We start from the raw sequence: 67,083 nt of genomic DNA on the forward strand, positions 1-67,083 counted from the left end.
AAAAAGGATGATGTCTCGAATAAGACGGCCTAGCCGATCGGGTCGTGATCGGACGCCATGCTGCACACATGATGGTGATTGTGCTGGAAATTATAAATTGAAATTGTGATTGTGGTTAATGTCTCTAATGAGATGGCCTAGCCGATCGGGTCGTGATCGGACTCCGTGCTAAAAGTACGGTGGTATTGATATTGTGAATATTGGTATCGTGAACGGTGGCATATTGGTATTAAAGATCTCCCAACTTAAGATATGCAAATTAATTTGAACACTGTCTTGATCCTAATTTGAGGTTTGATGTTGTTTGTGGCTTCTAGTGATATTATGATTGTTATTCCTTGTATTATTTATCATTCTATTGAGAGGGTATTTTGTCATTCATACTAATACTATTCCATATGTACTAACATCCATTTTGTCGGGGGTGCTGCATCTTCAATGGATGCAGGTAGTTCCACAGCAGGAGACATTGATTAGTGATAGCGGTACACCCTCTTTCCAACTGACTTGGAGAGCCCCACTTCATTTCGGGGTCATGTATCCTTTGTTCCTTGTATATTGTGTTTGAGGTATAGCCGAGACCTTGTTGTCGGCATTATCATAGTACTCTTATGTATCTATTAGAGGCTATGTAGACAAAGTGCGGGTTGTATATTGGTATTGGGGAAGTCAAACCATGTTATGTTGTGTTGGAATTACTTGTTCTACTTTAGACCATGAAAATGTGTGTATTTGGATATTTTTAAATGAAGTAACTTATGGTAATGAATTGGTATTGTATACACGGTCTCCTTATCGTATAATTAACGAAAATATATATTTGTTTTGTATTCATAAATGAATTTGGGTAGAAAGTATCTAACAAGCTTGCTTGACCGGGTTCACTTGGTTGAGCGCCGGTCGCGCTCTCTGAGTTCGGGGCATGACAGGAAGAACTTAACAGGGGAGGACTGATGTGAATTGAAGCTAAAGAGAAAGTACTGGTAGTTACATTAGTTATTATTAATGAATAAGTATTTAGTTTTAAGGGTTTTGCAGTTAGGCCCCTTGAGAGTTGATATATACACTTGGCTATTTGCCCAATACCCCAGAGTTAGTTATCTTATTTTGTTTACACGTGAGTTAAGTGGTATATATATGTCTTGTAAAAAGATTCCAGATTATGAATGAAAAACCCCTTTTCTTTTGCCCTACCTTATTCCTTAGCAGTAGCTTCTATTTTCTCTCTAACTTCTAGAGTGCATCATTTCTCGCCGTTGTTGATCCAGGAACTTGAAGTTTGGACTTGAAATCCAAGAACGACATGGCTTAGAAACACACTTAAATCGTAAGAGATATTTCACAAGTAATTTTGGTTGAATAAGGCCAGTGATGTCGTCAGGTACATCTGCCATATTACAATGTTATAAAATAAATAAGAAAATAGAATAATGATAGTGATTTTCTCCTCCCCCAACTAGCGAGGGGGGAGCGTTGGTGTTAGAATAAAAAATGGTGAAGTCTCCTATGGAGTTTTGGACGGAGAAAGACAGAAGGAAGGGTGGCTAGGGTTTTCTTTTGTTCCTAACTGAGAAGTGCAAGTACATTGTACTTAAATATTTGTTTTGAAAGGAATGGCCAACCCACTTTGACAATGGGTCGAGATTTTATTTTGGGCCTTCTTGGTGAAGCTATCTTTATGGGCGTACTCAGCTAAGTATGTTGAACTGACATTAGTTAACCACTCTAAAGGACTGTTATTTAAGAATTAGTCAATATGTTTTGAATTTTAGTTTTTTTAGTGAATTATCGTGAAATTAAGATTTTTAGTTTAAAATTTTAATACAAAAATAAATACTTATTAATCTCTAAATAGATTCATTGTTTTGTATATCGACGTAGGTATGTACTGCGATGAATACATTGAATACACATTGAAGGAAAATTTCAAATCATTCTCTGATTTTGTCATGTAATGTATGCTTAGGAGCATGTTTAGGTTTAGCAATAGATCAAAACTTATAATAAGATGAAATTAATTGATAAGTACTAACCATTTATCGTTAGTATGTACATTTAGGGTCCAGCAGGATCCTTAAATCCACATATATGTGTCTTAACCTTCCGGAGGTGTTCTGCCAACAAACATCTATGCACTTCATTAAACTTTCCTATTTTGTCTACTAAAAATTACCTTCAACTTTCACTCCCAAAAATTTTTTTTTAAAAAAGGAAAAAAAACTATGAATCCGCAGTTTTACCAATTATCAAGGGAAAAAAGGGTGAAAAGGGATGCAATATTACAAGTTAAAGAATGCACAACTCTTTTCTTTGTCCAGTTCTCCCTTTTTCTGGCAACGGCCAAAAGAAAAGAGTGTCGAAATGAGCTCTGTATTTACAACAGAATGTTACAGCAACAGTAGGAAAAGCAGAGTAACTCTAATCTAGAAGTCAATAATTGGTTCACCAATAGTAAGATTCCTCTGAACAGTCCAAGGCAAGTTAAAGAGTTTTGCCATGATAAACTTGAAGATCTTATTCACATTGATGTTATGAGTTGCACTCGAGAAGAAGAGAGTTGCTTTCATTGCCTTTGCATATGCCCTTGCCTGCAAAAATACCATTTCACCAATTCTCAACATGTAAAATCAGTAGGTTCTGAATGAATATGATTTAACTATATCTATCTATAGTTCGAGCTGGTGGTTCTTTTGAATGCGTTCTAAACTCCTGATTCTTAAATACTACCCTACCAGCATTTGATTTCTTGGGTTTGGGGAGGGGGGGTCGGACCTTATTACTCTCATCACTTAAGTTTTATAACTATAAGTCTATAACCCAAAAAGCAAGGAAATTCTGTTGATAATACGAATGCTATCACATTCTTCTCAGTTTATGCTTGTTTATGACGCCAACGCGAAAAGAAACTAAGCATACAAATGTTTGACATTTGTAATAACCTTGCAAAGAGGAAAAGTGTACAAACACGGAGATATTTAATCATGGTAATTCGGAAAAAGAAAAAAGATACCCCTATTTACACGAAATCCATAAGTTTGCTATGGTTAAGTAATAAATTGAGGTGGTTATAGATTAAATAATCTTGACTCGTCATAAAGGTGCATATAAAAGCACGTGTCATGCATTTGTTAGTTTGATATAAACATATAAGTTTAAGTATTTTCTGTAATACACATTCAATTATAAAAGCTTTAAATTTATCAGGTAATGATACATATATATATAGATTTCGGCAACTTTAATGATTTAGAAGAAAGATAAGGAATCAATTTAGTGGTATATTGATCATAATTGTACCTGTGTCACCACAGTCCACTGAATGTCTGGTGGAAGCTGGACAAAATCATCAAATTTGGTCCCAATTAGTATGGGAATAGCAGTCTGTAGTTGTCAATTGTAGAAGCAAAAGATTAGACATCAATAAAAATAAATTAGCTTAGCTAACAAGGTCTTTAAGTCTACAAATAATGCATATTTGAACACTAATGTTCCATCCATCATTATCTAGAAGAGCAGTGGTAATCTTTACTATTCCCCTGGGTCCACTTTAATTGATTTTTTTATCTTTTTTGTGATCCACAATATTTGATTTTTTCAGATATCAGGAAAGAATTTTTTTTTTGGAGTATCTATTATATTTCCACTGAACAAATCAAAGAAATAGTAAAGGTTAACATGATCAATTTAATTGTTAATTAATATTAAAATATGAATTCCTTAATACATGTGAAAACAGCCAAAAAGTCAATTAAAGTGGACCAGATGGAGGAGTAATAGTCTAATACAGGGGCAGAGGGAGAGTATTACCTACGGGTTCAAACGAACCCAGTAACTTTTTGCTTAGACATTGTATTTGTATTAGAAAATCCATTAAATATGTATAAATACTTAATTGTGAACCCAGTAACTTTTTGCTTAGACGCTGCATTTGTATTAGAAAATTCATTAAATCTGTGTAAATAATTAATTGTGAACCCAGTAACTAATGAGTTATGGGTTCGGTTGCAAATTTAGAACCCATAAAGTTTAAATCTGAGCTCCGCCTCTGTTCTAATACATATTAAATCAGAATTTCATTGGTAAAGAACAACTGAACTAAGTGGTCAATTCACCATAATTGATGTTTAATTCATTCTCAATAATTCTTCTTGAAAGTTAAAGCGAAACAAGTTTTGGTAATAACTACTCCCTCCGTTCACGTTTACTTGGCATGTATACTAAAAATAGATTAACGTAGAGTATTATACTTTTTTTGTTTGGTGAAACGAAAAGGAATATTTGCTACGGCTAGTGAAAGTCTCATCCAACTTTTGCTAGATTTATTAATAAGTAAATTTAATTCTTGGTTCTAAAATTTACTCTTTTTCAAGAAAACAACATTAATTTGAAATACAAGTCAAGTTTCGCACCTGATTCCACTTTCTTGCTTCACTATACCAACTTATCACACTGCAATTGCAAATAAGAAAAAAGAAAAAGCTTTTAATAATGGACTTTTAACTTCTGTGCAATAACAATATTAGTGTAAAAAAATTTCATACCATCCGATTAAAATAACCTACTTGTTCAATGTACTCCGGCTAGTGAGATCAAACATAAAGAGAATGGCAACAGCATCTTTACAAGCAATTGGAATGTGATCAAGTGAGCTATGATCACCTACACCCAAGTTTGAAAATTCAAAACACAAATCATTCAATTCATTCAAGTTACAGTTACCACCTTAGAAGTGTCAAATTTGGCCTAAATTTAATAAAATAAAACTCAAAATTAGCTAACCAGATTAAGGAATTAGAAATTAATGAACATACCTCCCACATCCCATATTCTAAATGCAATTCTTGCACCTCGTACAACTAAAGTTTTATCCATCAAATTCAATCCGTTCATCTGCAAACATCTCTTTTCTTGTTCATCCCCTACATACTTAATCTGGAAAAAAGAAAATCCAAAAAAGTATTGTTTCTTGGTTTAAGCATGAGAATAAACATAGTGACCGTAACACCATAGAGTTTAGACTTGTGGTCAGTTAAAGAAAGGTCCTAGGAAATCATCAAAATTCAAATCTCACTAGAAAAAAATGTCACTCGGTTATTTTGTTCTTTATCTGCCTAAGTTTTGATCGACGATATTATTATATACTTATACTAGTAGGAGATAGCAAATAGTTGATGGAGTATTAGTCGAGATGTGCAATAAACTGATCCGAATAGTAACAACAACGACAACAAAAATATCAGTGTAATCTTACGGGTTTAATAGAGTAACGTGTACGAAGAACTTACCTCACCTTTAAAAGACAGTTTCACGTAAACTCTCGGCTCAAAAAAAAAATAACTTTAACATGAAAACCAAATCGAAAGAATCAGCAGGCTTAACCGGACACTGTTAGAAAAAGAGTAACAAAGTACAACATAGTAAAGCTAGAAAGAGATTAAGTTAAACTTACAACAAAACTTGTTTTACCAATGTGGCAATCACCCAAAATACTGATCTTCAAGGTAACTAAATCTGAATCACTATCATATCGGCCACTACAACTTGCAGTCAAGGGATCATTTTCACCGTAGTACTCTTCACTTTCCTCCATTGACGGAGTTGCAGCTCTTCGAGACAAACGCCGGTACTTTCTTACCGGCTTCCGGCCAGTTGAGCAAATCAAAATTCTTTCCCAAATGAAACTAAAAAACTCTCTAAAGATTGAAACTTTATCGAATATTTTCCACCTAATTTTATTAACATGAACGATTTTCCGGCTGAGATTAGTCATTTTTCTGCTATTACTTCATGGATGTTTTGAGCCATATTGAGGAAATATACATAGGAGCTAATTTTGGTAGTCTTCTTCTTTTTGGAACAATTTTCTACTCTGTCACGACGTACGACAAAAAATTAAGAATGGGAAAATCTTGGGTTGTTTTAGTATGTATTTTGAGTTGGGCAGTTGACCGGTTTATGTGTGTTTTTTGGAATCTCCGGGAAATAGTCCAACTTCTCGGCTTCTTGTTCTTGATTTTGATGGAATTACTTGGACTTGGGTATTTAGGTCAATAGAGTTAGGCACTTCCTACCATTAATAGATGTTTTGTAGGGGTACTTTTGTCATTAAATTTTAAAAGTATTTTTTTTGGTAATAGGATTAGATGAAGGTTAAAAAGTCATGTGAGATGATGAATATAATTGAAAATTAAAAAAAAATATATAATTTATATACACGGACGATATACACTATCAACGTAAATTATTGTTTTATGTTACTTATTCTAAACATCACGGATACACGTATTAGGTGAATTGATAGAGCACAAAATTATCTTTTAATGTTACCATAAAAAATGTTTTGCAATTTTGGCTTCTTTTAAACCAATAATACACTCGACTCTCGTGTCAATTATGCAAAAACAGAACATTGAAACGGGAAACACGTAATATACATATTTATTAGGCCACAATTAATTTAAACGGCTTGATGCTAGGAATTATAATTAGCGAAGCATATATAATAGTAGCTTTATAGCTCATAGTTTATCCTTTTATTGTTTTAAAAAATGGAGAAAGTTAGAAGACGAATGTTAAAGAAGATACCTAAGAACAGATTGAACAAAGAGGAAACAACAAACGGCAACGGCCAAATATACCCATATATTTTTAAAAATGGTCTAAGAATACCCCTCGTTATACTATTAATTATTTATACTCATGCAGTCATATTTTGAGTTCAAATATACCCCTCATATAAACGGAGGTACACGTGTCATTGTCATGTTGCCCAATTATAAATATCTCCAAATTAATTAAAAAGACTCACTACCCATACCCGAAAAGCAATTTTCTAAAATAATTTTTTTTTGTAAAAACTGAAAAAAATTGAAATTATTTTACTAAAAACTGAAAAACCGAAGATATTTTTTTTTCCAGTTTTTACCAAAAAACTGCTTTAAAAAGAACTGGAAAACAATTTTCTAAAGCAATATTTTTGTAAAAACTGGAAAAAACTGAATGTTTTTTTACTAAAAACTGAAAATATCTAAAATATTTTTTTCCAGTTTTTAGAAAAATATTGTTTTAAAAAACTGATAAATAATTTCTAAAGCAATTTATTTTGTAAAAACTAAAAAAAAAATTGAAAAATAATTTTCTAAAGCAATATTTTTTAAAAAACTGAAAAAACAAATATTTTCTTTTTTCAGTTTTTAGGTTTAAAAACATCAGTTTTTAATTGCTTTTTCAGTTTTTACAAAAACATTGTTTTAGAAAATATTTTTCAATTTTTTTTACAGCAGTTTTTTGTAAAAATTGGAAAAAAATTATTTTTCGTTTTTTTCAGTTTTTAGTAAAAATAAATTTCAATTTTTTCCAGTTTTTACAGAAAAAAAATTACTTTAGAAAATTATTTTTCGGATATGAGTAATGAGTTTTTTAATTAATTAAGAGATATTTAGAATTGGCCAACATGATGATGACGCGTGTCCCTCCGTTTAAATGATGGGTATATTTGAATCAAAAGTATGACGGCAGGAATATAGATAACTCAATAATATAACGAGGGATATTTTTAGACCATTTTCGAAAGTAAAAAAGGTGTATTTGGACCGGCCTAACAACAAATGACAGAACACGGTACTAATGGTGATGTTATGTTTGCTTTTGGAAGTTAATGGTAATTATTTATTTCGTGAGCAAAGCTTGGAAAAGGAAAACATATTTGTGATGATAATCATTTTAAGCAGAGGAAATAATGATTTCATGATAATTTTATCTGTTGTCTTGTATTATGTTAGCATTATCTTAAGAAATCTTTTTTTAATAACAGTAGTCTCGTTCTTGTATACTTGTTATCTTTCACGATTACAAGTAATTCTAGCGATTAAGATTTAGACATAATGAGAATGTACCACATGGTATTTATTTTTATTGTTTTTGGTAATAAACTGTGAATATTACCAAAAGTTTTACAAACTAAGAGCATCTAGTTTCCAAGCCACCTTCTAGGAAGGGTGCTCAGAATACTAAGATCTCACAAAGATAAATTCGCCATCTATGTAATTTAATTACAGAGCCTAGTAATCAAAACTTGACAGTTTCTAGCTCTCCTATAACCTGTATAGTTGCTAATTCTCTCCCTAAGTTCTTTTTGAATCTGTAGAACTATGAACTCACTATTTACATTTAATTTCCTGAATATCCTCCAATTCCTAGCTTGCCATGATAAACAGCAGCACCAACTTCTTTTCTAGATTGCCTTCATTGTCTGTTTATGATCCATTGCAAGGTGCTTCTAGCATGCTTCCGTGGGAGAGAGATACCAGCCCATGTAGCCAGTCTTTCTCTTACTTTAGTGACCCATTCACATTCAGCAAAAAGGTGCAGCTCGATTTCACGAACTCCAAACTCACATAAGCAACAATTCATGTTCCCATCAGTGAGTATATTTAGTCTTCGTAACCTTTCATTTGTTAGCAATTTATCCTGATAAGCAAGCCATAAGATTATTCTTTGTCTAGGCAACATTACAGCACTCCAAACCAAGTCAGCTTCTCTCGCCCTTGTCATATCCCCAAGCATTACATTATAACTACATGTTATTGAATAGGTGCCACTTGGAGTTAGCTTATATGTGTCTCTGTTATACCATTGTGCCATCATTTCTTTCAATGAATTCAACTTCTTCGAGTACCACCTACACTCTTGAGGTTGTTTATGTTCCCAGATGTCTCTACAGTTCTTTATATAAATCTCATCTACCCATTTAACCCACAACACATCCTTCTTAGTGACCATTTGCCATACAACTTATCAATTAATGTAATACTCCACAGTTTACATCATTTAATGTTCAATCCTTCAAACTTGTTAGACACTTTATCCCAAGCTATCGCATATACTTTTCTTTGCCCTTCAGAGCTCCCCTAGAGGAATTCCCTGCATTTTCTATCAATTTCTCTTATCACACTTTGTGGTAGAATGAACACAGCCCCCCAAAAGTTATATATAGAGAAAAGAACAACACTAATTATCTGTAATCTGCCAGCATAAGAAAGTTGTTTAGAAAAGTCACTTCTCATTCTTTTTGTGATATTCTCTACAAGCTTGTGGCATTCCACTATACTCCACTTCTTTGAAGATAAAGGTAAGCCTAAGTATCTAATAGGTAAAGAACCTATTGAAAAACATGTGCTGCTTAGAATCCTCTGCTGATTATCTTCATCAATACCTGCCAAGAAAATATTTGACTTGGCCAAATTTGCTTCCAGCCCAGATGTTTTACTGAAATGAGTAATGGCCTCCATAATTCTATGGATGGATATTAGATTTCCTTTGCACAACAACATCAAATCATCAACAAAAATTAAATGTGTGAGCTTAGTGTTTTTGCACATTTGATGGAATTGAAAGTCTGGAAAATCACTCATCCTCCTAAGGACTCTAGTCAAATACTCCATGACAAGCACAAATAATAGGGGATACATAGGATCACCTTGTCTAAGTCGCTCTTACCTGTAAAGTAGCCATACTCCTCTCCATTAACTCTAACAGTAAAGCTAGTAGAAGTGAATCCGCTCATTACTAGGTGGACAAAGTGTTGAGGAAACCTATACCCTTTCAGAACCTCTTCCAGGAAATCCCATCTAAGCATATCATAAGTCTTCTTGAGGTCAATCTTCATCAAGCATCTAGGTGTAATTTTTCTATTATAATGCCTCAGTAGATCATGGCAAATCAAGATATTGTGAATTAAAGACCTCCCCTCCACAAATGCTTCTTGGTTTTCAGCAACCAAAACTCTAATGACCTTCCTTAGTCTTTGACAAATGACTTTATATATACATTTATATATCACATTACAACATGAAATAGGTGTGTATTGATTAGCAAACTCAGGATCCTCTACTTTAGGAATTTGAGCTATAATAGTAGAGTTAATCTGCTTCAGCAATCTCCCATTTCCCAAGAATTCAAGAATGGTATTTGTAACTTCATCCCCCGTAATGGACCAAACATCCTTGAAGAATTCACTTCCATAGCCATCAGGACCAGGACTTTTATTCACCTTTATACTAAGCATAGCATCCTTAACCTCCTCATTAGTTGTATATGATTTTAGAAGACTTAATTGTTGATCTATGTTTAGTACATGTCCATTCTTTATGATACTGTGAAATGCTCTCACTCTATGTTGCTCTTTTTGCCCCAATAACTCCTGATAGTAGTCCACAAATATGGATGCAATAGTTTATTGATCGCTCTGCATTCTACCCTGGTTGTATGATAACTGCACAATACCTTATTTGCAGTTTCCTCTGCTTTATTACTGTGAAGAAATATCTTGTGTTATCATCTCCAAATTTGATCCATTTTTCCTTACTTCTTTGTTGCAGATATATCTCGACCAAATAAAAGGGCTGCCTGAACTTTAGAAATTTCTCCTTCTCCACATATTGCAATTGTACATCAAGAGGATTAAGGTGCAGTGTTTCCTTAGCTTGAACAAGTTCTACTCTGTCTTCCTCTGCAATATCTGTAATATTTTTAAAGTGCTGCTTGTTAAGGTTTTTCAGCTTTTGCTTAAGTATTTTTAACATCCTTACAACCCTGAACATACTACAACCGCCTACATGTTATTCCCAACCTTGCCTCACTATATGAAGGAATTCTGGGTGAGTAGACTAGACATTACAATACTTAAAGGTTGCAGTTGTAGTTGACAGCTTCACTGGGCAGTGGTCACTAATTCATTCAGGAAGGTGTTGGCCCTTAAAATCAGGCATAGAGTTAAGCCATTCATCATTTATAAACACCCAATCTATCTTAAATAATATTTTGTTATCCCCATGCCTATCACTCCAAGTGTATCTATTACCAGTACATAGCAGTTCAAGAGGCCCACAAGCCTCCACACAGTTATGGAAGTCCATTATCTCCTCCATACTTATGGGATTACCTCCAACTCTATCTTTAACTTTCAGCACTGAATTCAAGTCTCCTATAACCAACCAAGGCATGTTGACACCCTGGATAATACCTTCTAAATAGGTCCACAAGCTTCTTCTCTCCTCCCTTGTGTTAAATGCATATACAACAGTTACGAAAAATGTTGTTTGCAAACTAACATGTTTCACTTGGCATGTAATTGCCTGATCAGCTTTACTCACAAGGCTCACTTAGAAGTTGGAACCAGTCAGGTCTTCACGTTAACCATACTCTCACATTATAGTGGAGGTCTAAATTAGTTACAAAACCCCACCCTCCAAACATACTACTTGCCAGCTGATCTATCTTGTTATCTTTGATTTTTGTTTCCAAAAGTCCTATCATTCCAATATTTTCTCTTTTACAAATGAGCTTTACCTCCTTTTGTTTGTTAGGGGCATTCATACCCCTAACATTCCAACACATGATGTTATCTATTGCTTAAGGGATGGTTGATCATACCATCCCCTTTCTTCACTGTACTCTTTTCCCCTGGAACAGATTGCCACACTTGGTTACTTGTCCGTGCGTTTTCTAGTGGTTGGAAGGTATTTAGATTAATCACCTTGTTCTATGTTTGCTCGGACTTTGTAGTTCTGATACTATTCATATGAGTCACCCATCCTTCATTGTTTGGTCTACCAATTTGTACACATTCAGTCACCTTAATACCTGTTTACACAGTACCATTACTTGTGTTTGCATTAGGAACTTCACGGTGTTCCTTATATTTTGTTCCATCTTCATTTTGCTTCTCAGGAATAGTTTGTTGAGCCATCTTTTTTGCCCTACAAGACTGTTCACCAAGTTCATACTTCTTACAACATTTGCACAGTGTGGGCTTCCAATCATATTGTACTCTCTGCTCCATTAATACCCCTTTCTCATTCTTAAAAGCTACTTTATCAAGTAGCTTTGTATCCATTTTCACTTGTATGAGTAATCTAGCAAAACTCAAACCTCTTTTCTGTTCTGTATGCTTATCCACCATTAGTGGCCTGCCAATTAGACTACCAATTTTACTAAGCCCCTTATGACTCCAGTATTTGAAATCTAATACTAGAAGCTTAACCCAGATTGGCACTGTGTATAATTTCTCTCTGGTAAACGCCATGCCTAGCTTTCACCCTTTGACTATAAACGACTTGTTATCAAAATGGTAGATCCCCTCCACCCCCCCAACCGTATCACCTCATTTTTCCCCTCCCTATTATCGAACCTAACAAGAACAATACCATTTTTTAACATTGACACCTTGTTAATCCCATATTTACCCCCACATCCTCTGGACATAGCCATTCAGAACAAAGAATGGAGGATGTGCCCCCAAAACATATCATACTACAACATTCTTCCAGTAATCTAGTTGAGTAGTAATGTCTTCCGTCTCAATTTCACACACGGGTATTTTCTCATGCATTTCAGGTGCAATATAATCAAGCTTGAATCCAACATTAGTTACCTTGTTGATGTCAACGTTATCCCAAATGGATCCCTAAGCCTTTGCATCTAGTGTCTCCTTCACTTCATCTGCCCACTAGAGTTTCCTAGTACTCTTTACACTTTGTACAGATCCCATGCAATCCTACCGAATCATCGAAATTACTTTATCCTTTGTCTTCCTTGGTGACTTAATTTGACTTATGCTCGAATCTATGGCTGAATGCTCATCGGAATTGAGTTTTGTTGTCATCTGTGTAGTTCCCCTAATTTCCATCGCTCATGTCTTCAATTGTGAATTTACAATCATTTTCGATTGATCATCCTTCTTCCTTTGTTGATTGCCTAAAAGGGCGGCTGATTCCCTGATTCCTAAGCCATGAGTGCCTTCTGAGAGGGATTCTGAGCTCTCTTCGCCATGGACGACGCACGTTATGTTAACATGAGCTGAGAGACAATCGGACTCTTCTCATAGAGGCTACCTTTTATTGATGAAACCCACACATAGTATGTTTATCATTGCTGAGATTAGAATTCTAATACCTTATAAATTTTAACTATTTTATTAATCATCAGGCCAGATCCGTAGAGCATCTTAGAAAAAAATTCCATCCTAGATAAAAAGATAAAAGCCATATGTATGTTTACTTAAACAAATAAGTGAATGAATTTATATAATATATGCATACTGATGGAAAGTAAGAAATGAAACACAGTCAAGATTTGATTGGTGGATGCAGATCAAGGATATTTTAAAATTTGGCATGCCAAGGGAATAAAGTTAAAAGCTGCAAAATAAAATCAGAATGACTCATACTTTTGTGCTTTTCTACAAAAGCATTTTGCTATAATTAATAAAGTTCATTTGTGTTCTTGCCTTTTCCCTGCTAAAGAGGTCCAGAAGTCTTTTTAAATCAATAAATCTCGATCTTGTCTATGGTATAAATTGATCAAGTTACAGACCAACAAAGTGGAAAAGAATAATCTAATTAAACGTATTATAAGTTTATTCTGTTTAATAGTTTCAGCTTATAACGTAAATAGGGTGCTTAAGCTTAAAAGTTACCAATTGTTTCTTTTGAATTTTAATTCTGTAACGTAGGTTTTATGCACCTATATATATTTTGCCCATTCAAATTTAGAATTGTGAAATTCTAGAAGCCGCCACTAATTATCGGACTAAACAGACAAATGGAAAAGCCAATGTCGTTATCAACTTTGTAACGAATACGACACGAATTAAGGTGAGATTCTTCAATCTTATCATTAAACAAAAGACACAAAATTATATTGACTCAGTCCATATTCCAATTATCTAAAGAGAAAAATAAATCCATGCATATATAGTATATGATATACTATATAGAAATAAGAATTTAGGTAGAAGGCGTGATCATGAATAATCTAGCATGCCACAGGTACAATTATTAATGATTATAACTGAAGACGACCTTCTAATTGGGTTATTAATTATACTATTTAATTTGATTGCCACAGTACCAAGAATGATTTGTTAAGAATGTTTTTTTAATCTGTATTTTTTAAATTCATTTAGGGCGTAGGGTAGGTATTCAACCCTCCAAGGGTGGACGTTTGTTGCTATTATAAATCACCAAACTGATTACATATAGATATGTTTTTGTGAATTTGGAAACTTGATTAATAGGTATTGATGGTAACCATATCCTATTTTATGTCTTTCCAAGAAAACTTCAGTAATTTCATCCAAAAACCATTTTACCCATATTACTTCCTCTTCAAAAAATATCTCCAAAATTTTAGTTACTCCCATTATAACCAGCTAATTTATCTAGTGATTAAACTAATAAAGGTCTTATAATCATTGAGATAATGAATTCCAAACAGCTAAAGATACAGATGCAACTTTTCTATGCTTTGCTTGCAAAAGGTATTACAATTCACTTGTTTTACTCTTGTTTGATGAGATATTGATTGCTCAGTATTTTAAGTTGGCGATAGCCAAAAGCAAAAGTGAAAGTTGGAAATAGAGATAAACATCGTATGAACCAAAAATGATGATGCATTTAAATTATGGTTGCTGAAGAATATTAATCACAATCACAATCATTAAAGTAAAGAAGCCTACATTTTTTAGTTGATAATTGGGATTGCATATTGCAGAAATCAGCTTCACTCGAAAAACACTAATGAAAGGAAGAAAAAAAATGAGCAGCCCATCAAGATAACATTTGACTCTGACAATTTTAAGTTAGAAAGAAATTTAAATCTAAAGCAACTTTACCCAACTTATTTTTTTTTATTTTTTATTTTGCTAAAATCGTTCGGATAAAAAGTTTTGGTTTTTCTGTTCAAGTTTTCTGATTTTCTAGTCGATCTTTGATTTTGCGTATTCAGTTTTTTTCTATTAACCATCAGTTTAGTTTTCGGTTTTCAAAATTAATACACGGAATTATGTACAGTACTATTAACCCAAATGAATATGACCGTGCAATTTCCATGGGCAAGTGCACAGATAGCTGGTTTTTGGAACCTCATTTAAGGGGCTTTCGTATCTATACCCGGTCTGGGGTCACAATTGAACTTATACCTACTTTGCAAAAAAGTTTATAAGCGTACCCAGGTATGAAGTTAAAAAAAATAGTTTGAAGTGAAAAAATTACACTTCAAATGCACTCAAGGCCAAATCGGTCTGAAGTACAACCAATGGTTTAATGCACTTAAGACTACTAAGTCTGAAGTGAAAAATTAGATTCAGATGCACTTAAAGCCAATAAGTATGAAGTGAAAAATTGCACTTCATATGCACTTAAGGCTAAAAAGTGTGAAGTGTAACAAACGTTTTCATTCACTTAAGCCTAATAAGTGTGAAGTGAAAGTTTTCACTTCAGATCTACTTAAGGCCAAATAGGTCTGAAGTGTAACCAATGGTTTCATGCACTTAAGGCAAATAAGTCTGAAGTAAAAAATTGCACTTCATATGCACTTAAGGCCAAAAGATTTGAAGTGCAACAAACGTTTTGCTACACTTAATGCCAATAAGTCTAAAATGAAAATTGGACTTCAAATGCACTTAAGGCCAAAAGGTCTCAAGTGCAACAAACTTTTTGTTACACTTAAGGCCAATAAGTCTGAAATGAAAAATTGTACTTTAAATGGGTCTAAAGTGCAACCAACATTTTTATTCACTTAAGGCCAAATAGGCATGAAGTGCAAATTGCCCAGAAATAGAAATTTGTTCTTCGAATTATAACAATCCAATTTACAATTTAATAACTAAATCTACTCCAAATGAGCTCAAATTTGAAACATAACCTCCAAATATCATTAGGAACAAACCACAATCATCAATTTGTCAGAACAACAATAAATCTAATGAACTCATTTTGCAATTAAGAAAAAGAAGAAGAAGAAGAAGAAACCCTAAGCAATAGTAAAAAATAAAGTGCCCTAACAGCTCACCATTGTAAAACATCATAAACTGCATTAAAATATGTTCACAACCACCATATAAAATCATTGTCACCCTAAGAAGAAGAAGAATGAGGGAGGAGGAGGAGGAGGATGAGGAGGAGGAGAAAAAAAAGCAAAGGAAGAGAAAGAGGCCTCGAGTTGTTTAAAAAGTGGGTACAAGTTAAAAAATAAAGTTAAAAAGTGGTATAGGTTAAATGGGAGCGACCAAATAGGGCTCCCCGTGCAATTAAGCCTCATTGAAGGCATAGCTGGAGTTAGGAGTGTATACCGGGTTGGTTCGGTTTTCGATTTTTATCAAAACCAAACCAAACCAACTATATCGGTTAGATTGGTATGGTTTTGTCGGTTTATCGAATTTTTTTGTTACATCAAAATATTTCAATCTTACATTGTTAAAGTTTTAGATAAAGTTTTGATAAGTGGATATATATTTAGTAAAAATAAAATAAAAAATGACAAATATTAAAATATTCTTATGGGTAATTATTTTTTAGTAACACATGATAGTTATTTTCTTAGTTATCTAACAATATTATTTCTTTAATGTACGCTTTCAAAGTTAACTAAATTTAATAATTAAATATAAAAATCAAGATGATACCTAATTTAATGATATATTCTATTTAATTTTTAATTATTGAAATACCATTTTAAATTCGAAAAAGAAATAAGAACATTCGACATATGAATATAGAAGAACAAAGAATTGATTAACGCATTTCAGTAACACTTGATAAAAATATGATACAACCCATTATTAATAGTAAATTAAAGTGAATGCACTTCATAGTTCTATTAAATATTACATCTCATGAGAGGATCTAAGATATTTTTACATTTTTTAAATAAAAATTAATATAAAGTCTTAAAAGTATATATAAAAATTATATATTTATATGTCGATTCGGTTCAGATTTTTTTACTCAATATCAAACCTAGTACGATTTTTAAATCGGTTTGGATTGACTTTTGGTTTTGTGCATTTTTCGATTCGGTTTGAACACCCCTAGCTGGAGTTTATATATTTTGCAAGTTTAGCTATTTCAGAAATAACTTGCGTCATACGAATTAAAGTTGCAAAAATATGTGTCACGACCCAAAATCCCACCACATGCGTCATGATGATACCTAGTCTCTAAGACTAGGTAAGCCGATTTCCATTACATTTCGAAGTCATTTTTTTTATAAACGAAACCAACATCGAAAATAATTATAAATATACAATCTCCCAAGACTGGTAGTACTGAGTCACGAACTCTAACAGAATATATGGAATGATCACGAAAACCGAATATACAATACTGTTTGATTACAAATTAACAATACAATGAAATGAAAAGACTCCAAGGGACTGCGACAGCCAAACAACTCTACCTTGAATCCTTACGATCTCGCTTTGACTCTACTCAAGTCCAATATCTCCAATACCTGGCTCTGCACAAAAATGTGCAGAAGTATAATATGAGTACACCACGGTCAATACCTAGTAAGTATCAAAACTAAACTTAATGGAGTAGAGACGAGGTACAGTCAAGACACTCACTAGTATAACAACATGTGTAATATAGTATACAAAATAATAGGAAACAAATAACAATAAGGGTAACATAAAACAACTAGTGATGTGCACAGTAAGACAATAAAATCATCATAAATATCGCTCAACAATTGATAAATACAATTACACTCAGTTAAATCAAGTTCTTCAATTAAATATCTTTCACACATAATTCTTACAAATAAAACTCTTTTTCAAATATAATTTTCTCAAATAAACATCTTTCGAATATAAAATTCTTTCAATAAATCTCTTCTAATATAATTTCCTCAAATAAATATATTTCAATTACAATTCTTTCATATAATTCTTTTTGAATAAAAATCCTTCAAAATAAATATTTTGAAAATAATTCTTTCAATTAAAAGGTCACCACGTGAAACCTCATTTCATAGTCATAAAAATACGGATCTCAACCCATTTTTATATTTTTCTTAAACACTGGTCTCAGCCCATTTTTCATATTTCCACGGCACTTCGTGCCCATAATCAAATCATACTATTTCTCTGGCACCTCGTGCCCTCATTTCATATCACAACTGCACGGACAATTCACGTGCCAAATATCATTATCATTTAATCACAGCACCTCGTGCCCACATATCATATCACAGCTGCATGGAGAATTCGCGTACCAATATCCTCATTATTTACTCATGACACCTCGTGCCCACATTTTATTTTATAATCCGCCCGGCAATAGCCACAAGCTCCCAATTTCAACATAAATCAGATTATTATCAATTTACCAACAACAAGACAAATTGCACAAAGCATAAAAATAAACACAAGAAAATCACAAACATCATATGAAAATCACCAACACCACAACTCCACATCACCACATATCGTTCCTGACAATAGCCACCCTTATCGCTCCTATTGTCACCCTTATCGCTCCGCCCAAATAATATCAATAGCCACCCTTATCACTCCTATTGCCAACTTATCGCTCATATAGCCATCCTTATCGCTCCACCCAGACCATATTCTAACAAACACAACCACAGTGAAATGTAACCCTTATACCCACATAATATCAACGGTGAAATGCCACCCTTATATCCTCAAAATAATAATTAACACAACACAACAATTTACACGGGAAATTATCACGGCAAAATAACAAAATCAATTCATATCACAATTTGCCCAATGGCCACAACCAAATTCCAAAGCTACAACCAAGTCAATTAATTTTACAACAAATAGCCAAAAGCTCCACACAATGTGTACGACACCCAAAAACAATCAATAGAGATAGAAATTACTTAACATAAAACAAAGTCTTCATTAAATTCAAATTTTCAATAATTATATAAACACCTCTTCTTAAGCTCATTTAATTAATTATTTGCAGAGGGAAAATCCATAATGAAATTAAATTCTAATAATTATCAAACCACCAAATTCACGGAATTACATAAATAATCAAGTAACAATCACATCAAATTGTCATATAACAACAGATTCAACAACAACAATGATTTAGGCACGACAAATAGATGATTAAATATATACCAATAGTTATCCAATTTACCACACAATATACTCAAAACTTTAACTCAATAAAATTTACACATATAAGCCGAGTACGTATTCGTCACCTCGCGTACACGGCTTTTCACATTTCACAATTGGCACATAAGACTCGATGCCTAAGGGGTAATTTCCCCACTCGAAATTAAGCAAGACACTTACCTCGACGAAACTAAATCAATAATTTAAATGATCTTCGCGAGTGAAGCCACCTCCGGACGGCTCAAATCTGAAATTGGCCCCTTAATAATACTACGATGGTCCACCACACAAAATAAATTTCAATCTATAACGATGAAACACAATTGCACCAATATTAGTGATAAATTTTTAGATTTTTGGTCATTTAGGCATTTTATCAAACACCTAGAGTACATAGCATTTTACTACCTCTACTAATGGTATTTCTTCATCCACAATCACCTTCCACACAAATGATTGATTTCACAATCATCTCTAGGTCATCCACAACTTTTCTTAGCACATGCATGCCCAATAATTCACTCCCAACCCATACATCTTATCGATTAATTTATTTTATAATCTCTACAATACCAACACACCTAGGTTGGGCACTCATTTCTTTCAATCACCATCCCATAAGTCCTAACACATATTTCGTACATAAATAATCACCATAGATTAGTTAGAGATGGTAGACATACCCCATGTAGTAAAACTCTTGAGAATCCCAACTTGTAGTGTTCTTGACCAATTTGGAGATTTAAATGGAAATCTATGGATCTTCAAGATTAATCCTTGTTAATACAAGTGTTTAGGAGTAGTAATCAACTCAAAATTACTCCAAAAATATTACCTTGGTTCATGGGAGGGAAGTGTTGGGCAGATTGCTCTTGATGTACAAGCCCTAGCTCAAAGAAATGACTTATTTCTCTCTCTACCCGGTCTTGGGGATATTTAATGGGTTTCTACGTATGCGGCCGTAGATTGGAGGCAGAAACTCTCAAATATGCGCGGCCGCGGATTTGGCCACGCATCTGGCTGCGCATATGACACAGGTCAAGTAAACTGGCCATAACTTTCTGTATACATATCCAAATGACGAACGATTTGAAGCGTTGGAAACTAGACAAATAGACCTTTCTTTTGATACGCAACACACCATATAACTCTTCATATCAAGAGACATATGCTTGTTTGAAGTTAAGTCTTGTGCGAACTCACTTGAAACTTTAGTCTATTCTGAAATTTCCAACTTCAATATTCGATGCCGAAACCTGTCGAATCAAGTCCGATTGACCTCAAATTTTACACACAAGTTATAAGTGACATAACAGACCTATTCAAATTTCCAGAATCGGATTCCGACCTCGTTATCAAAAACTCAACCTTCGATCGAACTTTTCGAAAATCGTCTATTTTTCAACTTTCGTCAAAATGTGTCGAATTGTCCTACGAACTTCCAAATCCAAATCCGAACACGCGCCTAAGTCCGAAATCATCATACGAAACTATTGATATCATCAAAATTCTATTTCGGGATCGTTTGCTCAAAAGTCAACTCTTTGGTCAACTCTTTCCATTTAAGATTCAAAATGAGAATTTCTCTTTCAATTAAATTCTAAATCTTCCGAAAATCAAACTCGACCACACCGCAGTTCATAATACATATTATGAAGTTGTCTGGGACCTTAAATCGTTAAACGGGGCGTTAATTTTTAAAACGACAAGTCGGATCGTTACAATATGTGTCCAAAGTTTTACGTGAAGTTTGGCATATTGCTTGTGCAAGCAAACTTATGACACACGCGTCTGAAATTTGGTTTGCCAAGGCCAAACTTCAGAAAAAATAGAACAATTTTTTTAAGTTTGAATTACTAATCTTTATCTCTCCCAATGTTTTCAAGCTTTTTCAACAACACTCACTTGATTTAAACTCAATTTTTATATTCAAAATTCAAGTCTCACTTCCTCAATCTTGCAATAACCCCGTGCTTTAAATATTTCCAACAATATCCACTTGATTTAAACTCACCTTTTATATTTGAAATTCAAAATTCATTATACCTCAATTTTGTACAATAAATTTGAATTACACAACAAATAAGAAAAAGGAAAAAAAACGAAGGAAGAACAGTTTAATCTGAAGTTTGTGGGTGGGTCGGATATGGTTCGGGTAAAAAATGGGTAATAAAAAAACGGATAAATTATCCGACCTGACTCATATTTAATACGGATAAAAAATGGATTAACCGGCGGATAATATGGGTAACCACCATATTATCCATGACTTCTTGAATATGATCACTTTTGAGAGAATTTCTAGTCTCCCCAACTTGAGGAATCCCAATTTGAGCCTTTACAAATGTAAAAGTTAAACATATTAGTTATCCATTGGTTATCCATTTTCTAAATGGATAATATGATTCTTATCCATATTTGACCCGTTTTTAAAAAGTTCATTATTCAACTCATTTTTAATAGATAATATGAATGGTTAACTGTTTTCTTTTAACCATTTTATCACCACTCTAGTTTAATTAAAATTTTTGTAAGGTGGCTATACATTAAATGGGAGAGTCAAATAGGCCGACCCATGATTTTTTTTTGAGATTTTAACACGGTACAACACGGATTGAAAACTATTGTCATAAATAATTACTTTTGATTTATTTAAAAAATAACAGATTTATTTACATTTATAACAGGTTTTTAAGATTTTAAAAATAAACACTCATCAATAAAGTAAGGGATCGGGTTTTGGTCCTTATTAATCTATTCCATTTTCTCTCTCTTCATTATAATAAATTTATCTATAATTTACCCAAAGATAAAGTTTTAAGGGGTACTTCATTTAAGATGGTCTCCCATCATTCTTAAAATTACTTTTTCGTGTCTGTTTGTTTCATTATACAAGATTTAAGAAAATTCACCCGATTCTCTCATCATTTTTTCTTCCTTTCACCTTTCTCTCAACCTTTTCCTTCTCTTCTCGGTAAAAATTGGAGTAAATTTCATGGGTACTCATTATAACTTTGTGTTGATTAGTCAAAAGTCATTTTTCTTCTTTTTGTTACGTAAAAATTATTCAACTTTGTGTTCATTACCTAGAAGTCATATTTCTTTCTTTTATTACACAAATATCATTTTACTTTGTTCTATCTATCACAGAAGTCACCTTGACCAGCTTTTATAATACTTTTACTTGAAAAACCTATTATGTCCTTGACATTATAAATTTTTTCATTTATGTAATACCTTTTATATTATATACTACTCCCTCCGGTCCACAATAAATGATAATTTTATCTTTGACACACTCATTAAAGAAATACGAACTCCTAGGAAAAAAAGATATATTCACTAAATTAACCTTAATTAATTATTACCTTGACACATTGGAATATATAATAAGAGAAACTTTTAGAAAAATAAAATTAATTCTTTCTTGATTATGTAAATAGACACTTATTTTGGACCAAAATAAAAATGTAAAATAGTCACTTATTGTGGACCGGAGGGAATATATAATATATTTTTACCTAGGTATTTTACTTATAATTAAAATAACTTTATATTTATTATTTATTATTTTTATAATATATCCATACATTTAATTTTTTTATGGCACTCAATTTGTTTAATCATATTCAAACATGAACATATCTTAAATATAAAAATATTAAAAATATTTATTTGAAATAATAAAAACAAATTTTCTTAACAAATGATAGTTTTTTTTATAGTCAATAAATATTTTAAAAAAACTTTCAAAGATATTTGTATTTAATATTAATTTTTTTAAAGCTTTATATGTTAATATTATTTATTTAAAAGTATCAATTTGATGTGTTAGTATGCTAAATATGGGTATTTTATTTATTCGATTAATGGGTATGTCTTGGCTGATAAATCAGTGAGCTTTGATTTATAATTTCTACTAAAATATCTTATTAAGCATGGTTAAGAACGTAGGCTTGAGATTTATTCACGGTAATGTTACTGACAAATTTTATAATTCTAATTATTATAAAATAATATTAAGTTATTTTAATTATACGTAAAATACCTGGGTAAACGTATATTATATAGTATATAATATAGAAGGTATTATATAAATGAAAAAAATTATAATTTCAAGGGCATAATAGACTTTTAAGGTGAAAGACTTGTAAAATCTGGTCGAAGTGACTATTGTGATAACTAGAGCATAGTAAAATATTTTTTGTGTAACAAAAGAAAGAAAAATGACTTTTGGGTAATGAACATAAAGTTGAATGACTTTTACGTAACAAATGAAAGAAAAATGATTTTGGGGTAATGAACCCAAAGTTGAATGACCACCTATAAAATTTACTCTAAAAATGGGACGGGTGTATTTGGACACTCTCATTTAACCTATGCCGAGTATTTTAAGTTTTGTGCACCAGTACCCGTTTTTTGGTTAAAATTAACTAAAAAGACTTTTATGCCCTTCTCCTTTTAAAGCAATGCTTAACATATTATTTCTTCTTATGCTGTCAAGTTTCTTTCTCCTCACACTAGATCGCTATCGTCGCTTTATCCAAGAGGGAGGATGTGCTAAAGCCATAGGAGTAAGCTTCCATAAATCAGGCCACCAGTATACCTCAAGCTCGGTCATTAGATATCCTTCTCAATTGATTAGACTATGGTGAATCTTTGGGGTGGTGTAAGTGTCACGGTCCAAAATCCGTGACACCTAACCCAACCCGCTAGGTAAGTCAATTAATCACTAACCAATTTCAATAATAATTATTAAAGTAATTTAAGTAAAGAAAATTTTTAATCTTATACATTCCTCAACAACTGATAGTACAAATCACGAGCTTCTAAGAATAGAGTTTACAAAGCCGGTATGAAGTAAATACATCATTTATTTGAAAAGTACATAAACATAATTTTATGAATCTAAGGCTATCATGAACAAGAGGCAGCTACGACTAGAACGTAGGTACATCTTCAGATCCAGCTCCCAATGAACACAACAACAGCATCAACCAACATTTGCATGCAAGGTGCAAAAGTGTAGTATTAGTACAATCGACCTCATGTACTCAATAAGTAACAAACCTAACATTAGGTTGAAAGTAGTGACGAGCTTGTACTAAGGTCGGGCCCCAATTTCAATAACCAACAATAGTTCATAACAACATAAAACAAGTAATACCAGAAGTAGCTCAACAATCAAATGCTCAACAAAAACATGATTTTTGAAAATAATTATACCTTTCAAGTACATCAATGAAAACCCAAATTGTTTACCTGAGTTGTCAAAAATATGAATAAATTTGAAAACAATAATTTTTTCAATAATAAATAAGATGTTTCATTTTCTTTCCAAATAACCAGTGTAAAACAAATGCATCACTATCATGAATAATGTGATATCGTACAACATGAGAAAAATACATCTCTATGCATGTATGTCATGTGTGCATGTTAATGCAACGTATCTCAGAGATGAACTCATGTACTCACACTCTCAGAGTACTCAATCTCACGTTCTCACACATTTCACTCATCATGCCCAATCACTCGGTATTGTATATGGCCAATCCGTCCCAGGAAAGATCTAACCCGGAATATACATATCAACTGATCATCAGTCACTCAGTCCCGAGAAGGGCCAATCCAGCCCGTTGATAAGATCCATCTCCAGGTATATAATTCTTCGGACAAGATCCATGTCCATGGAATATCCATCACTCAATAATATCAACCACGCTCACTGGGGGTGTACAGACTCCGGAGGGGCTCCTTCAGCCCAAGCGCTATAAACCGCACGGATAACTCACGTGCTATAGTATCAATTTATGGATATGCACGGATAACTCACGTGTTGCACGGACAACTCACGTGCTATGTAAAGCCTATAAGACCTGATGCAGGCGGGCAACCTCGATCCACATAATAATAATAATAATAATAATAATAATAATAATAATAATAATAATAATAATAATAATAATAATAATAATAATAATATATAAAGCCAACATGGCCTGCTGCGGCATGCAACCCGATCCCAAATATATCCTCACAGTCGGGCCCTCGGCCTCCCTCAGTCATCAATCTCTCCAGTCTCTCTCTCATGGGCTCACAATGTCATGAAAATAGCACGAAAATGATGATATGATGTATCAATAAATAACAACAAAGATTGAGATATGATATGCAATGAAATAAATATCGCTGAGTATGAATTTTTATTTTAAAACAAATAATTCACAGCAATATGACCTTTGTGGGTCCCAATAATACTCGCACATAGCCTCAACATGATTTTTAATATGATTCTCAGCTAAATTTCTTCAACATATAAAACTGCATAGAAAATGCCAACATTATTTGACTATAAAATCCCACGGAAACAATTACGTCACAATTTCTCTGGTGCACGCCCGTCACCTAGCATGTGCGTCACCTTCAAGCAATTCACATAATATGTATATTCAAGGTTCATACCCTCAACTCCAAGATTAGAAGAGTTACTTACCTCGAACAAGACAAATCCAAATTCCGAGCAAGATCAAAATGCTCCAGAAATTCCATTATGTGTGTATCAACTCCTGAACGACTCGAATCTAGCCACAATAAATTTGATTCAGTCCATATAATTTATAGGAATTAATTCCATATCAAAATACTAATATTTTCCCACAAAATCCGAAATTACACTCCAAAAATCGCTGCCTCGGAGTCCGACGAAACTCACAAAATCCGACAACCCATCCAATTACAAGTTCAACCATACTAATTTCACTCAATTCCGACTCCAAATCGATGTTCAAAACTCAAAATTTCATTTTATGAAATTTTAGGAATTTCCTTCGATTTCTCTTGAAGATTCGATAATCTTACACAAAATGAAGATTAATTCATGAAATATAATCACAAGGGAGTCAAGAACACTTACCCCAAGTTGTGTGAAAAATTTCCTCTCCAAAGTCGTCCAAACCGAGCTCCAAAATTCAAAAATGGTGAAAAATCATGAACCCTCGAACTTAAAGGGTTCTGATAAGTCAATCCGCACATGCGGACAAGATGTCGCACATGCGACTCCCGCTTCTGCGAAAAAATGGGCGCATTTGCGAGCCAGGTCGCTTCTGCGGAGAGCCAAGCGCAAATGCGACTCCACATCTGCGGATAAAATTGCGCACATGCGAGCACTGCCCAGTTCCTCTCCTAGCCGCTTCTTCAACTGATTGCGCGTACATGCGGCTTCGCACATGCGATCAAAAGCTTCGCAGGTGCGATCACACCAGTAGGCAGCATTTCTAGCATTTCCTTAAGTCCGAACTTGATCCGTTAATCATCCGAAACTCACCCGAGCCACTCAGGACCTCAACCAAATACACCAACAAGTCTTAAAATATACCATAGACCTAATTGAGGCCTCAAATCACATCAAACAACCTCAAAACGATGAATCGCACCTCAAATCAAAATCTATGAACTTTGAACTTTCAAATTCTATATCTTATGTTTAAGCACATCAAATCAATCTAGAATGACTTCAAATTTTGTACATAAGTCATATTTCACATTACGGATCTATTCCAATTTTCAAAATCAGATTCTGACCCCGATATCAAAAAGTCAACCCCCGATCAAACTTCCCAAAATTTTGACTTTCGCCATTTCAAGCCTAATTCCACTACGGGCCTCCAAATAATTTTTCGGACACGCTCCTAAGTCCAAAATCACCATACGGAACTATTAGAATCATTAGAATTTAAATCCGAGGCCGTTTACACATAAGTCAATATCCGGTCAATTTTTCTAACTTAAGTTTTCAATTATGAGACTAAGTGTCTCATTTCACTCCGAAATCCTTCTGGACCCGAACTAACTAATCCGGTAAGTTATAAAATAACCGTAAAGTATAAGTTGAGTGGTAAATGAGAAACGAGGCTGTAATACTCAAAACGACCGGTCGGGTCGTTACAATAAGATTGCTCGTAACTGGGTTAGCGATTCTAAACTTTCATGTTTGCCTTCGCTTCCATTTTCTTAGATTACTCATTCCAGAAAAGGAATAAATTGTATAAAATCTCGTGTTTCAGAATGATTTTATAATTATCTCTATTTTCAAGGTCTGAAGTGTTGTAGTGCAAATTCCAGACATGGAGGTCTGAAGGTCGCCTATTACAGTAACTTCAGACATCAGGGTTTGAACTTCGCCCAAAAGCAGTGCAAATTTCAGCCATTGGGATCTAAAGTTCGCCCTGAGGTAGTGCAAACTTCTGACATGAGAGTCTAAAGTGTGCCCTAAGGCAGTGCAAACTTCAGATATTTGTGTGAGTGCGAACTTCAGACATCATAGTCACTCTAAAGTTTGCCTGAGGTATACAAACTTCAGATATCGGCGTTAGAGGTAGTGCGAACTGCAGACATCGAGTTCTAAAGTGAAGACTGAAATTTGCCTGAGGTTGTAAAAACTTCAGATATATGCGTCGTCTGAAGTTCGCCTGAGGTAGTGCAAACTTCAAACATCGAGGTCTAAAGTAAAGCTTTAAATTTTCATGAGGTATACAAACTTCAAATATCGACATTTGAAATTCGCATGAGATAGTGCAAACTTTAGATTTCGAGGTCTAAAGTGAAGCCTTAAATTTGCATGAGGTATACAAACTTCAAATATCGGCGTTTGAAGTTCGCCTGAGGTAGTGCAAACTTCAAACATTGACATCTGATAAATAACGTATTTTATGAAACATTGCATTTCTTTACAATGGTGTTGTAATATATTTAATTGGTATCGTGACAGCTAGACATGAATGGCTAATGGTGTTGGTGCTTTAGTTTTATCATCCATTGTATATGAATGAATAATGGTGTTGGTACTTTAGTTTTACCATATATTCATTGGATTTATAATGACTAATGGAGTTGTCAATGTTCATATTGTAGGAAGACTTGCCATTTATGACATATTGCCAAAGGTTTCAGTTCAAATCGGGTGGAAGAGAGCGGTTTAGTGGCATTGGGGAGTCCGTTGCATCAAGAGTCGAAGCTAAAGTTAATATTGGCAGAAAAAGTAGCAGAAGAACAAATGATGGAGATGGAATTGTCATCTTACAAATTTGGAAGGTGAAATAGAGATGCTAAAAGATAGAAAACTAAGGAAAAAAAGAACCAGAAGCAAGACTAGGAAGAATATATTATGGTTTATACTTGTTTGTGCTTATGTGGGCATTTTAGCTTGTCTATTAAAAATTGAGCAGTTAAAGAATAAAAAGTTGTAATTGTCATAAGAAACATTGTAGTTTTTTTTAAACTTTGGTTTAGGTTAGTAGTTGGAATGCATTGTTTGTAATATTTGAAATAATGTGATCAATTTGCGTGATGGTTGGCTATTTTGTGTTTCATTTGGTAATGCATTTGTTATTACAATCGACTATTTTATGTCATTTTTAGCTCTCTTATAATAGTCATTTTTGACAATAACTTTCTTGTTGGTTGATGAGCTTGCCATTAGAGTTTCTGAACACCATTGAGAATCAAAGAAAACAATTGAGACAAAAAACTTTGTTCCATTTTCATATTGGTAAGTAGTGATTACATCAATGAATCCCCATGTACACACGGGAAGTACTAAAAACCGTCCTAGTTTGGTGCACACACAAAAAGTACAAAATTTCACTAATGTCCAGTTTTATAATAATTTATTTCTAGCATCAACTTGCTGCACACACATAGACCAAAAAACCATTCTCTCTAACATTAGAAACAACATCACACAACTACAAGAATTAGAAAATATGTGGAACAAAAAAATTGCAGTGGTTTACTTTGACCTCTGGAAATAACTTCAATATCTAGTCCACCTCTAGAAATACACCAGAAACTAAAAGAAGTTAATGTTATCTAGTTTCTGTGGGACCCTGAAAGAAATAAAGAAAAGGATTGAAAAAAGTTGACTTCCCTCTCTATTTAATACACCAAAAGACCTAAGCAGAAAGCAAAGAAGTGAGAGTAATCCACACAGAATGAATGTTGTTGGTAAGATAAATAGTCGGTGACAGTATTATTTTAGTGAGGTGTTTTAAAATAAAGAATGTTATTTCTTTTGAAGTTGTAGTAATCTCTTGACACTATTAAATTGTAATATTATAGTGGTAATATTACTCTGCTCGGATATTGTATTTTACCCCGTTAAAAAATTTGGTGTTATTGTTATCCTCTTTTGTTATTATTATTTACCATGAATATTATTCCTGAACGGGATATATTTATTTTCCCAACAGTTTCCACCATCATGGTTTACTCTCATATTGATCATTAGGGCCTCGTGTATATGGTCTTCCATTTCTCTTTAGAACAACTATGGATCATGAATCAATTTCTTCATCCCTCCAACGAAAATATTTTCATGATCTCAATTCCTACAGTTATAAAGACCAAATGTCATTGTAATGTAACATACAATAGGAGCTCTATAATAAACTCTCATGTATCTAATTTTCTTAAGGACAGAATTACTAAGCAGAAAATCAAAATTAAAACAAGAATCTAGTACATGATTTCTAGTTATGCAATATACAAACAGACTTCAGAAAAAAATAAAGATAGCCTCAGATCTACGCACCCGAACTCACGAACCCAGACAAAAAGAACTCTATTACGGCTAAATGCCAATATTTTCACTTTATGTTAAAGCAAAGAACCTATTTACTGAAAGACTACAGCATCTGTTACTTGCATCTAACCAAGAAATTACAGAAATATGACCTGCTCAAGCACCAGGTGAATGTCCAAGAACATCCAGTTGGTAAGAAATCAGCTTACAAAATCTTCAAAACAAAATTATCTCTGTATCCAGCTTGTAGCAGTGCAAACTTCAGAGTCGATACGTTCACTTGTAGCATTACAAACTTCAGACATTTAGGTCTAATTGTTCTTCTCAACTAAAATGAAGGTTTAGCACAAACACTTGGCGGAGAGAAAGTTTACTACATTATCAACAGCAGTAGAAAGTATGTACAAGCACACAATTATTAGTACAGGAGAAAAAATAACAAATTTTCACTTCATAGTCTAGATAAACAAATCAATTACAGGATCTAGCGGTGATATTCCAAAATTAGTTTTAGAAAATATATGATTGCCTCCCGGAAGAGGACTATAACAGAGTTTCTTTCACCTTTTCATAAAACTTTCCACAACCTGAGAAATTAATCAACTTGAATTCAGCAAACACAAAGACCAACTTTAATCAAGCTGAGATATTGAAGACTAAAACCATTTATGTAACCCCAGACAACTAACTATAACCTATACCCTATAATTGATTGAGAGTTTTGATAAGGTTGATTGGCAATATTTTGTTAAGCATTATATCGAATTGTTATTGTACAAACCTCTACCACAACTACAATTAATCAATTTGGTCTATTTTGTGAGAAAATTCGATCATCTTTTCATGACAAAAATGTATAGAACTCACAAAAGAAATTATCCATCTTAGAAAATCATTAGTCTTCTTTTTCCATGAAAAAGAATTAGTCTGCATATGATATGATTGTGAGAGAGAGAAGCTAATCCAAAATCTGGTTAATCTAATGTCTCTGGTTACCATTAATAGAAATTTAGCAGCTGAAAAGGGAGGAATTACATGCATCACCATGAAGATCGAAAGAAAACAGCCATGTGTATGAAGTTCATCAATAGCAAGAAAATTTCAGTCCATCGCATCTGAAGTTTCAACAACTTCAGACATACAAATATGATATTAGGCTTGCATATAATTGAAGTTTAAACAACTTCAGACCTATATGTCTGAAGTTAACCTTGGCATATTGCTTGTGCAGTTCGAACTTGAGACATTTCGGACTGAAGTTAACCTCGGCATATTGCTTGTGCAGTTTGAACTTCATACATTTTGATTAGGCTTGCATATAATTGAAGTTTCAACAACTTCATACCTGTATGTCTGAAGTTAACCTTGGCATATTGCTTGTGCAGTTCGAACTTCAGACATTTCGGACTGAAGTTAACCTCGCATATTGCTTGTTCAGTCGAACTTCAGAAATTTTTGACTGAAGTTAACCTTGGCAGTCCGTAGTAGCGTATTGCATGTGCCGTTCGAACTTTAGAAATTTCATACTGAAGTTAACGTTGGCAGTCGGCAGTCCGCAATCCCCAACTTCATATTTGTATGTCTGAAATTAACCTTGGCATATTGCTTCTGCGGTTGAACTTCACACATTTCAGACTGAAGTTAACCTTGTCAATCTGCAGGGACCCAACTGCAGATCTATATGTTTAAAGTTTGAACTATCAAGCCTATCTTCATACTCAAATGTATCAACTATATAGTTCCTAAGAAAAACTCTAACCTTTTTTGAGAGTGAGATTCTGAGAATTTATATTGCAAAACTTGTTCCTTATAAATAGAGACTCGAGAGACTTTTACGAAGAGCATTTCTACGTTCTTCGAGCTTCCAGTAGTTATCTTTCAACTTAATAAACTTCTTTCCCCACTGTAACCGAAACAAAAAAATCGAAAATCTATCAACATAAGCAAGTAAAAATTGATAGAGAAATAGAAACCCCACCTCAAAATACTCACCAAAATGCAGCAAGAGTTCGAAGAAAGCTCTTCGTGAATCATTACATCTTCCGCCATAGCTATTACTTCATCATCTCAGGCGTTAGATCTGAAACCAATAATTAAATAGGAAAGTACCCTAAAAATAAAAAGAACGGAATGAGATATTACATAAAAATAAAGAGAACGATTTAAGTGGTAGAGAAAATCATTGAGAAGTTAAGTGTTGACGGATCTACTGCGATGAAGGTCGTACAAGTTTTTGTTTATTACAAGGGTATTATCGTCCAGATATTAGCAACTTATTATATCCTAAACTATCGGAAATATATCACTTTTACCCTCCGTTAGTTTTTGGTATAAAAAAAGTCTTTGTCGTTAGTTTTTTGGCTCACTCTTACCCCTCACGCTAACAGACCTCCAACTTGGACTGAAAATAACGGAAAAGGGCCAAAAATACCCTTGAACTATCGATAATAGATCACTTTTACCCTCTGTTAGTTTTTGGTACCACAACGGCCAGCAAATTACTTCATCATCTTTCAAAATACTTACATACATGCAAATTACTTCTGCATTTTTCATCTTTGATTGTTAAACAGAAACCTACAACAAACCGCTTTATAAATTTTATTGCAGAATCCTAAAAACTAAAGATGAACATCTAGAATACCTTTTATTCAAATTTTGGATGAAATTAAAAACAAAGTTATTTTCAATATTCAACCATAGCTACCATCACAGATGGCTAAGACGTTAAATTTTACCATAAGATTTTGCAGCGGAAAGCCTATGGGGTAAAAATGTATTAGCGGACGGAGACAGTGATGAGCGAAAGGAGATGACCAAGTGTGGCAGTAGCTATGGTTGTTCTTCGTCGTGAAATGGTGAGAGGAGAGAAGAGGTGGGAGATGGAGTCATCACGTTTGTATCGTTATTTAAATACTTGAGAATTGATTATGGTTTATACATGAATTTTGTTTGAATATTGAAAATAACTTTGTTTTTAATTTCATCCAAAATTTGAATAAAAGCCATTCTATATGCTCATCTTTAGTTTTTAGGATTCTGCAATAAAATTTATAAGGCGGTTTGCTGTAGGTTTCTGTTTAACAATCAAAGATGAAAAATGCAGAAGTAATTTGCAGGTATGTAAGTATTTTGAAAGATGATGAAGAAATTTGCTGATTGTTGTGGTACCAAAAACTAACGGAGGGTAAAAGTGATCTATTATCGATAGTTCAAGAGTATTTTTGGCCCTTTTTCGTTATTTTCAGTCCAAGTCGGAGGTCTGTTAGTGTGAGGGGTAAGAGTGAGCCAAAAAACTAACGACAAGGACTTTTTTTATACCAAAAACTAACGGAGGGTAAAAATAATCTATTTCCTATAGTTTAAGGGTATTTTTGGCCCTTTTTCCAATAATTTATAAAAATTGGCTACAGACTAAATGGTGGTATTAATATCGGGTTCGGTACAAGTGCCCTAACTCACATTCACAACCCAATCCAAACTCCTTAGTCCAATCCAAACTCACTAGGCCATAGACAAATCCAACCCAAAATACTACTAACGGTTTTTTGGCTCCTCATTCCGTAGTCGACAGCAAGTCTGCAATTGCTCTGCACTCGAAGCAAACTTATGCCCGTCGCCGTTGCAGTTGTCGCCGTTGCTGTTGCCACCATCACCATCCTTGTCTAGAGGTATTTAACTCTCCTCTTAGCTCTTCTATGTTATTGAATTATTACTAAAAGTTATATGAATCAAAAAAAAAAGTTATATGAATTAGCCAGCTTTGTAATTCTGCTACCAAATTCTGTTTACCTTATTTTTGTAATCTGAGTTAATTAATTGAATAGTATAAAGAAAATTATTTTTACTAGGGATCATTTTTATGCTATATTTTTCTTCTCCGCTGCTCCATTGTGGATTGGGGTTTTATGTCCAATATTGCTTTGCCTCTATGATGTTCATGCTTGAGTAATTTTCTTTGCTTGGTGAAGCAGATGAAATTGTGAATAGTGTTGTCATCGAATTCTTAGTAGTTAAAGTGCAATGTATATGTATTGCAAACTGAAGGGCATTTGATGTGGTGCCTCAAATTTCTACATGCATGACTTGAGATTAAACATTAGACCCCTTCCACCGTTGCAGAAAATATGCCATCATATATCCCTTCGTTTGTGCCAGAAGAAAATTTTGAAAAAGCTAAAAGGTTTGGAAGCCCTTTTTTGGCCAGATGAAGCCCAATTTGGAGAGGCGCAAACCGAAATAACCTATCTGAACTTTTGTTTCCTGATAATCAAGAAATATGTCTGAGGCAACCCTTAGGACCTATCGCAGCCTTTGAGAATCGGGGATAATGGGCGCCTTCTAACCTTCTCCACTTAAACACCAGGCTTAGTTCGTATGGCGCAGGACTCGAATATGTGACCTAAGTCACTAATGCCTCAACCTTTTCCACTTGAACTAAACCCTGAAGTTTGCAATTTTACTAAAATCGAGAACTGAAAAATCTAACAAAACTTTCCAAAAATCGAACCGAATTGGCCGATACCCACCCCTCCTGTTAATGGGCTTTACGACAGTATGAAATAGGGTCAAGGGTGGTCCAAGGGTCAAGCAAGTGAGGCCCTAGCTTTTGGCCCTTTAAAATTGAGCCCCCCAAATATTGTTAGTAATCTTTATGTCTTTAATATTTTTGTTAAAATAAAGTTGATTTTTTGTAAAAAATCACTAGTTCTTTGTAAAAAGAAGTAATTACGAAAAAGGACAACTTAAAGGAGGAGACATGAGCATAATGAGCCTTTATGTGTAAAAAGATTAATAATTTTTGACAAGCCACATTTTATTGTAGGTCATGTCTTCCAAATTCATATATGTATATATGTTCTTTTTTCTTTTTCCTCTGCATCTACATTTTCTGTAAAACAGAACAATGTATTGACTAATTTAAATCGCACCTTCATTTTCAAGCATTGAAGTAAGCAAATTGAAGTAGTGAAACTCTCCCATGGATTATTATATTTTGATATCAATCATCAAGTTATCAATTTTCAGAATCCGGTTTAATCGTTCTAATTTGTTTTATCTATTTTTTAAATCAGAGTTTAAATATGCCAACAATTAAAATATGTATGAATAACATTAATACAAATAAATCAGTGTTGTAAATAGCGCTCACCTCAACGCTAACAGCTTGAGGCGACGCGAAGCAGAAGCTTAACGCTATTTTCATCTGAAACTTAGCGTTTTTGGAAAAGTGGCAGCGACGAGGCGTGGAGGCGACAAAAGCATCGCTTTTTAAAAATAAATAAAAAAATAACATGAGACATAAATAAAACATTAGCGTTTTCTTCTCTTCAGACCATTTCTTCCTTTTTCAGCAGTTAGCAGTCAACACAGCTGCATCTACAACAACAACAACAACAACAACAACAACAATCCAGTAAAATCTCACTAATGGGGTCTGAGCCTCAGGGGAGGGTAGTGTGTACGCAGACCTTACCCCTAGAGAGGCTGTTTCCGAAAGACCCTCGACTCAAGAAAACAAAAGGACAAAAGGAGACAATATTAGTATCACCACAACAATCATAGGAAAAATAGGAACACAATGAAATCCAGAAGAAAGATGCAAAGCAAAAGCGATAGCTAGTAAATAGATCCTGCACTGAAAAGCGAAATAGTAAGACACAACATTGCCACTAGCTATCTTAGACAAAAACCCTACCTAGCTAGTCCCACAATGGTACGAAGTAAGGCAAGACTCAAGTGCCTCCTAACCTACAACCCTAATACTCGACCTCCACATCTTCCTATCAAGTGTCATGTCCTCGGAAATCTGGAGTCTCGCCATATCCTGCCTGATCAGCACAGCTGCATCTCTTAAATAAAAATGATTTCTCTTCTTTCTTCTTTCTTTTCTTTTTCTTTTTCCGGCAGTAAGTCCTATGTTTTCCGGCGTCTTTTTCCGGCAGCAAGTCATTTCTTCTTTATTTTCTTTTTCTTCTTCCGGCAGTAAATCTTCTTTGTTCTTCTTCTTTCCGGCAGTAACTGATTTCCGGCAAAACTGTTCTTTCTTTCTTTCTTTTCTTTCACCTATGTTTTCTTTCTTTTCTACTCGTCTTTCTTCTTCTGTTTTTCTCTTTTATTTTATTTTTATAGTTTTTGTATACAAGTAATTGCATATTAACTTTTCTCTATAATTACAATTACAATTAACTGTTCTTTTCTTTCTTTAATTATAATTAATTTCTCTTTTAAACAGTATATTCAATGAAATAATTGCTAATATGTTATTAGTTTTGAGTTTTTGGTTATTTATATATGCAAAGTTGATATTTTAATTTTTTTTGTATTAATTGGCGCTTCACTGCAAAAAGCTTGTCGCTTTTTGTCACCTCTCGCTCTCCAAAACATTGATCTCAAAAAGGTACTGTTAATAAATTTCCATTAAACAATAAAAAAGTTAAATAAAAAGGCATGGGAAAGTGTTCTTAAATGAACAAGCCTCCAATTTAATTGAGTCAGAGGGTAATGAAATCCAAGAAAAAGAATAATTCTGCATGTCAAAAACTTGTAAAAAATTAATTTACAAATAAATAAATATAAATTTGGCCTAATGTTTTATTTAGGCCACAAATATCATTGAGCCGGTCCTGAATAGGGTCAGTGTTGTATTAGAAAAGCAGAGAATCTGAACATGTATTGGCTATACAGATTCCGGATGGCGGATTTTTATTATGTCTTATGATTTTGCTTCATGACAGCTGAAATTATGGGCTCAGAGATGGAAATAGTTGAGCAGAGGCTAAAAGCTTTTGCTGGTCAGCTCCAGACAGAGTTTGCCATACTTGATCGACTCGTTTACAAAAACAAGAACCAGCATAGAAGATGCTCTTATTTTCAGTACCTCTTAAAGGTTGTAAATTTACCAATTTTTATTCATAGATGCATGTGGACAAATGGGGTTTGCTTTATTTATATAACCAACTAGCATCGAATATGCTCCTATTTCCAGTACCTCTTAAAGGTTGTTACCAAAGTTTATTCATACATAGATACGGGGATTTGCTTTTAGTCCAAAGTGCACTTCTTACTTTATATACTTGTTTTGCTGATATTAGGTGAGAAGAGATTTGAGGCTCCTCCAAGCAGCTAATTTGGAGGAGGTTTTGAGTTCCTCCTTTCAAGTTCTTTATGGGAAAAGACCCAAGCAAAAAGTGCAACTGTTAGAAAGGTACTTTGACCCCTTTATAGAGTACCTATTTGTTGGTTTTAAGATTTTGAATATTTTAATTCTTCTAGTTATCATACACCAAGATTTGGAATTTGATTACATCATAAATGTATACCACCTTTTCACATCTGACAGTGAGTAAATTTTGATTTGAGAGTGAGCACTTATCATGCTCTTGCATTTTTCTGCTCCTATATTGATACAACAATATACCCAGTATTATCCCACACCGTGGGGTCTGGGGAAGGTTGTGTGTACGCAGACCTTACCCCTACCTTGTGAGGATAGAGAGGTTGTTTCCAATAGACCCTCGGCTCAGGAAAGCATAAGCACCACATTAATGAAAATATAGACAACATACCCAGTATTATCCCACACCGTTGTTTTCTTTCATTGTTGATCACCTTACTATCTGGTTGTTTTTATTCTGCTTTTATATGGCTTTTTGGTACTGTCCCTTCTTGTCTATATTTTCATTAATGTGGTGCTTGCTTTCCTAAGCCGAGGGTCTATTGGAAACAGCCTCTTTATCCTCACAAGGTAAGGGTAAGGTCTGTGTACACATTACCCTCCCCAGACCCCACGGCGTGGAATATTACTGGGTATGTTGTTGTTGTTGTTGTCGTCGATTTGTGCGTGTCATCCTTGCGCAGGGGCCATGCTAATCTTCTCAGTATCGTTCCAATTTCATCGGATGTCCCCTAAGGGCCATGCTCCTATATTGATGTTTACCAATTTTTTCAGTGGAAAAAAATGAACTGATATACACGGAAGCTTGAAACTCTGTCTTCCTTACTTATATGATGGTTTATCTTTAATCATCCATCTTTTTGTATTGCTTCAAGTGCAATTATTTGCTGACTATGATGGTTGAGTGTTACTTGATCTCCACCATTTGTTAAATTAGATAATCTACCATCATTCTGCTGTTTGACAGTGTCTCCACAGAAGGGTGCATAGCGCAAGATTAAGTCATTAATTCTAGGCTTTGTCATGGAAAAAAGTGTCTGTTTATGTGAGTTATAACAACATTTTGCAAGTTCCGTCAATCTTTTTGTTAACCGACAGATTGGAGGGTAATATTCTTACAAGTAACGAGTGAGACTAATTTAGCGATCCTACTATGATGGAAAGAAAGTTGTCACTATTTGTGTCTTGCTCTGCCATTGAACTATACATACAAATTCTCTCTGCCCGTGCTCTAATATACGATGATTTTAGATATATTGAACTTTTCATCCTCACTTTTCATGGGTCTCAGCCTAAAGAGGAGAAGATGTGATGGTGGCAAACATAACTTTTTGGAGCGGCTTCTAGGGGTTGCACACCTGTTATTAGAGGTATCATTGTTTTCTTTCTCACTTCTTATTGTTCTCCATCTAAAGCCATTCGTCCTAGTCTGTAAGATAACTCATGGTATTGGATTGCCAAACTCAGCCTATGCTATTAACAACTTCAACTCGTCCCCTGCCTTTAAATGATCACTTGAAGCTGGGAGATTTTCGCCTCAGTTTTCACATCTACCAGTAGAAAATGTAGAGAACTTCTATTTGGAGAACCTAAAGTTTTGAATATTGGATTGAGATGGGTCTAAATGGAACAACATGAAATAGTGAGGATTCGTGTAGCTGATAATTAGCTTGGGATTGAGACATAATTACTGTTGTTCCATACAACTACTGGAATGATGATTTCTCTCTCTCTCTCTCTCTCTCTCTCTCTCTCTCTCTCTCTCTCTCTCTCTCTCTCTCTCTATTCCTAATCAAATGTCTTAACATAAGGGGCCGGTGTTTAATAAGAATCATATCAGAACAAGGAAAACTTTAAGTTATCATTTTATTCAGTTGTAATTCTTAATTTACTTATTCTTTTCCTGCAGATTGTTGAGCCAATGTTAAGGGCCGCAACGTATCCTTCTTGCTTCTTATTTGCATGCTAATACTTCATTTGATATGTTGATTATGGGACAGGATTTACTTATGCCAATTGATGGCCCTTAAGGCCATTGGTGATTTCTGTTAGACTTTTTACATCTTTAAGTAATAGGAAGAGCTTAAGTTGTTCATTTTCTTTCATAGCTCTCGGCATGTGTGGAGGTGATTGGAGTATGGAGAGTTTGTCTGGAATCATTGTGAGTGCATACTTATTAACATATTAGTAAACCTTTTCTGTTCATTAAACTACTAGACTTTTTTGCACAGCTAATTCGCTCGTAAAATTACTGGTTTGCTAAATTAGTGTAGGTGGATATTAATTGTACCTCCTTCTTCCTTTCTCTTTTTCTATCTTTTTGTTTATATCTTCGTAATTTCATCTGTTCTGTTTTCATCTCATTTGTATGTTGAGTTCATTTTTCACCTTGTGCTGATTGCTCGTCATTTAAGTAACACTTGATCAATGTGCTTTTTTATGCAAATTCCAATGTAAAATGTTTGCCATGCTCGATTGTTTTTTACCCTTAACTGTAGACAGAGATATCAACACTTCTTGCACGATCATTTTTTATGGGATTTTCGTTGACAATATTGGCTTTGCTCGCCCGAATAAGAGTTCTAGTTCAGCAAGTAAGTATTCTCGGGATAGTTTTATCATTTTCTGCGTGTGAAGTGGTATATGCACTCATTAACAATAAAACTTTTTGATCATTTTAAATGCTCTTTTCTTAGTTGTACTTATAATAGTAGAGGTTGCCGGCCCAACTTGTGTACTAAGGTGTTGTTGTTGTTGTACTTATAATAGTAAAGGTCCTGCACATCGATTGTGTTCTTTCAAATTTTCAATTTGTTGAAGTTCTAGTTTCTAGTATAATATACTGGAGTCATGATAATTTCTGGAACTTATTTAATTGGAGTAACTGATCTAATTCAAGAGTCTAGGGGAATGGGGATCATGTAAATAACATGAGAATTTTTGCTCTTTTAGGAATATGCAATATTTGAGGAAGTGAAAAGCTTATGTTGAGCGAATTTGCTAAGGATGTCCGGTGATTGAACATGAAATTCTAATCAAATCTGCTTTATTCATTGCAGATGCTTCTTGATGTTGTTTGTGTATTCAACAGTGTCTCCTCTTTATCTCAGAGGGAACAAGCCATAAGATTGACACAAGATGGATTTGAGGTTGTTAAATTCTTCGCAACTTGTCTCTATGTTTTTCTGGTGCAATGCAAGAAATTCGCTTCTTTCTTTTATTCCCTTTTTTTTTAACTTGCTTTTTTGATTGGTTTTATTAGTTCTGTTAAGGTCAAGAAATGGTTAGAAAGTTCACGAGGGTCATACTACTTGCAGGCACAATGTTGAGATAAGAAAAATGATATACTTCTTTGGAAGTACTTAACAAGGAGAATATCGCGGGCAAATTCCAACTTCCGAGCCACAGATATCTGCTTTTCCCCCCTCCCCCTCCCCTCTAATTAGGAGCCATGCTACTTATTATATGGATTACTGGTTACAGCGTGCATGATGTATTGCAATACTTTCTTTTCAGACTTCTGAAGGCCTCAAATATCCTAGCGTCTATCTCAATATTTATGGCATAGACTGCACAGATTTCAAAGCTACTTCAATTTCTTAATCATTAAGTCAAAGTGTTTCCAATTACCTCTCGTGTCTTAAACCGCAGACATGTACTTTTCCAGGAAACCTTGTTTTCTTTAATGTCAACTGCTTAGAATCACTCCAGGTGTTACTAGCAACCCCACTTCCCCCCCAACAACCAAGTTAACCCTACATGTGTGTGCGCTTCGTGTGTGTTGGTGGACAGTAAGATGTTTCTCAGAGTAAATAGTGGAATTACACTATTGTGGGATTACACTGGGTTTGTTGTTGTTGTTGATACTAGATAACTGTCTTTGTGCTGATTGTTGTGACAAAATATACACGTTGGTCCCATCACTAAGTGATCTATGATAGTCATTAATAACAATTCTTAGATGAAATCTAGAAAGCAAATGTTCAATATTTTGTGCCATTGCAGGTTTTTAGAGAATACTTTCCGCCAAAGCAGCATGTGGTATTCCTCGAATGTCTTTGGAAGTCTGATAAGTATGTGTTAGTTGAGAGACAAAATGAGAGAGATGTCGGAATCCAGGAAAAGGAGGTTGGAGAAGATGTCTCTGTAGAAGCATCTAAAATTCAGTATGAAAGCATTGAGATTTTCCTAGGAGGTAACCACGAACCAAGAGTTATTTTCACTATCTTGTTTTTTTAATCGAACATATTAAATCTGTTTGAGCTCGAAGTAAATTCAAGCTTGCACGTGATGATTTCATTTAAGATGGTATTATCCATTGTTTTGCTGTTTACCAGTTTTTATCATTCAGTTTGACAATAATTCTGTCTTATCAGGTATTGTTTATTATTGTCCTTTGATTGTGTGCATGGAAGACGTTTCTATTACATGTCTATCTAGTATTTCTTACTCGTTGAAGCTAACGAAGCTATAGATAGACTCATTGGGGAATTTCTTCCCCTTCACATGACTTTCCTTGGTTCTCTGCTTTATACTATACAGGCCCACCTATTCACAACACCCTATCATTTTCTTCAGCAACATATAATTGTAGATAAGTTGATAAAGAGGGTGATTTATGCTTTTGCTTTGAAAATTTATTGCTATCTTCAGGATATGATCTTTTTCTGCTAAGGAAGAAAAAGGAAAATAAACGAAGGCTGTTATTAACAAAATGATAAGAAACACCCATTGATTCTAGTGTTAATTTGTGCATATCCAGGCTTGTGGTATGACTTCGAGATCTTAGACAATCACGGTTTTTAAATTTGTTCAGTTTTGTACATTTTGTTAATTAAAATTTTTTCAATAACTGCGACCTGGCTCTTTGTTTGTTGCTGATTTTCATCTATAATTTTGTGCATCACTTTTTCCGGGATCTTGTGTAGATGAGGAACCTGGAAAGACAACCTTTAAAGATTTGGCTGAGGATGATGGTCAAGCTGTAATCGACAAAGACAAAGCAAATTCGTTGGAGAATCGTAAAGATTTGGCTGAGGATGTTCAAGCTGTAATGGACAAAGATAAAGCAAATTCTTTGCAGGATCCTATCCAAGAGAGTAGTGATGAATTTCGAACTCAAGTTGGTTCAGTTACTGCAGGGCCTTCTGGCAATAATTTTAATGCTCCTGAAGATGGAGCATCACCCAACATAAATCCGGCAAAAGCCAAACCTGAATTAAAGAATAATGTTGCATTTATTTCAGCAACAAAGAATGAGTTGGAGTTTTGCATTCTTGGAATGGAAAAGGGTGATAATCCTAGTGTAGATAAAGAAGATCCATTTTCATTGCCCTGACCTGTAAAGAACTCACTATCAACAGTACTAACACTTTCCAGAGAGCATAATTGTCTGCAAGTAGATATTAATTTAATGTCAACAATAACCTTTTACCAAGTAAAGTCTCTGCTAAGTAAATTATACAGAAGAAAATCATTCCTCAAATAAATTTTAATGATTCCAAGATGCTGTTTGAATCTCAATAAAAAAAACTGAGGTTAAACATCAGCCATTCCCAAGATGCTGCTTTAGAGCTCTCATTCTTTTGTTCTCCAAACAAATCAAATCGCAAATAGTCTAACTGATGCCTCTGATTTCCGGTACTACAATGTCTGACTCTCCACCAGCTGTTGATCCTGCTTCAAACTACAAGCTATAAACCAAGCTGGTCGCAACAAACAAGATCCAGTTCTCCATGTCTCCCAAATTCCAGCATGTTATGAATTTTCATTATTTGTTACGTAAGAAACAACTACAGTTATGTCGTCCAGCTTCCCACCATGGTACTCAAATCCAGCCTCTTGGGCGCCATCAGAGAAAGGCGACGACTTTTTAGGATCCATTGCTCTTTGTTGTGCCAGTTCTGCTATCCTCTGAGCAGTCATTTGAGGCCCTAACCCGGCTTCCACGGACTGAAGTACAACTCCTTTGATATCTTCGTCATACAAGTTATCAAAAAGCCCATCTGTACCAGCAATTAAGACATCTCCAGGTGCAACAGCAATTTTAAACACCATGGCCGAGCTAGGTGAATCACCAGCATTATTGCAGTCTAGTTGATAAGGAAAATTAAAACCATGTTGTTGTGCAGGGGATTTAAATGCGGCATATCCATGTCTAACCAACATAAATCCGCTATCTCCTAAATTAACTGCATAAAGACCCTCATCGGTGAGTGCAACAATACAAGCAGTAGAAGAACCTTTTGCTTTTGTTCTCACATAAGCTTTATCCAGTGCCCTGATTAAGTCTATGGAGCCTTTTGGTTCCTCCTGAATTGCAGCTAAAGAGTTAGACATTAACTCGCGGGCATACAGCCCAGCATCAATACCAAGATCAGCCCATCCACCAACACCATCAGCTACACCAATAGCTTGTGTAAGGGTACACATAAAATGAGCATCCTCTCCGCCTGTCTTTGCTTTTGCCGGATGAGGCAGGTTAAAAGATCCTGAATTTAGCTTCAAGGGGATCTTTGCTTCAGAAGAATCAACAGCAGTATTAGCAACTTGCTCCTCGCCCTTCGCATTATCTGAAGACACACCAGGAGCAGAAGCAGTTCCAGAAGAGAAACACGCAGGGGATAAGTTGTGTAAACCTTCTGATTCAAATCCTATGTATGATTTGGGATCGGCCCACCTCTTTGTAACATGAGTCGTGAAGTATTGGAAAAGCATATTGTTGGGATGTCCTTTATTTCTCAAACTCCTGTTGATTTTTCTAACTTTCTCAAAGCCTCTTTTGTTGTAAGAAACAGTACAGTTCATTGACAAACCATATTGCAAGCGCCTAGCAGTGATATTACCAACAAAATGACCAATATGAGAAGTTCTTGAACCACAAACAGCCATTACCCCGTTCTGAGTGTCAATGCCAAATGAAGGTCAGTAAACAGCAGATAATTCAGGCAGCTGAGTTCTGCAAATGTATCCACCAAATTAAAGAAGAATTATAAAACAACTTATGAAGTCACATCTCTAGATCACACATTTGCTTTTCTTCTTTTTATTGACAAACTAGATAAAGAAAACTGATAAAGCAAGACGATAACGCGTCCATAAGAAGCAAGACATGCATAACACAAGATTCCGTGTCTCACTTTCAATTAGTTCTCATCGACAAAGAGTTCATAATACATAGATTCTGTAAACAATCTCAGGCTAGAAAACACAAACTGTAAGGCTTGCCAAATGAAACCTGCTAAGTGACGAAACAACCATTTTACATGAAAGACACATATCTAGAAATCTGACCTCATCAAATAAAGAAAGAGAAAACACAGATATATCTAATGGATACACAATTTTAGGGAGCTTATTAGCAACAAAATTTACAGACACACATCCTTTAAAGTCAACCTTCAAAATCCGATTTAGACAGTAAGCTCAAAAGACTACATTTGCATCCCATTTTTCATAAACATAGTATACAAGCAAAAATTAGAGCTTTGTTTTCTGGGTAAGTAAAAATGAATTTTGCTTTTGGTAGACATTGGTATAACCATAGGCGTACTGGTGCAGAGATGTTGCCAAATATAATCAACCAATCAATCAACTACCCTCAGCCCTAAACTACTCGGCTATATAAAGTAAATCTATATGAATAACGCTGTATTGAGGTCCAAAGTTTCACATAGAATAAGAATAAAAATGTCACTTTTATGTCAAAAAGCAATTAGTGTTAATTACTAAGTATAACAAACGAGAGTGATAATGAAGATTTTGAGCTCCTATTTCCTCTTCCCTTATCAACAAGGCTTCCTCATTCAAGACCAGAAACCAGTTAAGCAAAATTATTAAACAAGAAATACTAAGAAGGAACAAAAGGGTATCAGCAGACTTCACCTCAAAGCTGTTTAAATCTTATCCCTTTATGAAATTCTTTCACCGGCTGCATCAAAGGAACTATCTTTATCCTCTTTGATACATATTGAAAGAGGATTATAGTAAAAGATTTGAGTTATTTAGCAAGAAGCGTTCACTAATTCTGCAAAATAGTTAGTTACAAAATAATGCTTAAGAATTAACAGGGTGTTTGGCTAAGCTTATAAGCTAGTCAAACTAAGCACCTCTTGGCTTATCTATGCGTTTGGTAAACACTCAAAGTGCTTATAAGCTAAAATCAGTCATAAGTCATAAGCCGGTCACCCCCAACTTATGGCTTTTCAACTTATAAGCACTTTTAGTTTGACCAACACTTTTACTAATTTATCCTTAATAATATTTTCTAATTCACAAAATACTTTTCCCAAAATAAATTTCTTAACTTTCTCTTCATTCCATATTCGTTATTAATTCTTTTCTTTACAAAAAAAATTTTAATTTATAATCTTTTGAAAAAGATTCAAGGGTATTTTAGTCATTTTAACAAAAGAATAGTTTATCAGCATTTTTTAATCAAACACATCAACTGCTTATTATCAATTTCAGCACTTCTATCCAAACACGTAAATGCTTATTTTAAAAATCAGTTTTAGCATTTAAAAAAACTTTTCGACACTACAAGTTTATCAGCTATTTACAATCAGCTAATCCAAATGGGCTCAAGAGTAAGGGAGTATAAAAAGTAAATGACAAGGCATCAAAAGTTATAATCAATATATATATATAAAAAAAAATGAAGCAATTTCGATATCAATAATCAGAGTGGCGCAGCGGAAGCGTGGTGGGCCCATAACCCACAGGTCCCAGGATCGAAACCTGGCTCTGATATGTGTATGTAGTAAATCAGTAAGCTTCCTATCCACCTTTTTTTGTCCCTTATCGCCTTTTTCATTTTTCATTTCTTCTTTTGTTTAGTCCATTAATATCAAACAATAAATTCCTAAATTTGTTTTCTTCATTTAAATAGCTTACTGAAGATAGAGATCTTAAGTAGTATTTCTTAGATAAAAAGAGATATGCACTTCTTTTTTCTCTGGGTTGATTGGTGGGATATAATGGAAGAGCACTCGCGATTTAATTTGAAGTTAACACTTTACTACTTTTCTTTATCTTTCTGTTCAATAACAAATGATGGAAAGCAAGACACACCTACAGCCTTAACTCCATGTTATTTTATATTCAACAAGAAAATACATTACGGAGCAGGAGTTGGATGCTGGTTATTGAAGAGGTTCAGTTTAGAGTTCAGGGGGTGACAAGACTTGGGAGATATCAAAAGTGAAAATACTAACATGAGTAACAAAATACGTGAAAAACACAATCGTCTACCAATGGAAGATTTTTTGCGTTCAGAATCTACTCGAATCATATTTTTAAGAAACATATCGAGAGAGAATTAGATTTTGGTAAGACAATGTATGGTTGGCAAATAAGGATCAAATATTCAATATTATTTCACAAGAGGTAATTTCATTCAAGTAACGGTTTAAAGGAGATTCTAGTGAAGACCTCCTTAATAGTTCAAATGATCACCCTAATAAAAACAAGAAATCACCAAGTATCAATCCAAAATCAAATTTCTTTGAAGATTGTACAATTAGACTGGACCAATTTCATCAATATCAAAGAAGTAACAGCCGACGTTAACAACAAAACATTTGCCAACTTTGATTCTTGGGCCAAAGCTGAAATATGTTCAGCTCAACAGCAAAATACAGTTTTTTTTACCCGGGGGGGGGGGGGGAGGATTAAGGGAATAAAACCAAAATATCATCACCAATTCTTAGTTGAAATGAAGTTAACTAAATGCACAATTAGTTAGAAGCTGGCACGGAAGCTGAGCATCTTTATTGTTTTTTACTACAAACACATGAATAATATTTTTGACCTAATAATAGACATGTTGATTTGTTTGGCTTGCAAAAAGAAGGATAAAAGGGTACTAATCATGCCGAATTAGTATATATATATATAAACAATTATGTTCTTCTAACTGTAAACAACCGTATTATTAATGTTGTCACATATATTTGGTATGTGATTAATGATGCACTGTGATTGAAATGAGCGAAAACCATAAGGGATTAATTTGGAAATTCAGAAGCTTTGTCATATCTACTAAAGTAATTTTGCGAAAGAAATTGAGGAATTTAACGTCAAATTTTGTGTTCTACTCTGAATCTCAAGATCCTCCACCAAATACAAATATACAATAAAATAAACTAATGTCCACTTACAAAAGTTAAAACTTTGATACTAATATACTACTACTTATTTTTCTTTCTTTTAATGTGTTTGGTCCACCATTAACTCCTTCCATCCATCTCAATATTGTATTTGTAGCGCCAAATCTCCTACCACGACGTCATGTATTTGGCTCATTTTCAATTATTACAGAATTGAATTTAAAATCTTCTGATTTTTAATTTAAAAAGAGGTATTAGAAAAAAATGACCATGGAAGAAGCCCTTGAACTTGAAGCTTACCGCACTAATACTCTTGATATCATTAGGATACATAAGTTTATTTATGTGATTAAGTTTGATTACAGGCAATTACACATTTAGTTTCTTCAACGGCCAAAATCTGTAGGTAAAACTTTCAAGCACAAGAGAGAGGATACATAGCCTTTCTAGTTTCATATGAAAACATTCTGAAGAAGGGTAATGGTACAAAAAAGAATAAGATGTTGAAAAAACTCTAGGCCAAGAAATATACACCTATGTAGACAATATCACAAGGGTAAGATGTACTTTTACAAACATTTTGATCTCAGAATAGGGCTACATACAACTTACTCAAAAAGAAAAAGAAAAAGAAAAAGAAAAGTTAGTATTTACATATGTATTAAGACCTGTTGAAAAAATGGACTAACAGCACTAGATTCTGGACTTGACAAAAAAGCAAAGATGGAATCGAGGCAGCTATGGATTGATGGTCGAAAGAATCATCCGTTAGCTGACACGCTGGACTTACCTCATGATTGGGACCATGAGATCAAGTTAGATTAATCTCTATACATGCGAGTCATGGTTATGGCTTAATACAGCTTGTTCAGACTTAAACAGGGGTAGATGCGAGATACAGGTCTTGTAAGAAATTCCGGAAGTTGGAAATTGGGTTCCAAGGTTATGGGCTAAGGTCAGAGGGACAAAACAAATGCAGGGAATGGAGCGGAGTTGGATAAAAGTCCATGTATATGTCGATGAAATCCATCATTTACTTGGCAGAATACCAGTTTTTGGCACATTTAGAATCAACAGATAGGTCAACTCTGAGAATATTCTTTCCACCAAAAGGCTTGGACATGCAGTCAACCACTATTGCCATTGCTTCGTTTTCAGATTCTTCCGGCCCTTCCAAAATAACTTCATCATGAACCTGTTCGAAAACAAATGATCAAGCACAATTGTTCGCTAATGACAAACGACGCAAACAATTAACTGGGACTGCAAAAAAAATAAAAAAAAATAAGACACATACATAAATATTCTCCATCAAAAGAATATGGAGAATGATCCCAGCAGTCATATTTTGGATTGTTTGGAAGGAAAGAAATGACAGATGTTTTGATGGAATATCAACTCCAACACATTCCCTAAAAGCTAGATGTTTAGTTAGTTTGTTCAGCTGGAACTTTCTTTCCACTGTTAATAGCGTTGACACTTTTTTGGATTTTGTTAGCTCCCTGGTTCTAGCATAGGTACTCTTGTACCGGAGCTTACAATGTTTTTTGTCTTTTGTACGGGAGCTAACATAATTTCTGTTCTTGTAATTTGGCATCTTCCCGATGCCCTTTCAATGATATTATCTTACTTCATCAAAAAAAGCTATGCCAAACATAAAAATATAAATACGCCATATGCCCTTTCTGTTACAGGAAAAATGAATCTCCCTCCTAGTAACCATTCATCTTCCAACATTCCTGAAATTTTTGGTTATAATCTTTTCGTCTGTAGTTACGCACAACAAATGGCAAACCCTATACCCCAGTTAAACAGACATGCGTATCAAACTCAGCATGAGATCAACAGGTGAGCTCCAAAGTTGTAGGTGAACAGAGCCCGAGATATTGAGAGATACACCCACAGCAAATATGATAGCAGAATACTGTTTTTTCTTTTTTTATTTATTTCTCACTTTTTCCGTTTCTTAAAATGAGATGAGTCCAGTAAAGGGCAATGGAAGATAAACCTGTAAAAGCAATTTCCATCCAAGCTCCTCTAGTCGTGCATTCTTTGATATCTCTAACATGGCGCACATAGCGACATCTGCAGCACTTCCCTGTCAAAAACTTCAGAAGTCAGCATGACATACGTGGCATGCAGACAACTTATTAAAGAAAAAAGAAGGGAGAGACGATGGCAACACACACAAAGAATACAGCGAAGTGTATTAAGATGGACCTGCACTGGAGTATTTATAGCAGCTCGTTCTATGTGACCTTTTACAGATCCAGTTGCATTTTTTACTGATGGGAACCAGCGTGCCCGTCCTAGAAGCGTGTGAACACGTCTGAACTCGCGTGCTTCAAATTTGCGTTGTTCCTGCCAATCTGACACTTCTTTTCTATCACTATACCACCGATCAACTGTTTCCTTAGCTTCCTTTATGGATACCTGAGTATGATAGTATTCATTTAGCTCATGCAGACCCAACAAATTCTATAGAAATCAAGGTAATTAAATAGATATTTTGTCTCAAAATGCTGAAGTACCTTCCAATCGCGGGCAAGTCCAATTGTAGTTTTCCCGTACGCAATTGAAAAATTGAGCATCTTTGCCTTCCTTCTTTCAGAGCCAAAAGCATCCTGAAAAGGAATTTGCATTATACTGTATCAAAATCCCAATAAATCAAATATCTTGCACTAAAATTCTTGTTCCTTTTGAAGAAACGGAATTTTCCCTCTTGGAAGTAGCTCACAAGGTGTAAAATACAATGGGTATTAAATCCAACAACTATCCTGTCTTCTACATATTAAATCTGAAAAGTTTCACCATCCACAATAAGTAAGTGTTTTGCAATTACCTTTAGAAGAGGAACTGGAGGTTTTTCTTCACCTGGTTGAGGATGCCACTCAAGAAGTACCTGACCATTTTCAACGGCTTCACGGATGTGAGTATACATGTTCATAGCAGTCCTTGAATGGAAGTCTCCACCAGCTTTGAAAGCATCCAACATGCTCTTACAGTTGGCAAGATGTGCAAGAATCCTAAGTTCCAACTAATTATAAGAAAAAATGTCAATATTTTTGCAACCAATTCAAAAAATAAAAACTAAATATAACTGGTAAGCGGCTAGATACCTGCCCATAGTCGGCCACAATCAAGGAATTCCCTTGTGCAGCTACAAAAGCCTGACGAATTTTGTACCTATCTTTCTCCAGAGCAGGCTGGTTCTGTATTGCCAAGAAAGAACATTTGAAGCAACATTCCAGTCAAGCAATGACTGATGAGTAGTTTGGCGCAAAAAATAAAAATAAAAATAAAATGTGTAAGGTCTAACAAAAGTGACAGACTGCTGACCATTGAAGTTCTTACATGATATCACTTTACTTGAGCCATGAAATACAGCATGAGCCCAATTAGCGATAAAGGAGAAGCACATTTACGACATTTTTGTAAATTTATAGGTTAATATCAAATCTTGAGTTCAAGAAAGAAAATTGTGAGAAGCGACATCTAAAACAAGACAAAAAGTGGCTGATGGCATATCTGTGAAACAAAATACATGAACAGTTAAGAAGTCAGAGTGAAATATAAATAAACCTGTAAATTTGGTCTCCTCGCAGACAGGCGCCCGGTTTCAGTGTTAATGTTCAGGGAACAATGAATTCGTCCATTCTCACCCGATACATCTTGGCCCTGAGATAGATAGAGCAATGTCATTAAAAAGAAAGCTTCGACTTCAAAATAAAGAAACCTAACCCACACTGCCAATTAGTTCAAGAAAAGGTACATCAGACGGTATCTCTTACCCAAAAGTAGAGAGGTGCAATTTGTGACTATTGTGCTGCTACATCTCTAGAGAAAAATTATTCAAGACATAAATTTTTGGAAAAAAGCATGACACTTGGGAAATGAATTAACTCAGTTTTTGCCTCAAAACCATCTTCCATGATGTTACGGCTACTCTAGCTTCAACCTCAACCAAACACCTTGTCGGTACTTCCGTCTCCACTACATTGCTAACCTATCAAAATCAGAGTCCAAAGAAAGCTCTTGAGTGTCCTGTCCTACAGAGAACCCTGATTCATTGATTGTGAACACCTAGACACCTTACAAAAATGTGAGGTAACAAGAGTAATCCATACTAAGGCCTGATTAAACAGTGAGTCGTGAATAACTCGGTCACTGCAGTTTTTGTCGCTCAAAATGACAGCACCCGAGGCAAAAATGTTTCTCAGAGATTCATATATGAAAGAGGAAAGCCGATCATCATGAAACTTCAGGAAATGTCATTCTCATGCGCTATTACAAAAGCAGAAAAATTATTTTAAACAATCAGAAAAGGATTAGTATTTTCTTTTTTTTGATGAAGTATCCGTTGAGCGGGTTATCCACACCACAGTGAAGACTTCATATTGTAGGAACTTTCCCACATAGACCACCCATGAGATCAGTGCCAAGATAAAACCAAGTCAAATTTTTTATAGATCAGTTCCTCATCGCAAACTTTCGGTTTGTCAACAAGCATGCGGTGTATGGTAACATCAACAAAAATGACTCTTGACTATCTTCTACTGCATCTCTCCATTTAGTGATAACTGATTAGTGATTACTATCACAGAGGTAAAGGATTCCTTGAATTTTCTACTCGATATCAATGATTGCTAATCCTTCTGAGTTCTGACCATTTAATTTACTGTTTTACCAGCAAGTTTTGACTAAGATATAAGGTGACTAATTCCCAATTCAGCCTAAGATGGAAAAATCATAATCAAGTCCAGAAATTTATAGGAAGAGAACATTTAGTAGCATATCATTTAACAAACAAATTCTACAGCCAAGTCAAAATTGCCCTGAACTTCTTAGGCTGTTCCATGAGGAAAGACTATATACCACATCATGGAAAAGAACACAAAGCAACTTACTTGCAATGGGAGTATAAAGTTGGATATTAAAGAGTCTATGGAGCACATTTCACATAATGCTGCAATGGCATGGCAGGCCTCAATTCCTTTCTGCCCACCTCCAAAGGCATTGTACGCTGATCCATAAATAGAAACTTCTGGTTCTTGACTGGGAACTTCATTATTTGTAGCTAAAGCTTCATCAATGCTTGTTTCAGGATCTTCCTCAGCATTGTCATCCGCTTCATCAAGAATATCAAAGTCCGCAGAAACTTTGCCAGAGAGAGCCTTCAAAGCATCCCCACTAACAGAAGGCCAGCCACTGGCAGTGTACATCTCAGTGTCGATAAGATCACAAATTCTATGTAGTCGGATTTTACGAAATTTGGTGGGAGCCTTCTTTCCTTCTTCAATTACTTTATCAACATTTGGAACTTTGAATTCTTTCTCATATGGTAGACTCTCATCAGAATTCTTTCTGTTCAGAAATTATTTTTGGAAAGAAAAAGAAAATCAAATGCAAGGTATTTTCGGACTGAATAAGCATAAGACAACCTGAAGAAAAAACGAAACCAAAGACATTATATGCTGCCATAGCTTAATGTGAAATTGTGGTAACATACTCCAACGCAAAACTTCCAGGAGGTTAACTGGATTTTATTGTAGTTGTATAAATGGCATCTGGAAATTAACAAGAACATGGATCCTCGAAAGTTGAATCTCATGCACGAGGACGCCATCACCTCTCGTAGGTGAAATTTGAATAGAGGCAGCGCAGAGATTGAAATATAGATGCTCGTACTTGGTCTTTTGGTTTAGCTATTTAGGTACTATACTCCGACTCCTCAATTCCCTCCCTTTTGTGGGAGCTAGAGTTTTTGCAATGTATATACTTTACACCTCCCATGTACCTTAGATAAGCAATAAAATCTAACTTTACTCAATAACAATATAAGATAGGATTTGCAGAGAAGCTTATGATCAATAACAAATATTAAATCAGCAAAAGCATGATTGCATTGTGGCTCATGTTCTTCATGTGGTGATTACACTTTATGTACATATTTTATTGCCCTGTGTGTCATTGCGGGATTTGCCAAGGAAAGCTGCTCAACCATAATTGATTGCATATAGCAAAAATCAATAATATTCTACACTGGTGAAAGAGTACAGAGGGGGATGCTATTTGACTACCAGACACACAGATGAACGAGAAATGTGTGATATGCAAAATGCAAGTTATTCGACACACTAAACATTTAGATTAAGTTTCTTCGCAAGAAAGTAATTTTTGGAAAGCTTTATACCTATTCTGGATACCACCAAAAAACAGCTGCCGCAACTGTGTATCACTTCCAACATTCATGTACTTTGAATCAGGACAGTACTTAGCTGCCCAGTTACGAAATCTATTAGCAGCAACCTGCTGCTCAGCTTTAGCCACTTTCTCAATCTCAGCAAGATAGGCACGGTCAACCAGCACACCCTCGGTTTCCATTTGAACTAGAAGCTCACCAAATGGACGCCAGTATTTCTCATAAAACTCATACATTGATCCTTTACGAACTCCATCGAATGTCCAGATCCGTTTAGACAGTTTATTCTTCAAACTCTCGTAAAGCATCAATGTGCTTATGGAGTCTAGTGCAGAATAACAAATCCATAGTTCTCTTTCAGTTTTTTGCAACTCTTCAACAGAAGGAATGACAGTAACTTTACCCTCAGTTCCGTCTTTCTTCAGCTTTTTCCGACCAAAGATCGTTTTCATAGATATTTTACCAAACAGACCTTCACCATGGAACAGCCTTTCAGCATGGACCGGTCTAGCATCACGCATGACAGTGGAATCACCTGTTAGTGCCTCTAGTGAATAACCACCTGAAGTTCGCCTAGAGGAATCCCAAAGTCGTGCCATGTGCATTGTGTCAGCGTGAAAGCCAGATACTTTAAACCCATAGTTCTCGATGACATGGTTGTCAAAGCTATAATTGTGCCAAACCTACAGAAAAACCACTGCACATTATAATTTGTATGTTAATGGTATATGATATGATGCAGTAAATGACACAAGCCATGAACAAAGATCTTCAATAGACAGCCACAAAAGAAGGCATTTGGAGGAACAAACGTAACCAAATTAAGTAACCATCATAAAAGAGCTACCTTTCTAATGGATGGGTCTTGGAAAAATGGAGCAAATTCAACTAAGAGGTTCTTGCCACCTCCATCAAGAACATCTACCCAGATACAAGATTTCCCATCACCAAAATCAGCCTCTGGTCCAGAATAAATACTGAAGCATATAATTTCTCCATGATCAACAGGTGTTTGCTGCTTAACATCAATCTTTGCTACCTGCGTATGATTGATCAAAAAGGGTAAATAAGCTCTAAAGTGGCTGAGCGACAAATTAAATTGCAAATGAAGAATTCTCCATGTGCATGGAAATCTCAAGAAATCAGAAGAACCAAACAAAACTAAGATAGACGTGCCTCTGTATCACACGCATGGACGAGATGCCTGTACCGACTTGTAAGTTTTCTGACAATTTCCTTAGCTGCTGATAAATTGTCAACTATATGAACTTTGTCATACATTGCACCCAGCCTCTCACGGAGGGAAACCTGACTTACACCTGATCCTTCATCACTGACAATCCTAGTCTTGGTTCCATTCACGACATCAGTTGCCATGGATTGAATTGCATTCTTTTCCATTTTATTAGTTGCACGCTCCAGGATAACCCCTTTTGCATTGGCCTCAGCTCCATTCATGACATCAGCTGTCACGGCTTGAATTACATTCTTCTCCATTTTATTCATAGCACGCTCCTGGATAACACCTTTTGCTTTGACAGTAACTACCTTGGTCTCGGTCCCATTCACACTGTGTCTTAGTTGATCAGATGCATGACCCTCCCTTAGTTTATTTACCTTCTCCAACTTTGCTTCCATAATTTTGCTTGATAATTGCCCATTAAGATGGGAATCTTTTGATAAGGGTTTGTAATGAGATACATTAGAACCATCAACCTCATTTACTGACCTAGCTCCATTGACTCTTGAATGGTTAAGACCTACAGATAATTGTGGCAAATGGTTTTCATACTCTCTCCAGTTTCCAACTACCTTCTTTTCTCCTCCGGCAGGGTTATAAGGTGGTTTGCTTTTTGAAGATAAGTTGCCTCCTAAAATACAGGTTGTGGCAGAATAGCTAGAGGTGATGCGTTCACGCATCATTCTCGTATTGACTTCAGTTGGAACATCAAAAAATTCATCTTTCACCTTCCGATTTGTAGAGGCACTAACATTGCAATTTGCTGCTGAAATCTTTTTGTAACTATTATAAGAGCTTTTAGCTTTAGAAGCTTTAAGAGCATTAGTTTCAGTGATCCATCCGTAAGTACTGTCTTCCTCAATTTTATGTTGTAGTCCACTAGAAAATAACTTCCTTTCGTGACTTGATATTTGTTTAATGGAATCGCCAAGCACTGCTAAGCTGAACGATGCATTTTCTACACTCTGAGTTTTGCAATCTTCCCGCCTGCAAATGATAATCAGTTTTGAATAGAAAAAGAACTGGGACTTGGTAATCTAACATTCAATCGCTGGCATTGTGCTTTCTATTCTCTCCCTATTCATCAGATCATACATTGTCGAAAACATATTCACATATATCTTAACTGGCATAAGTATCTGCATTACAGTGGTGAGTGGACAAAGAAGCAAAAATTCCTCTTCGTCAAAGAAAATAAGTGTCAATTTTTACAAAATAATATGATGGGATGATGTTTCATGATCAGCAATATATTCCAAATTTCCATAATCAGCACAAAGTCGGCACCCTCCACACACCATAAGTAGAACTTAAGAAACAGCACTAGAATAATTCTCCACTGTGACCTTAGAAAGCTGATAATTGGTCCACCATCTTCGTCCTAACTGTAATGCCAACTATCTACTGATACTTTTTACAAAGTAATTTTATTAACAACTTCAAAAGCAAGGACGGGTGTACAAAAGTATCACTCGACTTGTTTCTAAGTGTCTAGGGAGCGTATAAAGTCTAGTAGTATATTCTCAAAATCGTTTACAGAATCCTACTGCACTTTTGCAAGCATTTAAACTTTACAAAAGACAAGGGTAATAAGTAAATTAAGAAACAAAAAAAAAAAATCAAATAGTAGTATTCACACTGCATTCCAAAACAAGTGGCAGACAGTAAGCAAATAAAACAAAAGTCACACAAATGTTAAAGACATATTTAAGACCACAATCAAAAGTACTTTTTCTTAATCAGCCAAACTATGAATTGAAACGGAGAAAGTATTATTATAATAAAAAGAAAAGGTAGAAAAGGGAGGGACAAACCTGTGGAGGGCTTTACCAGAAGAAGCCCAAAAGGAGCGAGAAGAGGAGAAGGAATGAGGGGAAAACCAAAGATAAGAGGTGGGTTTGAAAGGGGAAGACTGAACTGAGAACCCCAAGAATGCCATGGCAACTCTGCTTACTAGCAGCTTATTGCTCAAAAGAGCGGCCGTCTTTATAATAAATAAATTAGTGTAGTGTATTTTGTATTTTTTGATTTTAACCACAAAAATAAAATGAACAACTAAAGGGGGTGAGACTGTAAAAGTAAGAAAAATTTAGGGTTTTACAAGGGTTTATTTGTTGTTTGTCTGGAAGTGGTAGTGGAGAAGCAGAGAACAGAGACCATATGTATACAGTACACTCTTCTGTCTTCTATACTTACACTGTAAACAGAGAGAGGGGGCGGAAGAGCAAAGAACAATTATTGTATTATTAGTAGCTGAGTCGTCTTAAAACCCTTTTTCCTCTCTCTTCTGAGCAAAAAGAAAAAGAAAAGCCCTTTTGCTCGCTGGCACGGACATTTATTTGACTATGTTGTCGTCTCGTGTTTTTTCTTTTTTGTTAGTTACTCCTTTTCAATAACCATGATCCATCGGATGGATTCTCCTTAATGCCTTCCCGGTTATATGTCGCACAGGACTTGCCTAGTACGATTTATATTTTCTGTGTGATTTGCAGATTATTACATAAGATAAATTTATCCAGTGCATACAAAATATTCGCCGCAGAGTGATCACCCGAAGGACAGAGGTGTGACAGAGGTAGTAGCAGATGCGGGTTCTCCTCTTACCCAAAAAAATAACTAATCTTAAAAAAAAAATTCTTAATGAAATAATTTATAACCATATAAATATTTATAAATTATAAATACACAGACAAACTCATAAACTTGTCCCTATTTTCACCTAGACACTTAAACTCACCCCATGACGTATTGAACACTCAATCTCTATTTAGAATATGGGTGTTTAACGGACGGGCTGGACCGAGCTGGACATGGGAAAAAACAGCTCGTCCGGTTAGTGGGGCGAGCTGGTTAGTGGGCTGGGATTCCGTGCTGGTAGTGGGCTGGGATATTCCGGGTTTTGGTGGGTCCGTCCGGGTTCGGGCTTATCGGTTCCGGACCGGGACGGGTTAATTTTCTTTTTTTTAGTGTATTATGTTTTCTTGTTCAATGTAATTGTTACTTAAGTGTTAGCAAATTTTTAAATAATAAAATAAGTATTTTAAGGTATAAAATTAAACTTTTAAACTTTAAAATTTAAAGTTTTAAATTTGAAAATTGAAATTAAGTGGCCATATAAAATTATTTAATAAGACCAATATGTAAGGATCAAACTTCAAAGGCTTTCATTTCATATTTTCATTGCATATAATACTTCAAATTAACTTGTCTTATAAATTAACACATTAAACTTAAATAAGTTTAACAAATTAAAAATAACCCAAATTGTCTTAAATCAACTTAAATACGAATTCCTAGAGGACGCACAAGACAACCCTTGATATGCTTCCTTAAACCAGTTGTGCCCTCCCACTTTCGATGAACATTAAAGACTCGACCACAGTTCTTGCACTCTACTTTGTGAACTTCTTTATTTTCTTCTACCACCTCAAAGTGTTCCCAAATACGTGAATGCACTCTAGAAGCACGGGGCATGATTTAACTTGAACCTAACAAAAATGGTAACCACACTTCACTTGATAATTGTAATTTTTTAATGACTACCGTAAATAATTGATAAAACTTGAAATCTTAATTAATTGAGAACTTGAGAGCAATAAGCAATTCAATAATCAAAAGGGAATTGAGAGAGAATTAGAGAAGACGAAAAGACCAAGTTGTGAAAAAACGAAGAAGAGGGGGGCTATTTATAGTTATTAAAAGGTTAAGAATGTAATTTATCAATTATTAGGGGGTGGAGGGGCTATTTTAGTAAGGGGACAGGCCGAAATGGCTAAAAGTACAAAAAATGATCGTTGCCCAATGGTCATTTTTTATTTTGACAGATCAGAATTTAAAAAAAAATTACAACATAAACCGGATTGGACTGGGTTGGACCAGGCTGGAAGGGTTAGCGGGCTAGCCGGGTTCCGGTGCACCAGTAGCCAAAAAAGACCTGACCCTGTCCGGCACAACCCCTTACCCTAGCCAACCCGTCTCACCCCTTACCGAATCGGGCTGACCCGATCAAACCGGGTTATTAGTCGGTCGGACCGGCCCAATTAACAATCTTAATTTAAATTGTGCCAATTAGACACGACAAGCTGGAACAGTTGAGAAAACAAGATGTGTGTAGCTTACTCTCGGGTGATATGGTAACAAGCCAATAAAAATTGAACATGTGGCTCTTTTTAACTTTTGAGCATTAAAATAGAAAAATAATATACTCCCCACGTACACCTTCTTCTTCCACAGAAAATTATCTCTATTAATTTATGGCTTTCTTCTGTTAGTTTACAGTAGCTTTTTTTCTCTCTTTGTTGGTCTTCTTCCTCACACGAGCTTCTTCTCTTTTTTAAGATCTTCCTCTGTTAGACCAGATCGGGGGTCATCCTCGCCGATCTCATTCATCTGTTATGGCCAAGTTCTATAGATTTCTGGACAAAATTTCATTTTTTATTTGATGAACAACACTGAATCTGTTATGGAATATATAACAGCTAATTAAGAAAAAAGCTTCCTGGTCTATTATAATGAAAGTAAGAGTTATATTTTGGAATAAACCAACGACCTCGCCTCAATAGCCCCAAAGAGAATAACAAAAAATTCTTTAATAATTATAAAAGTAAAACGAAAATTAAAATACTGTGATGAGCTGAAAATTTTTCCTCCAGAAGCTGGGTATGCATTTTTCTTTTCTTCTTCCTAGAGCTAGGTATGTATTTTTCTTTCTTTATTGATGGGTATTCGTAAAGTTCTCTATAAAACTTTGTGTTGGGTTTCTATTATGTAGCATTTGTTTTGGTGAATGAAAGGAGCTTAAGCAATTTTGTAGTGCGTTTGGCTTCATTGTGAAGAAGAAGACCATTTTAGCTCTCCTTTTTAATGTACACGCGCTCAAAATAGGTGAGATTCACCTTTTGTGTCATGTGAGCTTCTTGTGTCTAATTAACACAATCTAAACAGAGATTGACTAGGTCGTGGGGTGAGTTTAAGTATCTATGTGAAAAAAGAAGGGACAAATTTAGGGGTTAAAAGTCACTCTCATTTCTCTTAAACTTTGTACTTATTCAAATAGATTCGAACAAATTAAAATGGAGCAAGTATGTCTTTTTCCCGTTGCCTCGTGTATTACCCTTGCTTTTATTGTCGCACCTAAATCCTAACATTATCACAATATTGTCACTGATATATGGCATTTTTTAATTGAAAAAAAAAATAACATTTTTCATAAGAAAAATTAAGCTAATAAGAATAGGGAAAAGGGCCTAATATAACTCTCTACTTTCATATATTGTCTATATTTAACCTCCATTATACTATCGGGCCAAATTTATCTCTACAATCAGCAAATTTTTAAAAATACCCTTTGATATGTTAAGTAATCCAAACTTTTCTAAATTTCTTTTATTTAAATCACGTGTTGTTCTTCTTGGACCACTATTTTTTAAAATAATTGGCATTTACCTGCTTTCTGAATTAGAGAAAAAAAATAAGAGAAACAAAATATTAAATAATACAACTGAATAAACAAAGTATAGTAAATTGAAAAATCTAAATTAGGTAGCTTTTCTAAATTTTAAAAGTATTTACAACATCCCAATTTTAATGAATTCGTTGCACCAAATGTATGGAGACTTTGTAAGTATTAGTGATTGAAGTTGAAGTTCCTCGAAGACTTTATATTGTCTAATTCAACTTTGCTTTAATTAAATGTCTACACATTATGTACTCTTAAGTTAGTCAATCGAACTCCATACTAACCAGGCAATGACAAAATATATTTGAATATATATGTACATACATGATGATCAACTGCATATAATACACAACAAACATACCCACAAAATTCTACGGTGTATATATAATTAAAAAATAAATAAAATTCTAAACCAATTTTATTTATTACAAGAAGAGAAATTGGTGCATTGGTAATTTTTAAAAAATGATGAATAATTTGCATAGTCTAATAACTTTAACATTCACATCAATAGTATTTTTTGAAAATAATTGAGCAAGAAGAACAAGTGATTTAAATAAAAAGAATTTGGGAGATTTTGAATTACTTAACAGATCAAGGGGTATTTTTAAAAGTTTGCTGATTGTAGGGGTAAATTTGGCCCGATAGTATAACAGTAAGGATAAATTTGGCTTGACAGTATAATGGAGATTAAATGTAGACAATATATGAAAGTAGAGGGGTGGTATATTTGGCCCTTTTCCCCTAAATAACTGTTTTGGTTAAGAAAATTTTGATTTTCGAAAATCGAAACAAAATGTTTTGCTTTATTTCGATTTAGTTGTCCTTTGTTTTACGAGAGAACGTCTCGTTGGATAAGTAGTACATTTGGATTAGGTTTCGGGGAAAAATAATTAAAAAAAATTGAGAATTTGTTGAACTTTGGAAGGGAATAAGGAGTAAATATTAATCCAGGTATAAGTTCTTACACAAATTAAACGCGATTTTTACAAAATAATAATTTATAATTATCAAGATTCTAATTCAAAATCACAATTAACCTCTTTATGTTTCTTACTATTAGATCAAATAATATTCTAGAGTACTTTCGATCTATAACTGACGGTCACCAATTGGTAATGACTTTTTTTATTTGGTTTCCTACCCGGTGTCCGGTACCCGTATTGAGACCTGACTATATCTGGATTAGCGCCCCGTAAGGCCCCATTCGGGGGAGAAGCGTAAGGACTAAAACCTATTTTACTTTTCTTTTCTTTTAGCTAAAGTGTATTACTTTTGTGGGGTACATTCCCATAATCAAAAATAAAAATAAAATAAAAAGGATGAAGTTAGATTCAAAAATCCCAAATCGGTTTTGTCAAAACATTTGCAAGAATGCAAATTGGCAACTTGCAATTTAAATTGCAAATGAACCAATACTCCTGATTGGTCAAGTGGGCGTCAACTTCACCATATAAAAGGAGGCTCTCGGCTTCTTCATTTTACCACACAGAAAGAGAAGCAACATAGTAGTTGCAGAGAGTATTTCTCACGCATTGTGAGAAATAGTCTGTGTAGAAAAAATAGAGAGTGTGATCGATATTGTAGCGAGGTGAAAATCTTAAAAGAGGATTATTTCTTTTGAGTGTATAGTAGTTCCTGGAGTATTTACTCGGGACTACTGAGTGTAAAATTTCTCATTATAGTGGATTACTTTGCTCCTCTCAAGCCCGTGATTTTTTTCCTTATTCAGAAGGATTTTCTACATTAAAATCATTGTGTTCTTGTTGTTCTTTTTATTCTTGTTGATTACTGTATCTCGGTGCTATGTTATTATTCCGTTGTTATTACCGTAAATATTATTTATGTGGGAGGGTTTATTCTCAAACAACTGGTATCAGAGCACAGATTCTGCTCATTCACAGAAATACTGTTCACAGTCGGTAGTACTATACTCGGTGAATAAAATATCCGGAGTAAAGTACGAGGCAGTAAAATTCAACGGAGATATCGATTTCTCAACATGGCAAAGAAGGACGAGGGATATGCTCATCCAATAAGGATTATACAAGGTATTAGACAGTGATGCCAAGAAGCCTAATACCATGAAAGCTGAGGATTGGGCTGACTTGGATGAAAAGGCTACTAGTGCAATCAGGTTGCACTTATCAGATGATGTGGTAAACAACATCATTGACGAAGTTATTGCATGTGGAATTTGGACAAGGTTGGAAAGCCTATACATGTCCAAAATGTTGACAAATAAATTGTACCTGAAGAAGGAACTATTTGTCGTACATACGGGTGAAGGTATAATTTTTTTATCACATTTAAATGTGTTTAATCGATTAATCATGCAGCTTGCCAACCTCAGAGTAAAATCGAGGAAGAGAATAAATTCATCTTGCTCTTGAACTCATTGCCATCTTCGTACGATAATGTGGCAACAATCATCCTGCACGGAAAAATTACTATTGAGTTAAAGGACATCACATCGTCTCTTCTACTCAATGCGAATATGAGAAAGAAGCCTAAAAATCAAGTACATGCACTCATCATAGAAGGTAGAGGTAGGAGTTACCAAAGGAGTTCAAGCAACTATGGTAGATTCGGAGGTCGTGAGAAGTCCAAGAACCAATCCAAATCAAAAGGCAGAAATTGCTACAATTGCGATCAGCCGGGTCACTTCAAAAGAGATTGTCCAAATCTAAGAAAGGGCAAATGTGAAAGTAGTGGCCAGAAGAACGATGACAATACAACCTCCATGATGCAAAACAATGATATTGTTGTCCTCTTTATAAATGATGAAGAGGAATGCATGCACTTGGCTGGTCCAGAGTCGGAATAGGTATATCATACAACAACATCTTACCACGCCACACCGGTACGAGCATAAAAATTATACTTAAATTCTACTCGGTAGTCAAATATAGTATAGTATAATATTGTATCCACATGGATTGGATTTAAACAGTATTCTTGTAGTTTCTAACTTGACTGGTATCCAAGATGATCACCAATTGAGATTTCTATGAGTTCTAACTACAATTAACTAAGAAACTAAAGCTATTGACTAATGACAATCGCAACAAAGGTAAGCAAGGAAGTTATCAATGGGAGAAAATAAGTGTTGGTAGGATAGGTGCAAGATAATTATTTGAGATTTAATTCTAGACAATTCACTTCTAATGTTCAAGTGAGTCTCTCGAATTCACTCAATTATTAGTTCAAACATTCAGTAAAAACTCATCTCTCGATTAAGTCTTAACCTCACAAGATGAACCAATTTAAGCACGTAAAGATATGCAATAATGCGTAGTGGGTTGTTCTTTAGGAAAACCTCTTTCGATTATTCTCCTAACTAGGTTTAATCAATGATTCAACTAGCCTCTTTCGATTACTAAGAAGAATTAATGAACTCAACCAACAATATAATGCAAAGATATCACAAGTCATGCCTCTCTCGATTACATGAACAAGTGAATATATATGCAACAGTTAAATCATCCAAAATCGCTTCAATACATAAAACTAGAGTTATAATCCACAAACAATCATAAAAACACCAAATCCATCAGACCCTAAAAGGGAACTACTCTATAGATATGGATAAATTCATCAAATATAAAGTTAAAGTAGAGGAAAATATAAATTCAATCCAAACTCGGGTCTTGAGTGAGGAAGGAATGATGGAATCCTTGTGCTCGTGTTCTTCCAACTCCTCCTTAGCCTCCGTAGGTTGAATATGTGTCCCTGGTCAAGAAAATAATATTTGTCCATGTATTTATACCAAGTAGGGTCGGGCCCAGACTAAATCACCTTCTCCTAGCCGAAATTAGATTTTCACTCTATAAAATTTGCGCAGGCGCGCCACATGGGGTGGAGCGTCGTGCGGGAATTAGTGGGGAAATCCATAGACCTTGCAAATTATATGTCAGACAGATTTTTACACTGTCGCGCCGCGGGGGGCGTCGCATAGTGCGTCGCTTTAGTGGCCATTTCTAGAGAATTGGCCAATTTCAATTCATCTACTATTTTGTCTTGTGTAATGATGAATTGGGCAGCCATTTCATGTTGCACACGTCATTACATGTCTCAATTTGGAGGATTCAATTCCTTAACTTATGAGAATTTTGGCTTCATGGTGCACGTCTTCCAACAAGCCGTGAAAGGCATTTTTTTGGCTTTGGGTATTTTTCTTTCCCTTTTTATATACATACGCGGTACTCGACCCCCGAACTCGATCCCGATTAAATGTTTTTGGGATTTTACTCAGACTTCAAAGCTCCAAATAGCTCGATTAGCTCTGTAACATCTACATCATTCGGAATCACACCTACAAGGCATAAAACATATAATAAGTGCAAAACACTACCATTTAAAGCTCAAACACTAGTAAAGTGCAGTGAATTAGAGTGCAATAAGCGACTAAAATATGGGATTATAGCCCACCATCAAGTTACTCAAAGATTGCGGGGATCGGTGACATTTGTATCAAGATAAATGTCGGATGCACATTGGTTCTAAAGGACGTGCGACATGTACCTAATTTGCGGATGAACTTGATCTCAGGAATTGCTTTAGACCGAGATGGATACGAGAACTATTTTGCAAATAAAAAATGGAGACTCACCAGTGGATCATTGGTGATTGCAAAGGGAGTTGCTCGTGGTACGTTGTATAGGACAAATACAGAAATATGCCGAGGTGAATCGAACGCGGCATAAGGTGAGATTTATGCAGATTTGTGGTACAAAAGAATGGGTCATGTGAGCGAGAAGGGATTGTAGATTCTTGCTAGGAAATCACTTATTTTTTTATGACAAAGGTACAACTGTAAAACCTTGTGACTACAGTTTATTTAGTAAGTAGTATAGAGTCGTATTTCAGACATCGTTTGAAAGAAAATTTAATATACTTGATTTGGTATATTCCGATGTTTGTGGTCCAATGAAAATTGAATTGATGGGCGGTAACAGATATTTGTTACTTTTATTGATGATGTTTCATGAAAATTGTGGGTTTATATGTTGAAAACCAAAGATGAGGTGTTTCAAGTTTTTTAGAAGTTTCATGCTCTGGTGGAAAGGGAGACAGGCCAAAAGCTAAAGCGTCTCCGAAGTGACAATGGAGGTGAGTAAACTTCAAGGGAATTTAAGTATTGTTCGAGCCATGGGATCATACATGAAAAGATAGTTCTTGGAATCCCACAACACAATGGTATAGCTGAGAGAATGAGCCACACCATTGTTGAGAAGGTAAGAAGCATCCTCAAACAGCTTGTTACCTGATCAATAGGAGTCCATCAGTTCCATTGGAGTTTGAAATCCCAGAGAGAGTTTGGACTAACAAGGAGGTGTCCTACTCACATCTGAAGATGTCCGGTTGCAAAGCTTTTGCACATATACCAAAGGAGCAGAGAACAAAGCTGGATGATAAATCGGTTCTCTATATATTCATCGGATATGGAGATGAAGAGTTCAGGTACAGATTGTGGGATCCTATAAAGAAGAAGCTCATCATAAGCAAAGATGTAGTCTTCCGAGAAAGTGAAATTGGAACAGCACATGACCAGTCAGAGAAGGAAAAGAATGGTAAAATCCTTAACTTTGTTACCATTTATTCTACTTCTAACTATCCCACAAGTGTAGAAAGTACGACCAACGAGGTTGCCGAGCACGAGGAGCAACCTGGTGAGATTATTGAGCAGGGGAAGCAACTTGGTGATGATGTCGAGCAAGTGGAGTAACCCCACTCAAGAAGAAGAATAACCTCAACCTTTGAGGAGATTAGAGAGGCCAAGGGTAGAGTCATGCAGGTACCATTTCACATAGTATATCCTCATCAGTGATGAGGGGGAGCCACAAAGTCTTAAGGAGGTGTTGTCCCATCCAGAAAAGAACCAGTGGATGAAAGTCATGCAAGAAGAGATGGAATCTCTATAAAAAACGGCACATACAAGCCGGTTGAACTTCCAAAGGGTAAAAGACCACTCAAATGCAAATGGATTTTTAAACTCAAGAAAGATGGAAATGGCAAGCTGGTCAGATACAAAGCTTGATAGATGGTAAAAGGCTTTGAACAGAAGAAAAGTATTGATTTTGACAAAATTTCCTCACATGTTGTCAAAATGACTTCTATTCGAACAATCTTGAGCTTAGTAGCTAGCCTAGATCTTGAAGTGGAGCAGTTGGACGTGAAACCTGCATTTCTTCACGGAGATTTGGAAGATGAGATCTATATGGAGCAGCCAGAAGGATTTGAAGTAACTGAAAGGAAGCACGTGGTGTGCAAACTAAATAAGAGTTTTTATGGGTTGAAGCAGGCACCAAGGCAGTGGTACAAGAAGTTTGTCTCATTCATGAAAAGTCAAACTTACATAAAGACATATTCTGATCTATGTGTATACTTCAAATGATTTTCTGACAACAACTTTATTATTTTGTTGTTATATGTGGATGACGTGTTAATTATAGGAAAAGACAAGGGGCTCACCACAAAGTTGAAAGGAGATTTGTCCAAGTCATTTGATATGAAGATTATTCTGGGAATGAATATTGTTCGAGAGCGAACATGCAGAAAGTTGTGGCTGTCTCAAGAGAAGTACATTGAACGTGTACTGGAATGCTTCAACATGAAGAATGTTGAGCCAGTCAACACACCTCTTACTAGTCATCTGAAGTTGACCAAGAAGATGTATCCTACAACAATGGAGGAAAAGGAGAGCATGACCAAAATTCATTATTTTTATGCCGTCGGAAGTTTGATGTATGCAATGGTATGCACTAGACCTGATATTGCTCACGCAGTTGGTGTTGTCATCAGGTTTCTTAAAAATCCTAGAAAATAACACCGGGAAGAAGTCAAGTGGATACTTAGGTATCTCAGAGGTACCACAAAAAATTATTTATGTTTTGGAGGATGTGATCCAATATTGAAGGGCTATACAGATGTTGATATGGCAGGTGATATTGATAACAGAAAATCCACTACTAGATATTTGTTTACATTTTCAGGGGGAGCTATATCATGGCAGTCGAGGTTACAGAAATGTGTTGCACTCTCTACAACTGAAGTAGAGTATATTGCCGCTACTGAAGCTGGCTAGGTGATGATATGGTTAAAATGGTTCCTTCAAGAGCTTGGCTTGCAGCAGAAGGAATATGTTGTCTATTGTGACAATCAAAGTGCAATAGACTTGAGTAAGAACTCCATGTACCATGCAAGGACCAAATATATAGATGTGAGATATCATAGATCCGAGAAAAGGAAGATAGTGAATCTCTACAAGTCCTAAAGATTTCCACAAGTGAGAATCCAATAGATATGCTGACCAAGGTGGTACCAAGAGACAAGTTCGAGCTATGCAAAGAACTTCTCGGCGTGCACTTAA

At 35.0% G+C, this 67,083-nt stretch overlaps 4 protein-coding genes, 2 long non-coding RNA genes, 1 other non-coding gene and 1 pseudogene across 10 annotated transcripts; 2 read left to right on the forward strand and 6 right to left on the reverse strand.

The window, feature by feature from the left end:
• Positions 1-2,215: 2,215 nt before the first annotated feature.
• On the reverse strand, positions 2,216-5,931 carry LOC104091121 (septum-promoting GTP-binding protein 1-like; annotated as a pseudogene).
• A 4,802-nt stretch (positions 5,932-10,733) lies between these two features.
• Positions 10,734-12,085, reverse strand: LOC138893616 (uncharacterized). The gene is made up of 2 exons (XM_070178260.1): positions 11,659-12,085; positions 10,734-11,161 (listed from the first exon to the last, which is right to left on the reverse strand). Exons 1-2 carry the CDS (start codon positions 12,083-12,085, stop codon positions 10,734-10,736), a joined length of 855 nt encoding a protein of 284 aa, XP_070034361.1.
• A 17,356-nt stretch (positions 12,086-29,441) lies between these two features.
• Positions 29,442-31,800, reverse strand: LOC104104071 (uncharacterized). Its single transcript, XR_688051.4, has 2 exons — positions 31,518-31,800; positions 29,442-31,428 (listed from the first exon to the last, which is right to left on the reverse strand). It is a non-coding gene; the product is annotated as an uncharacterized lncRNA (long non-coding RNA).
• A 4,622-nt stretch (positions 31,801-36,422) lies between these two features.
• On the forward strand, positions 36,423-38,021 carry LOC138893277 (uncharacterized). The gene is made up of 3 exons (XR_011408367.1): positions 36,423-36,525; positions 36,620-36,732; positions 37,994-38,021. It is a non-coding gene; the product is annotated as an uncharacterized lncRNA (long non-coding RNA).
• On the reverse strand, positions 37,339-37,442 carry LOC117278688 (U6 spliceosomal RNA). The gene has a single exon (XR_004509035.1). It is a non-coding gene; the product is annotated as a U6 spliceosomal RNA (small nuclear RNA).
• Positions 38,011-42,084, forward strand: LOC104104073 (uncharacterized). Its single transcript, XM_070177154.1, has 6 exons — positions 38,011-38,072; positions 38,612-38,640; positions 39,205-39,296; positions 39,762-39,851; positions 40,708-40,897; positions 41,631-42,084. The coding sequence occupies exons 3-6, from the start codon at positions 39,237-39,239 to the stop codon at positions 42,038-42,040; spliced, it is 750 nt and encodes a 249-aa protein (XP_070033255.1). The 5' UTR covers positions 38,011-38,072; positions 38,612-38,640; positions 39,205-39,236; the 3' UTR covers positions 42,041-42,084.
• LOC104104072 (probable protein phosphatase 2C 55) lies at positions 42,062-44,747 on the reverse strand. Of its 3 annotated transcripts, none has more exons than XM_009612062.3 (2): positions 44,587-44,747; positions 42,062-43,602 (listed from the first exon to the last, which is right to left on the reverse strand). In XM_009612062.3, the coding sequence occupies exon 2, from the start codon at positions 43,591-43,593 to the stop codon at positions 42,460-42,462; it is 1,134 nt and encodes a 377-aa protein (XP_009610357.1). In that variant the 5' UTR covers positions 43,594-43,602; positions 44,587-44,747; the 3' UTR covers positions 42,062-42,459. The 3 variants fall into 3 exon arrangements, with proteins under 3 accessions (XP_009610357.1, XP_009610356.1, XP_018628919.1); XM_009612061.4 differs by having other exon boundaries at positions 42,062-43,660; positions 44,587-44,746; XM_018773403.3 differs by lacking the exon at positions 44,587-44,747 and adding an exon at positions 44,431-44,551 and having other exon boundaries at positions 42,062-43,660.
• Positions 44,748-47,292: 2,545 nt separating this feature from the next.
• On the reverse strand, positions 47,293-56,537 carry LOC104104074 (DNA polymerase I B, chloroplastic/mitochondrial-like). Of its 2 annotated transcripts, none has more exons than XM_009612066.4 (12): positions 56,068-56,537; positions 54,190-55,240; positions 53,861-54,052; positions 53,005-53,696; positions 51,719-52,175; positions 50,394-50,489; positions 49,931-50,023; positions 49,654-49,848; positions 49,343-49,435; positions 49,032-49,244; positions 48,820-48,909; positions 47,293-48,006 (listed from the first exon to the last, which is right to left on the reverse strand). In XM_009612066.4, exons 1-12 carry the CDS (start codon positions 56,190-56,192, stop codon positions 47,845-47,847), a joined length of 3,459 nt encoding a protein of 1,152 aa, XP_009610361.2. In that variant the 5' UTR covers positions 56,193-56,537; the 3' UTR covers positions 47,293-47,844. The 2 variants fall into 2 exon arrangements, with proteins under 2 accessions (XP_009610361.2, XP_070033256.1); XM_070177155.1 differs by having other exon boundaries at positions 53,861-54,048; positions 54,186-55,240.
• Between the last annotated feature and the right edge of the window lie 10,546 nt (positions 56,538-67,083).

Source organism: Nicotiana tomentosiformis, chromosome 6, assembly GCF_000390325.3.
Source record: "Nicotiana tomentosiformis chromosome 6, ASM39032v3, whole genome shotgun sequence".
Taxonomy (NCBI): Eukaryota; Viridiplantae; Streptophyta; class Magnoliopsida; order Solanales; family Solanaceae; genus Nicotiana; species Nicotiana tomentosiformis.

Coding starts and splice junctions, on each gene's coding strand:
- LOC138893616 (XM_070178260.1), bottom strand. CDS start 12,085: ATGGCGTTTACCAGAGAGAAATTATACACAGTGCCAATCTGGGTTAAG. Junction 11,162..11,658: donor TAATGCAAACACAAGTAATG/GTACTGTGTAAA, acceptor CCAACTTCTAAG/TGAGCCTTGTGAGTAAAGCT.
- LOC104104072 (XM_009612062.3), bottom strand. CDS start 43,593: ATGGCTGTTTGTGGTTCAAGAACTTCTCATATTGGTCATTTTGTTGGT.
- LOC104104073 (XM_070177154.1), top strand. CDS start 39,237: ATGGGATTTTCGTTGACAATATTGGCTTTGCTCGCCCGAATAAGAGTT. Junction 39,297..39,761: donor TAAGAGTTCTAGTTCAGCAA/GTAAGTATTCTC, acceptor TATTCATTGCAG/ATGCTTCTTGATGTTGTTTG. Junction 39,852..40,707: donor TGACACAAGATGGATTTGAG/GTTGTTAAATTC, acceptor GTGCCATTGCAG/GTTTTTAGAGAATACTTTCC.
- LOC104104074 (XM_009612066.4), bottom strand. CDS start 56,192: ATGGCATTCTTGGGGTTCTCAGTTCAGTCTTCCCCTTTCAAACCCACC. Junction 55,241..56,067: donor TCTGGTAAAGCCCTCCACAG/GTTTGTCCCTCC, acceptor TATCATTTGCAG/GCGGGAAGATTGCAAAACTC. Junction 49,436..49,653: donor CTCCAGTTCCTCTTCTAAAG/GTAATTGCAAAA, acceptor ATTCCTTTTCAG/GATGCTTTTGGCTCTGAAAG.